Source organism: Pezoporus flaviventris, unplaced genomic scaffold (genome assembly GCF_033815535.1).
Source record: "Pezoporus flaviventris isolate CSIRO_AGI_PZ_B2104156 unplaced genomic scaffold, CSIRO_AGI_Pfla_v1 ptg000040l, whole genome shotgun sequence".
Classification (NCBI taxonomy): domain Eukaryota; kingdom Metazoa; phylum Chordata; class Aves; order Psittaciformes; family Psittacidae; genus Pezoporus; species Pezoporus flaviventris.
In genome coordinates, this window is record NW_026892588.1 from 20,437 (window position 1) to 81,384 (window position 60,948).

Below are 60,948 nucleotides of genomic sequence, written 5' to 3' on the forward strand. Positions count from 1 at the left end.
TACACTCAGAAAAGAAATTCTGCTTTTCGGATAATAATTAGGAATTACTTGGTTGAAACTGCTTTTCCTACATCTTATCACTAAGTGCTGGCATTCTAAGGCATTTCCAGGCTTTTTGAATTGATCTGCATGCTCCTGAGCAGATCCGTGTTGGTTTTCAAAGCATGAACTATCACAGGAATTGGTAACTGACAAAGTTAACAAGACCGGATCCCTTGAAAGGTCTTTAGGAAAAAGCCCAAAGGTCAGTTCCCTTCTGACTGAAAAGAAATCCCGATCCAAGTACATACAGGAAGTCAAAGGTGATTAAATCTGGATCCTAGCATAAAGCACAAAGTAAAGATGTTTAAACCTTTATCCTCACATTGAACACTAGCACTACTGTAGGCAGACGATTCCTACAATCTTCTCCTGATATAAGCTAATTTATACAGAAGCATATTAAAATTAGATTATATAATTCTACATCATATACTTAAGAAGAAATCAACAGGAGCACATGGCACCAAACTCTTCAGGCTTTAAAACTTCAGTACATCTGAACTAAATCCTCTTCCCAGTTTCTAAGCACTGTGGAGACAGTTAAACCAAATTCCTGGCAGGAAGTCCACACAGGAAATAAAACCACAGGACTAATACAATTATTTCACTCCTTGCTATTAGAAGCCAGTACCCAAGAAACAGACTGGAAACCTCAGCCAAGGAAATATGCAATTATAGGTTATATAGGACAAATAAGTGCCAGGAAGAACTTGCAGCTGGTCGTCAGCGTTGTGCAGAGCTGCCTGGCTGCTACCTGCCTGGATTGGCTGATGGATGATGTGCTGAACTGCTGGCTGAGCTGTAGCTGCGTTTGGCAACTGGGAAGCTGGCCTCAGGACTGTGGTTACTTTAGAACTGGACATCACTGCAGCAGCCGCTGCCCCTGGGAAACAAACCAAATGTGTTAAAACACCATGCATCCAAACGGCTCCGTTAGGACAAATTCTGATTGTTGGCTGTATGTATTTCAGTCTTCATGTATTTTATGTCAGTTCAGGTGGTGCTGGTTTAGAAGTAAAAGCTTGCAGCAGAGACATATAAAGTTTGCAAAAGTATGTGGGGAAAGGTAGGTATTATTTTAAATTAATTGGCTTTCTTGCTACTTCTTACTCCCTTATAATAAGCTTATATTGCAAATCCAGTCTTGTTTTATTCCAGGCTAGGGAAGTCAGTAGAAATATTTCAGTTTGATTACTGGGCTAATGTGCAAGTCACTTGATACCAACAACAATCTCGCTGCACCCGATGAAGTTCAGAAGAACGATACACATGCAATAGAAGAAAACACCCAACAAAACCAAAACTAAGCAATCCAGACCCAAAAAACTTCTAATGTTGCAATCTGAATGATTTGCTTATTCTCTGCTGCCTCCTGACAACAAGAAATCACTGTAGCAGACAAACAGCCTTGAAATCATTTGATGGACTGGACTGCATTGTTTCCATAGATGTCCCTAACTTAAATTATTACCTCAAAAGTTAATACTCAGGCAGAGAGAAAAAGAGCAGGAAGACAAAAGAAAAACGTGCACTAAATGACAGTACAGTTTGTGGCAGCTCTCCCACAGCAATCAAGTGAGCTACAGCTACAAAGCAAGCTGCACAGAACATTATGTCTTTGCTACATCATACATGTTTCTTGAGTGACCAAATAACAGCAAATATGAAAGGAGATACAAATATGTACTTTAAATTCAGATCAATTTAAAGTTGAACTGGAAACCTAACCCATAAGCTGTTGAAATAAAAAAAACCCAGTCAGAAATCAGTCAGATGCTCCTGTGCACAGGGCTTCTTTTAAGGGGCTGATCTTCTATTTGTAAGCCACAGCAACCTGGGAGACAAGAGCCTGTAGCTATCACCAGCATTTAATTCAAGGGTAAATGCAAACGCACATGAATAGCCCTCACAACTGCTCAAGTGCACTGTCATAGGTGACCAGTGCTTGCTACCGAGAATGTAACGTGTTACAAGACAGGTCAGTCTACACCAGTGTGGTTTCTTTCTTGAACACATTCACTGTTTTAACAGCACAGAACTAGAAGAACAGACATGCTGGTATCTGCCAGCATTTTAAACACTGTCACACAGTCCTGCCCTAAATGGCTGAAGGCAATGTAATTCTTAAGGTGGCTGGCAGTCACCTATTTACGTTAGCAGCTTTGACAGCTGGAGTACTGGCTGTGTTAGCAGTGAGGAGAACTGGAGAGGTGAAGGCTAGCTACATGTCCCCTGAGAGGCTGTAAGCAGAAGGCAGGGATGCCACAGCTCCGTTTTACCTCGGGGTAGGTGCGACGCTCCAATGTGTAGCGGAGGCCCAGGAGCACTACTTCTGATGATAGACATCTGCACGTTGGTAGCCATGATATGATGCAAGTTACTAGGATGCCCCTGCAGAATTAAAGAAATCACAAAACCCAAAAAAACCCCATGAGCTGCACTGCCAATTAATGGCCAAACTATTACCATACTTGGTGTACAAAGGTGTCATATGTTACATGCTGAGAGGAGAAAGGGGCAGATGTTGGAACTGGATGATCTTAAGGTCCTTTCCAACCCTAACTATTCTATGATTCCAGGTTTCTACAGGATAACATTACAGAGACTGCTGACGTTGTGTATGGAAGATATAAGAGTTTATCTGTTTCACTGGTCTATTTTCCTGGTTGGGACATGGGTGACAATGAACCAGCACCTCTCCAGCAAAGCCGAGAGAATGGTGGGAACCTGGCAAAGGTTGCAACAAATGAATTCTATTTTCTTTTAATTCTGTTCTTTCCAGGGATATTAATAAATCGACTGAAACTGCTGCACATCCTCAGCCAGCCTAACTCAAACCCACCTAAAGGCACTTGACAGCAAAACCCTGAGGCTTCAGAGGTTCAGTGATGAGTGTTCTGGTGACCCAGTTTCAAATCAGAAGGACTGGCTCTGCAGTCTAAGTTAAAGGGCAAAAGATGATATTTCTAAAGTATTATCTACAGCTCTCCCCCCACCCCCCCATGCTATGTCAGTTGGATGAGTACAACAAATCAGCAGCTTTCTACAGAGCTAGTGCTCACTGAGACTGAAGTTTAATGCTCCAAGCAGAACTGATCCAACACTGCCTGGGGAAGCCTGCTCTCTTCTACCTTCCTTCCTGCTATAAGAGCCCACCTCAGTTGTACCAGTATTAGTACTGGTTTGACCATGAAACAAACTGGAACAGAAACCAAACAAACCAAAGAACCAGACCTGTTGCCCACTGATGGTTGCCACAGGAATTGTTGGAGCCTGTGGTATGTTGCTTTCCATGGTCACAGTAACTTGCCCAGGAACCTTTGTGGGAGCTGAGAGAGTAGAGGGTGGAGCAGGAGCAATGGGCCGGCTGGGCATGGTGGGCTTCAAGGGAGGCTACAAGAAATACAAAGACAGAAATGTTGGCACCTCCAAACAAGAACTCAATGTGGAAACATTTTGGGGTCAAAGCCTGACAGAAAATCAGCTTTATGCAGGGGTAAGTGTAGTTAAGTACTTGGAGAGAAAGGATGTGGGTCATCTAGAGCTACTCTGTTTCCATCTGGGACAAAGGAAAGGCCATCTTTTGCATGAGAAACATGCACCTCCGAACATACAGCCTTAGTCACAAGTGGAATCTGTTAGAGCTATGGTATTCGCCTACAGACACTGGGCATTAACACTTAATGTGATATTCCCATCCACTCCTGCAGAGAAAAGGGAAGATTTCAGAACCTGACTGAAATCACTCTTCTCTTAGGAGACAAACAAAACCCACTCCCCTCAAAAATAATTCTGAGATACAATGAAGTCCTCAGCGCAGCAGATGGAGCAGCTAAACGCAAGAGGCAGTGCACAGCACACAAGGAAAGCTTAAGAAACAAAAGCAGGGAAGTTTTTGGTGCAGTTTATTTTTGCCCAGTGCTCTTGATTGCGATATAGATTGTTATTTACTTCCCCTATGGATCACAAACCTCCTCCTTACCTTCATCAGTCCATCTGAGAAGGAAAGTGGCACAGCTGGAGTCAAATGTGCTGGTGGTGCTGTCACTGTCACCGGGGCACCAGACTGGACAGGGTGGTGCTGTGTCAACATCTGAACCTGTGGATATGGCCGGACCACCACTGGCTCCTGCTTTTCCTCTCGAGGCTGTATTGAGCCGCCGGGGCCGATATGCTCCCTAGGAGCAACCTCCGAGTCACGACTTGATTCATCACTCCCTAGCAATGAAAACACGAGAGAAACAGGAAGCTCTGAAGAAAAGGGTACAGAAGTTGAACAAGTCTGCAGCAATCACCCACCAGCTCAGGGATGTGATCGATCAAATGCACTCCAGTGATGAAAGCCCTGGGAATTCTGGCACTCCTTCTGCCAGTTCCCCTTAGAACTGATGAGCCCTCCAATGCTGGGCAAGGTGGGGTCATCTTGGAGAAGTCCACCTGAACACCTCCAAACAAAGCTTGACTGAGCTTTCTTTCTTGTGAAAAATACTTTATTATCTAAATAACTGCTGTACAGTCCCACAACAAACAAGCACTGTTAAAAGTCTGAGTTTAATCAGTTATGTACCTGGCTGTCAAGCTGAAAAACAAGTATAAACCCTCCTCTAAGTGAAACACCCCTCATATCCCCCATTCACCTCTGCAGCCTGTAATCTCGGCAGGGACAGCAGTACAAGAACCAGGGCTCCCACCCCACCGCCAGCTACAGGAAACGCTCCCACATCCACGCACCCCTCCTGCCTGCAGCGCGCACAAGCGGAGCCGAGGGGCGGAGGCAGCCGAGCCAGCACGCCCGGGGGGGGGGGGGGCAGAGGAACGGCTCTACCCTGATCGCTGTGCAGAGCCCGCACGCAGGTAAACCGATTCTCGCGTTGCTCTTCCCACTGCGGACCGGCGCAGCCCGCGGTACGTCTCGCTACCCCCGCCCGGGGCGGCCCCGCCCCGCCCCCCTCCTGCGTCCGGCGGAGAAGCCGGAGCGGAACGGCGCTGCCGGGATTCCCCCTGCCCCGAAGCCCGCTTACCTGTGGCGGCGGGGGCGATGAGCCCGGCGGAGCCGCTGGCGGCGATGGGCGGCGGCGCTGGTCCGAGGCCGGGGGGCGGCGCCCCCGAGCGGGGGAACTGCTGGGAGCTCATGTCCGCCTGCGGGGAGCGCCGAGCGTTACCGTACGTCACCGAGCGTCACGGCACGGCACCGACGACCCTCGCCCACCGCCTCACAGGGGGCGACAACACCCCCGGCAGGCACCACCCCCCGCTCCCGCCCCGTTCATTGGGCGCGGCGATAGCGGCACCGCCAGCCCTGCGCCAATGCGGCGAGCCCCGCAGAGCCAGCCAATCCAGAGGGGGCCTCCATAGCCAGTAAGGAGCGGCCGTACTCAGTGCATCATTAGGCGGCGAGCCAATAGCGGGGAGGAAGGCGCTGGCCAATGAGGGCTGGCCGTGCCGCCCGGGCCCGCCCCGATGTTCCGCCGTGAGGGGCCACAGGGCCCGGATGTTCCCGGGAGCGCGGCAGCCCCGGAGCCGCCCCTCCCCGCACCGACCGCGGCACGTACCGCCCGGCCCTCGCCCGCCCTGTCCTGCGCTCCTCTCCTCCGTCCTGCCCTGTCTCTGTCCCTTCCCGCGCTCCCGCCCCGGTCCTGCCGCGGCGCGGGGCCCCACCCCTCTCCTCTCCGCTCGCCCCGCTCCGCGGCGCTGCCTCCAGGGACTGGCTCTCCCCCGCCGCCGCGCACTGAGACAGCCGCAGCGGCCTATCTGAAGCTGCGGCCGTCGCCCCCCCGCCCGCAACCCTTCTTTGGAGCTGCTCCCGGTCCCCGGCGCGGCGCCAGGCGCGCTGCCCGCGGCGGTACCTGTGCCGGGGGTGCCCCGCGGCAGCCGTCTCCTGAACCGCCACCACCGAGCACCGCTTCCGCCGCCGCAGCTGCCCACGGCGGATTGGCCCCGGTCGGCCCCGCCCACCACGGCGCCCCCCGCCCCATTGGCTGCAGCAGCGCTCTCCTCAGGGCTGCTGGGAGATGTAGTCCTCGCGCTTAGAGACGGACGCAGATCTCGCAAGAGTTGACGGGGGTGTGCCTTCGCTGGGCACGCTATTGGCTGCGAGCAGGGAGGTTTCCCGGGAAACGCGGGGCGGGCGGGACGGCGGGGCTTTCTCAGCGTCCGCTCCTCCCGCCGGACAGACCCTGCTCCACGGCACATCTCCTGGGCCCACCCGCCACCGCTTCAGAGCGGCGCAGGCCAGAGCTGGCCCCTCACACGGGGCAAGACGCGCTACCAGCACCGAGGCACAACGGGGACGGAATGAGACACAAGGGCTCGGTGAGAGGTTTGCTTCTCGTCTGCCTCTGAAGTGAGGATCTTCACAGAGCGCAAAGCGCTGAGAAGAAGCTGAGCAGATCCGAACTACTGTCTGACGTGGAGGATGAAGTTTTACTGCTGTATTCAGGGAAAGGGGCCTCGGGAAGAACCATCAATGAATACCAGACTCCAACATCCCCTTGTCTCTGGTATCAAATATTTGCTACTTGCTGGGACAGAGGGGAAACAAGTTAAACAAATAACCTCCCCCGACAAGCCCTGGTGACAATGCACACTGCAGCCCTCAGGTGTCACCGGTCCAGGTTTGCCCTGTGTTTGATCACACATACCCCAGAATAGCACTATTTCCCATTCCATTGTTCCCATTCAGGTCTTACATCTTAAGGCTCAGAGATGAAGTCAGACAGACAACTGGTGCTGTTATAGTGGTTTTATAATGCTTTTAAATGAAACTAGAAAGAAAACCTTGAAATGACAGAATCCCATCTGAGTTATCCTGAATTTTGCTTAAGCAAACCCTTCAGGTGTGTTGTCAACAACCCTGCAAGCAAGTGCTGAGGAAGCTCTGGGCACAGACAGGGGTTAGGTTCACTTCAGAGGGATACTGCTCTCCCAAAGAGCCATCGATCAGGACCTGTGTCGTGCTCCCTGGGACGCTGCCCTTTACCCTCGTTGAAGGTGCTCTGCCTGGCCACACTCCCAGCTTTACTCTGCCTCGACACTGCTTGCATGAGATGAGCAGCTCTGCTCCCCCATCCCCATGGCTACACAAGATCACAGTAATGCTACAAAGTATCCAGAGGATGTGGCACAGGTAATGGGACACAGAGCACACACAGAACGGCTGAGTGGGGTTGGCATCCTCAGGCCGGAACAGGGACAGTTCAGAGAGCGTTCTGACAAGAGCTGTAAAACGTATAGGGAAGATGAATAAAAAACCAACTGTTTTTTACCTGCTTTCAATTCCCGCTCATATTTACGCTATAAACAAGTGAGCGAACGAAAGAAGCTGTTCTGTGCACAGTGTGATCAAGTTCCGGGGCTCCTTTTAAGAGCACAGGCTACCAACTAGACCAGCTGATGACAGAAGCAACACTGGTTCCACCTCTACCTCTGGCATTGCACCGACACCGCACAAAGATGCTGGAAAACCTCTGCTCTGCTTGTCCTGATCTTACCTACGCATCCCGCCGTGCGGCGGACAGGCTCGAGGCGCTGCGCCCCGGGCCCCGCTCCCCGAGGGCCTGACTAAACGCGGCAGTTCGGAGCCACGGGTTCCGATGAAGAACCGCGGCCCCGCATCGCCCGAACCGTGCCCGTGCCCCGCTTGCCGCTTTTACCGGCGCTGCTCCGCGGACGCCGGTCACGCAGCGCGGCCGGACGCGGCGATGCAGCCCTCACCCCGGGCTGGAGGCAGGCTCCGGTATTCGCGGCGCCAGACACCACACCCCCCCCCCCCCAAGATGGCGGCACGGTGACAGTCTGGCGCGGCCCCGCGTAACTCTATGGCCCCTCTCTCCCGGCAGCGGAAGTCGCGCGGCCGGAAGCGGCGGGAGCGGCACGAGCCGGAAGGGAGCGCTGCGGCCGCTCGCAGGTGCGGTTTCCACGGCGACCCGCGCGCGGGGCTGGGCGGGGGGTGCGCGCGGCGGCGCTCTGAGGCGGCCCCGCCGGGGGAGGGGCGCGGAGAGCGGGCGGCGGGGCCCGGCGCTGCCCCTCAGGGCGTCTTTGCCGGGCCGGGGGTTGGCCTCGGCGGGGCCTGGGGCCGCAGCAGCGGGGCCGGCTGTGGGGGTACCGGGCGGCCGGGGCTGGGCACCCGCAGCACCACGGAGAGGAGCGGAGCGTGGCCTGGCGGAGCCCCGCGGGCGGTGTGCGGCCTCGGCGCTGTCTTGCTGTCAGCGCGGGAGGAGTGACAGGAGGGCTGCAGGGGCCGCGCCCGCGGGTTAAACGCCCTTCGCCACTGACGAACGGCCATCCCGATTTGTACTTACTGAGGTACCTATCCCGGTGGGTGCGGATCGGCAGCAGCGTGTGCGCTGCCGCTATTCCAGGAGCATGCTTTACATCGGAAGCGGTGTGCACTGGGCAGGGGTTTGTGAAATCAAGCTGGATGTTGACTGGTGTCGCTAGAACCATCTGTTCGTAGGCAAAGCTCTGCAGGCGATTTTGGACTTATCAGATAAAAGCCGCGTTTCAGTTTTGGAATGTGTACAGCAACACGATACCCGTGCTCACAGAAGCTCTCCAGGTGTTACCAGCAGTCCTTACTGTTCTCAAGGCTCAGCTGAGACACGTTATTTCAGTGTTGTGGCCTTGATGCTGGGGTTGGCATCAGTGTCTAAGAAGGAGGTCCATTTTCATTTGAGCTTTTCTGAAGTGGAGCCCTTTACCAGCTTACTGCCAGGCACACCTCGCAGGACATGGCAGAAGTCGGTGCTCTCATGGCCCAGCAGGACCTGTGGCTGTGGGATGATTTATTCCCATGTCCAAGGCTGGATGCACAAGTTTCCAGAAGTCAGCCGTATTTTAAACTGCCTAACTGGAGGAAAAAGAGTTACAAATGCAGTTTTTTCCTTCTTAATTCAGACTGGGGTTTGCTTTGTTACCTCACAAAGAGCAGAGCTGGATCCCCTGTCCTTTCTGTTCACTAACAGTTGGACTTGATGATCTTAAAGGTCTTTTCCACCCTAATTGATTCTATGATTGAATTCCCATGCCTCTTGTCTCTTCTGGTCTCCATGGCATGTTTTTATTTCACTTGGAGATACTGGTCTTCCCTTTGGCTGTTGTTATCCAGGGAGTGCAGATATTTCTAATCTGCTTTTCTTTCCAGCTGCTAAAGCGGTGTTAGGGAAAAAATAAAGGACATGTTTGTCACCTATTTCACATAATAAAAGGCTTTTATTTCAGTCTTTCCAGCATGGGAAAGCAGGCTTGAGAGAGCAGCACAGCAGTTTTAGTGGCAAGAATGCAGTATGGTATATTCATGTACATGTTCCAAACAGCTGTGTATGATTTGCAGTGAATCCTACGGACCCAGGCTGAGAGAGCTGGGCTGGGTCAGCCTGGAGAAGAGAAGGCTCCAGAGAGACCTCAGAGCAGCTCCAGTGCCTAAAGGAGCTACAGGAAACCTGGAGAGGGGCTTTTGACAAGGGCAGGTAGTGACCAAACAAGGTGGAATGGCAGGGGTTGGAACTGGATGAGCTTTAAGGTCCTTTCCAACCCAAACCATTCTGTGTTTCTACAGTTTATAAGGACATGATTCTGACGGGACAGCAAACCTGTTTTTTTCTGTTGTGCTTGGCAGAAGCAGAGGTTTCACTGCACAAATACTGACTGAGCTTCCTCCTCTGCCCACAGTGAGCGGTAGGTGTAACCGTGCATGTCATGCGATGCCATCTGTCTGCTTCCCAGGTGCGCTGTAAAGCAGAGGTGTGCAGCTGAGCAAGTTGTTCTTTGGGTGTTATAGCAGGGCATTTCCATTTTCATTGTGAAAGGAAGGACATTGACAATTTAACCATGACCATTTGAACTGTCTGCAGACACTCAAAACCCACCTGGGTGCGTTCCTGTGTAACTTGCTCTAGGTGGCCCTGCCTTGACTGTTCAGGGGGTTGGACTGGGTGATCACTTCCAACCCTAACAATTCTCTGATTCTGTGACACTGAGACACAGAAAGCTACAGATATGTAACACATAAGACTTTTTTTTATATGGAGATCATCAAGAAAGAGAGAGACAAATTAGATGCAGGTTGTCAGGTGTGATATACCTGGAATTTGAGTGGGCTGGTTTTAAAGTTACAGGATGGAATAGGAAAAGAATTAGCCAGAAAAATAAGGATTAAGAAGTAAGGGAGTGCCTGGGTGGATGTTGGGTGTGTAGTAAATATACTCCAGTAGGGAGAAAACTCAAAACTTGAATTTTTGGAGAATGTAATGGAAAGCTAAGAGGAGAATTCAGGTATTCCATAAGCTCAAGAGCTGAGGGCAAGGAAATTCCACTCAGCTGTGTTGTAGTGTACAGGTTAGAGAATATGTGGTCATGGAAATACACATGGAGGACAGTAAAGAAATGGCATTTTTGGGGGGCTCATTTCTCATGGTAAGCTGTATAATTTGAGTCTGTCTTCATTATTTCATTCATTTTTCAGCTTCTAAAGTTGGTGGTACTTAGTGCATCTGGGAAATGCTTGTTTCTTCATTCCCCAGAGAAGTCCACTGTACCCTGCAGAACCTCAAGGGTTGACGAGGGAACCTTCACCTTGCCTGGCTCTTCTGACCTTGGTTAGTACACCAGCAAACACAGTATGTGACTTGACCTCCCATAAAACAGACAGTGGGCTGCTTTGCCACCTACTTTGAAATTCACGCTGCTTGTAATACCTCTTGATAGAGCAAGCAGTGTGTGATGTGGGTGTCCCAGAACAGAAACAGGTTTATTTGAAAGCATAAACGTAGACAGAGCTGGAACTGATTTAGGTTTAACTGCAGCTTAGGAGTCAGATCTTAACATCCTTGCGTCTTTTCATGTTTTCATAGTATTTTTCATTTTGTATGCCCAGGTGAGACGATGATTATGTCACTGATACACTGCATTAAATGGGCCCCTGAATCTTAAAATAGTCCTTAACATATTTGGATGTGTGAGATTCTGTATTTGTAAAAAGAGACAATGCAAAACTAACTTTTTTTTTCCTTAATGTTGTTTAAGGCTTCTTCTGTAAAATGGGAATACTTATTGCAGTTCTTGGAATCTGCTTTAGCTCTTCACTTGTAAGAGGACATTCTAAGGCTGTCACAACATCTCTAACTACAAAGTGGTCTTCAACTCCTTTGTTACTTGAAGCAAGGTAAGTGTATTGTGATTTTTTTGTTGTTGTTGACAAATCAGTATGCTTAGAGGATAACTTAATGTGTTCTCCGTTTCACTTGTTTTGTGTGCTTTGGGCTCTGGTCATTATTGACTCTTTGGCAGCAATAGTAACACTCAGTTGAACATGATCATTGCTGTGCTTGGGGAGATGGGATGAATATTTTAGAGTAGTAGTTTTTGGTGGGTAAATTCTTTCATTGTGCATGAGAACAGTAATAATAATGAATAATTCCACAGTATTTTTTACCTTGCGAAGTTTTACCTACTCAAAGCACTAGACTGAGAAGTTTAGCGTAGTCTCATAAGATTCCATAGTAGAAGTTTTTTTACTTCAACTATGACTGTAGGTTTTGATACTTATCTGCTGTTGCTTGCATACGTAAAGCTTGAGTTTAACTTTGTTCAAGGGAACTGTGCATTGATTATCTAAAGTCAGCTTCTTTGGTAAGGGAGTTGTGCAGATCAGCCTGGGGAGATTTCTTTTACAGTACTAATGACCTTTTTCCCCTCTTTTTTTTAAAGACATTATTTAAAAAGAAAACATGTAAAAATACATTTTAAACGAAACAGAGAGCAAAATGCTGTCTTTACACTGCTAGTCTACTTAGCACTTCAGAAGTCCTCATTGTTTCATTTTGCAGTGTTCTCGTTTGGAGATGTCTATGCAAAACAGGACTTCTAGATGTTTGTGTGTGTGTTTAACTTTGTATCACTTAAGGAATAATTCTTAATCACATAAAAATTCTGGCTGTTATTACAGATTGGTTCACATGAGAATAGCTGAGCACTGATGGATTTTGTTCAAACAGGCACAGCTTTTGGCTTTGGGATAGGTGTTTCCCTGGTGAAATTACTTTTCTATAACCTTCCCTATAGAAGCTGAAGTTTGAGGACTGAAAAATCCTTTCCCAATAATATGCCAGGATTTGAATACCCCATCAATGCAAGCCATTTTTGGTGTAAAAGGTCACCCTAAGAGACTGAAATAGTAAGCAAATAATCAAAATCATGTGCCAAAGGCTCGATATTATAACCTAACCATTATGTTCAAAGATTTTGGGTAGGTAGGATGGTTCATATGGGAGGAATTGCAGGATGATACAGCACTGCAGTGTAAAATCATTCCTGCTGTTCAATTTACTTAGCCCAGCACTGCAATTCATCGCCCAGATGTTCAAGAAGTACTTACCACCTCAGGTGAGGACAGAAATGAACACAAAAGCTATCGTGGCAGCCAGTGGGCTCTACATCTTCTGTTATAGCATCCATTCGCATATGAAGCATGTTACAAGTTTAGACAGCATAAAGTATTTGTTCTTAGCAATGTTTAGAGAATTATTTTACTATTTAATGTTGTATATCTGCCTAATCATATGCTTAATAGATGGGGAATTACAATATCATGATTTGAAGCTGTGGCTTCTCCTTTTGCTGATTTAAAAGCAAACAAACTCACCAAGTCCTGTAGCTCCAAAAAACTAGAGTTTGTTGCAGCAAGGTAAACAAAAATATATGTCTGCCATAAAAAACACCTAGCAAAGAAATGCGTTAGAGGGGAGAGCTCCCATGATATACGCTGGTATCTGTTAGGGGTCTTTGAGAGATTAACAGGTGCCTTACAAGCTTCTTTTGTGTCGTCTGTGTTAGTCCTGGCCTGCTACTATTATCTGTTTGTTTGGGGACATTTTTACCTTTCCTAGTCTGCTTTTTCTAGTAACCTGTGATTGCCTGGTAGAGGTAAACATATGGTAAGAGCTAACTTTCCGTAAAGCTTTACAAAGTATTACAGTTGTAACTTGAGAGACAAGTCCTACGTGTAGCTAACTCAACTCTTCTCACTCAGTGAATTTTTATCAGAAGAAGGTCAAGAAAAATTCTGGAATTTTGTAGAAGCCAGTCAAAATATTAAGACATCTGAACATGATGGTAAGTTTTTCATGTTTTTTTTTGCTGGATGATGACTGATAGATGACATGGTTGAAAAATAAACCACAATGTTTTATCTTTCATTGTGTTCATATTGTAAAAGTCAAATGAGGACTGATTTCAGTAATAATTTTACTACAAGGTGCTCAAAACATCTGTTTTGACAAAAGCTGTAGTGGGTAAGTCTGAAACGTGTTTTGCTTGCCAGTTTCTATTTCAACATGGAATATTAATACTATAAATGCTTTTTATTTGTGTTTCTATTTATCAAATTAAATGGGAGCTCTTAACTGTTTCCTGCCTCCCTATGTTTGTGTCCTCTGCCAGTGTATTTAAGTGTACTGTCATGGATTTCAATTGAAGGTCACTCTCATCCAGCTGCAGAACTCGCTGTAATGAAAATTGAGGAGGAATGGACATGTGCATATTTACAATTAATGTCATGGGCTTCTGTTAGTATAAATCACAATTAGGATTCACAATTAGTAATCAAAATTAGGATAAAAAGCCCCTCTTTGATACGAATATGGTATGGAAAGAAAACTGCTTGTACTCTGACTTTGCAGGTAGTGATTATACTTCTTACCATGAAATGCTGAAAGCAGCCTGCCGCAGTCTGTCACCTTTGCAGCAGAACTTGTTGAAGTTTTCCTTGGCTTTACGGTCTTATTCTGCAACCGTTCAAGCTTTTCAACAGGTTAGTACATGAAATCTTCAAATGATTTATACAGCATTACCTAAAGCCCAGGAAGGAACAAGCTGTGTAAGGAGACATTTGATAGCATAACAGACGTATCTGCTAATTTCAGTGAGTGCCAAATTTGCGTCCATCTGTGTAGAGTAGACAGAAGAATTGGGATTTCAACATGTCTTCGTATCATTGATGCCCACTGCACTAACAATTGTGTGAAGATTTGTATGAGCTGCTTTGTTGAAACCTGTGATGCTGCTGCTGCTTTCCCTGTTATTCAGTTGTACTTAGTTGAAGGTAGTAACCCACGAATATATAGCTCTAATGTTTACATAAGTTGTACTTTGTTCTTTCTCAAACTCATTACAAACTATGTCACATTATAATGTGCTTTATTTAGGTAATTCTAGAAGACCTCTTCCTTTTGTCATCTGGAATCATTTTGTCATTTGATGTTTAAGAAATATAGAGGTTTCTGATGTGTAATGCAAAAGAGACCTCAACCAAACACCCTACAATTGCAAGCCTTGCTTTTTGTACCTAGAATCAATAGTACAGTTAATAGTAATAGTCTGCAGAAATATTTATAATAATACTTAACTCTCAATTTTGCAATTTCTACCTTGCATTTAAACGATGTAATAAATAGCAAAGAAGTACTAGTTTAGGCTTTAGGAAATCAAAGAAGACTGACTGCACAGAGAGCTATGCTGTTATCATTTTTGCTTGTTCTAAAGGCAGACATTTAACCTACTCTATCACAAATATTTTCATACAGATAGCAGCAGATGAACCTCCGCCAAAGGGCTGTACCCTGTTTTTTGCTGTGCATGGGGATAAGACATGTGAATTTGAGTTGCTTGGAAACCTTTTAGAGGGAGCTTCAGAAAGGTATTTGCTGTTGCATCACTGGATTAGCGCTTAAAATTTAACCTAGTTAGACTTACTGCTGTAAAGAGATAGAATAATTGTTTCTACATTGTTCAGTGCTGCTTTATACTGTCCACTGCTTGCACACAAGTGGCAGTCTCTTATTTCTTATTAATCCAGATTGGAATGATTGTTTTCATATCACTTGCTCTGATATTATGCTAGGAAGAGGAATGCGCACAGGAAAAGTGGGAAACCATTTGCTGAAGTACATTAGGAGTTCTCAGGAATATGTAAAGCCTTTAGTATGTCGGGTGACTAGAAAGAGCTGGGCTACATATTAAAATGATGGTTAATATAACAGAGATGGTTTCATGAATGGCTTGAAACATGCACAGTATTTTTCTCTGTACAATCTTCTCAGCATTGACAAAGAAAACTATTACCACATGATGTAATACAAGATCAGATTTCTTTACAAGGACAGAACTTCACTTTAACTTTTAGTAACAACAAGAAACCGTAAAATGTAATAAGCTCTTTAGAATAAAACAAAACCAACAAAACAAAACCCAGCCAAACTCAAACCCTTAAATTTCAGTTTGTCTCCATAGTAATTCTGGTAGTTTTGGGTTTTGTAAGCATAAGGGGTTTCTGCTCAATGTGTAGACATCGGTAGCTCACATGCTGTTCTGTTGACTCACTGGGAATATTTTAAATACTTCATTTTATCTTAGACAAAATTTAAATACCCAAGTTGAAAACAGTCTTCTCATTCAGTTTTTTGTTTGTATATTAACCAAGGACAGGGTTGTTGCTCCAGTTTGAGTTCCTGGAACGTTTGCTCTGTTAGCCTTTTACTTTTTTATACAGAATTTATGATTGAGCACTTGGGGCACAGAAGTTAATTGGAAGTTTAAGGGAAGTGGTCAGTTTTTAAAATAAGGATCATGTTAGGTTCAAACCAGCACCTTGCTACTTGCTTCATTTTCATATGTCCATTTTTAAACAAGCTTTATCAACATGCATCGAGTGCTGCCAACCTTGATGATCTGTATGAATAGCTTGATGTAAGTATTCAGTGAAGACATGAACAGTGATTCAACATGAAAAAAAGAGATTTTGCTTCTTGCGCTGAGTGAAGAAATGCTGTGAAGTACAGTGTGCTAATCTCCAATGTTTATTCTTAGGCCAAAGCCATTTTTGTTCAAAGGTGATCACAAGTACCCAGTGTCAAACCCTGAGAGTCCTGTCGTCATACTTTATGCTGAGATTGGCTCAGAGGAGTTCTACAGAAACCACAAGAAGCTTGTTTTAAAGGCTGAGGCAGGGGAAATCACTTATGTCCTCAGACACTATATTGCTGTAAGTATATTTGTGTGTTGTTACAGAGGTATTTGACATGGAAAAAGCAACTGACCTGGGTTTTATGAAAAGAAAACTGGCCAACTTTGTTCCCTTTAAACTGACATTTGCATAATGTGTTGCTGCTTGATATTTATTTGGAATACTCAAAAGTTTGTTTTCTATTGCATGTACCTGAGGAATACATAATATTTTAAACCTCCTGCTTTTTTAAATAGGAGGATCATTTGATTTTACAAATGCAGAGTTAAACTCCAGATTAATTATAGGCTTTAATCTAAAAAAACTTTGCTTCACCTATATTAGATTACAGGAAACAATCAGATCTTTCCACAGGCAGGCCACTTAGTTACTTGATCTGAAAAGCAAAGATTAACCTGAACGCTTTCAAATAAAGGTGCTATTTCCACAGCAGATGGTTCTGTAATAATACAGAACTGCTTACCAGTCCTAATGCATTTTGTCCTGATTTCCACCCCCCTCCCCTAAATTGCCCATTACCACTGGATTAGTGTTTAAAGCTACATTTCAAAAGCTCTGAGAAATTTATTTGACTTTTTTCCTGCATATTGTTTAATACTGCTAAAACCTGCAGTATAGCAGCTAGTTAGTAGCCAGACTTCAATGCAAAAAAAGCATTAGCTGATTCACTTTTAATGATCTTTGCACTTTATTATTAATAAAGTCATATTCTTGCATATGCCACTTACTTTTAAAAAGGTATTTGTTTATCAGTGTTGGATGGAGTACTTACATTCAAAATTAAGTGTACTGCACAAGAGATCTGTATACAGTTGTGGGACTCCTGTATACTTCAGAATACTTCTAAGAAGTCATCACACTTGTTTCCCATTAAAAACAGAACTAATTATACATCTCTGTTGAGTCGCTGACTTACTACTTTTTTGTAATGAATGTTTCATTTCTGAACTTCACAGCTGAAGTTCCTTTTCCTCCTCTTACTTGATTTGATGATGTGAGTCTGTCCTGTCCTATTTGGCTTATGCTGAATCCTGAAAACATCGTTTTGTGTTCCTCTTTACTTTGTGGTTTTCAGTGGTTTTCTTGTCCACGAGGTATCTTTGCTCACTGAAATTAAAAAAATTCTATTGAAATACAGCAGGAAATATAATATTACAATATATACTACAGAATCATTCATTGTGTTTTCCTCACTTCTCTATTACCAGTTATGTCTGAAATGTATACCACCTAGAGCTTTCTTACCTTTGGGCAACGGCAGCCTTTCATTTGTGCATCAAACCAAAGAGTGGCAATACTGTACCGTTTGCTTTTCCTTACAGAATCCCAGTAAAGAAAAAGTCTACCTCTCTGGCTATGGTGTGGAACTGGCTATTAAAAGTACAGAATATAAGGCCAAGGATGATACACAGGTGAAAGGTGAATTATTACTTTAAGTATGTTAATGTGAACATCTTAATTTTTCAAAGATAATTTTGTATGGTTTTTACATGAATAACTGTTTACCTGAAAAAAAAAAGGTAAAAACCTCTGGGTTGCAATGAGAACAGTTTAATAATTGAAATAAAAGTAAAATACGATAATAATAACGAGGAGCAGAAGGAATAAACAATACTTGACAACTAGAACATCAGTGTTTTCTCAGCACTATTATACTAAATCCAAAATACAACACTGTTCCAGCTACTAGGAAGAAAATTAACTCTATCCCAGCTGGAACAAGGACAGGGTCTCCTCCAGCTCCTGTCTGATTTTATGAATGTTCTGACTGTGCAGTCTTTTATTGATGACTGTTTTGGCTTGCCCAGGAGCAAACACTCATCAAAAGGTCAGGATCTTGAGTTCGACTTTAGCATAAAACATCTAGATTGGAGTTGGCTTCTGTCCAGCTAATTAGAAGATCGTGTGAGTCTTGCACAGATTTATTTTTGATGTTTAAACCCAGAATTGGACTTCACTCAGATGTTACTATTTTATCATGGTTTTTGGAGCTAAAATCAGGGCTGTGATCACAACTGAAGTTTAGCAGTTGCTCTGCATGTCATGTCCTGAAAGCTTCTAGGTCCTAGTGAATTCCTCTGAAATGCTTAGCTCTCTGAGATATCCACTTATCTTAAGCTTTTTCTTCTCAATAATCCAACTTTGTTTCATTTCAGCTGTTACTATGTTCATTTGTAAAGGTAATGTCTCTTCAATAAGGTTTAAAAGTTAAATCTGAAACTCGCCCTTTCCTTCTTCTTTTTGGTTTCTGCAGTGTATTTTTGTTAAACTAATCAAAATGAGTGCAAGAACTGTTTCTGAACAGCTTGGTAACAATAGTGTTATCTTATGTGTTTACAGGCACAGATGTGAATGCTACAGTAATAGGTGAAAATGACCCTGTTGATGAAGTGCAAGGATTTCTGTTTGGAAAACTAAGGTAGAACTTCTAAGTTGTTGATCTCTGTCATATCAGAAAACATGTAGAGATGCTGATGGTTTTTGCTCCTTATTGTTTTTTAAATGCCTGAGTTATTCACTGATATAAGCAGCATACTTTTCCATATGTTAGTTTCTTAGAATTAGCAGCAGACTCGCTTTTAGGAAACCCAAGAAATTGTTTTACCCTCATACCCTTTTAGGCAGTTGTATCCTGACTTGACAGAAGAGCTGAAAGAGCTTAGAAAACACCTCGTGGAAAGTACCAATGAAATGGCACCTTTGAAAGTATGGCAGCTACAAGGTAATCTATATGAGGGTTTCACTGTTGTATTGCAAAACCTTAATGTAAACTTATCTTCTTGTGTACTACACAGATGAGGTTGCTAGTGGCTGCATACAGTTGAGAGAGCTTGACTGAAAATTCCTGCATTGGAAAATTCTGGATTTTCAAAAGTACCTTTGTAATCTCCTGTTGAGATAGCTTTTAGAAAAGATTGTTTCACAGGACTTCTGAAATGAGGTTTGCTTTCTATACTGTGAAGTACAGTAAGCCACCTGCTCTTAAACTGACCATTTTGTATGATCTGCTAAATGCAGAAAAGCAAAGGAAATGCAAAGTTTCTTTCCGTGGTCACATGCTTGGTGTGGAAAGCTGAGATTTCTCAACACCAAAGAAAAACCGTATTTCAAAAGCATCTGCATATACACAACTCTGGCCTGTTTTCCTGGGAATCATCTGTAGAGGCCTGTGGAAAAGCTTTTTGTCCTCTGGAAAAAAAGAGTAACTGAAATGCTGAGCATACGTTATAGTCACAGAGAATCTACTTATATCCAACAGATGGCTGTTTGTATTTCTAGCTTGTAGATTTCTAGCTTCTAACAAGTACCCAGACTCCTTCTGAAGGGCAGATCCTCCCACCTCAGCCAAAACAAAAAGGTGGTGGTCTGGACTCACTGCAGCAACCTGTGGACAGGATACATTTGAAAGTGTTACTTACTTCAAGGCAACAAATATACGTTGAATAAAGGAAGATGTTTGTTGTTTTTTTTAAGTATCTAAAGGTGCAGCTAGAAAACAAATTTTCATAGGTAACAAATAAGCAAAACCAGTCAAAAGCTAAAGTGAAGATGACTGCACTGCCTTGTTTTCAGTTTACAGTTCTCAACTTCTGTTTTCTTTCACTTGTAGATTTAAGTTTTCAAAGTGCTGCTCGCATTTTGACTGCTCCCCCTGTGGATGCTTTGATGGTCATGAAAGACCTGAGTCAGAACTTTCCTACTATGGCCAGGTAACTTTAATTATGAGTTCTAGGAAGTTTTCTTACTATCTTTTTCCTGAGACAGGCAGCATTGGGTTAATGTCCAAGTTTCCATTTGACTGGAAGCAAACACTGGGGAATGTTTGGGTAGAGAAGTTCTTCAGCCTAGGGTTACAAAGAGGATCTCTTGCAGTGTTTTTCTTGGATGGCAGTTGATGTGGACAGGCAGAAAATTTACAGAATTATCCATGGTATTTTGTTGTGAAATGCTTCTGAACATTTTGCATCAAGTCCTCAAGAATTTATTGGATAGGTTTTCTGTTTGGTGGCTTTAAGGTTTATCCATTCACTAGATCCCAGTCTTCTTCTGGATCTACTCTGCCAAAACGCCCAGTCAATCTCATGGCAGAGACTTATGTGCAATCCCACTGTTTTTGCACTTTGTCCATGTCTTGAGCATATTCAAATTCATTTCAAGAAATTCAGTCATAATCTGGCCTGCCCAACCACTCTAGAAATATATTTCTTCTGATAAATGAGATGACCTGGGCTGTGAAGATGTTATTATAGTAGCTCTTCCTATTTGAGTAGGTGGAGATACACCTGAAAATACAAAGAAGCTGAATTCTGATTTCCCACTAACTGATGTTAAGATTTGTCCTATTTATATCTTCTTGAAGTAGGCACTGCAGTCTCATTGTGGTTTTAGTCATGTATGTGAGCTGTACTTGCCTGTTCTGTGATGATGCAATTACTAGACACAATAATGTAAGGAAAGGAATGGGAACCCACCATGAGGAGTGAAATCCCCCTATTTTCTGCTGCCAGCCTCCACCTCCACCTTTCTGGCAGCTGCCTGCTTTTATTATAGTTAATATGAAATTAGATACTGGCACTTGGCATGTGGTTCTCATTTTTATGTTCTGTTGAATTATAAAATGTAAGGAAAAATAGTGCATCCTACTGTTTAATGGTACCACAAAGTGCAAGTGAATGCAGGTCTTTATACTAGGAGACTAAATATATTCATAGATGAGGTACAAAAAGTAGGATAAGTAGGTATTTATCCATTAGATTATTCACAATGTGATGTTTTTATTTATGTAGAGCCATAACGAAAACAGTTGTTTCTTCGGAACTCAGAGCAGAAATTGAAGAGAACCAAAAGGTAATGCTTCCAGAAAGTAACATAGTGCTTTTGCGCTTATGTTTTAGTATAAATTCAAACTTTGAAAATAATGATTCTATTTAAAAGTTTACATTTTGCTCAAAAAATTGAGTTGGTATTTTCACACACACCTGTGTCTTAGTGTGCATCTAGGAATTAAAAAAGTGGTGGATTTTCAGACATGGATTAGGAACACAATTTAGCTTGTATGCTCAAATATGAATATATTGTCATAAATTCTTTGAGTGAGATGACTGTATTGGGGAATGGTGATACGGGGTTTTGTTTGCAGAGCTGCCCCTACAATGGCTGTTCACAGTAGTCAAGTGTTCTGATAGTTATTTGGCGAGTATTTGTTCATGCGTATGAAAGTGACCTTCTGTTCTGTATCCGGATTAAGAATGTGGTACCTGCATTTATTTATCTTTATAAAATTAACTTTCAATACAATTAAAGTACTATGTTGTTAACCCTGGAGAAAAAAGAAAACATACAGTGCAAGTGTTCTTAGGATTTCCATGCAGAGTGTCTTAATGTGATCTGCAGAATGGGACTGGGTGAAAATGAAGCAGTAGAAATTGTGATGTGTGTGTCACATCAGTCTTTGTTTCCAAGTTACGTGTTTGTAGTGATGACTTGCCAGCAAGCTTTTATAAAGACAGTATGTTTCTTGCAGAACTGTGCCTGCTGGGTGGCCTTCTTTCAGTCTCTGACCTAGTTCTTATTTGAGTGGTGCAGCAGATGTGTCAAGTCTGAATGCCATAAGCACTACTTGTCCAGGGTAACAGTTAAAAAGAGGTTGGCTTCAAGTTAGGTTTAGATTGTATTCTGGACTTCTCCAAAGCACCTAGATACTAGAAGTGCGAGTGCTTTTTGGTGGAAGTTGTTAGAGTCAAAATGTAATTATATTTTTAGATTATTTTAAAATGTCTGAGCTAGATGGAATGTAGCTTGTCAGAAAGCTATTTAAAAAGCAGATCTATTAAGCATTTTCTTACAGTTCTGAGAATGTAGAAGAAATGTAGTTCTCATTGCCCAATTTGAGATGGTGCTTAGATTCCTAAATTCACTGGTGTTTACGTATAAGTCACAGAATAAACTTGAACCCTTCTGCCATGGCTTAGAATGATTTATATTTTGTGCAAGAAAATGGTTCCAATGCTTTGAGAGTGAAACTAGTGAAGGAATAAAATTTAGCAGCTACCCAAGTAAGTGTACATGTGCTTTGAAACAGGAACACAAAAAAATGGGCCTGTGAAGGACCCCGAGGTCATTGAGTAGGCTCTGGTGTTGCAGAAAAATGTTTCAACAGCTCTGCTGTGTACTTGGCATCAGCAAAGCACTGGCAAATAAAAAAGTAGCCAGTTGGGAATTTTCTACAGACTTTTGTACAGCATTTTGTACAGTTAAAATACCCCTGGTAGTGCAGTATGGATAGAGTGCAAAATGCAAGTTTAAAATGGCAATGAAAACAAAGCCAAACAACAGCTTTTACTGTATGATCTATGCTGATCTATTCGCACATTTTAGTCTCGCTTGGTATTAATAGGAAAAATACGAAGTATATTAAGTACACACTTATGTCTTTATCTAATAAATGATATTTGGCTAGTCTAGTAGTAAATGCCAAGGTACCTGACATCTACTTACAAGTCCATGGAGATTCCTGTTCTCAAAGAGAAATTCCTTGTTGTTCAATAGGGATAAAATCAGAAAAGAAGGGATGCAATTTGACACTGCTGTCAAGTGTGGTCCTGGAAGGGACAAGGTATAGAATATAAGTGCAAATGAAAGCTACCTGGTGGCTTTTCTGTTACATGTTAGATCACACTGGTCCGCAGGTAAATCCATGATTTTGTGGATTCATTTTTACTCAAGGTTTAGATCCAGATCTGGCTAGATCTAACCCTGCCCTTTAAGGCTATTCTTGGCATGACTCAGTTTGTGGGGGTATTATTTGATAGTGAAGTTTACTGCTATTAGTAAGTTAGTTTACTATATAAATTGTATCTTTTTGTGGATAATTAACACTGCATGTACTCAGCTCTTCTCTGGGAGTCTTTATTTAATAAAATACATAAATTGTTCCCAATTAGATGCTGCTTTCCTGTTGTTGGTACTTCACTATTCCTCTGTTTGTTTTGCTCGCATTCCTCATGATATTAGTGTTTTTCAGTGTACAAATACTATATTTCTCCTCCAGTGTTCATAGTGCCTCTTCATAGTATTTTGTAACTGGTACTGCAAGACAAGAGCTACTGAAGAAAGCAGTGCCGTTTTTCAGGTTTTAAACATGCTAGAGTTGGGAAATCTGTTCCAGGAGGACTGTGTTTTATTCACCTCTCCCAGTTCAAAACTGTTCTCTGTGATGGTGCCTCAATTCAGGGACAACTACCCATTCAAATGGGGTATTGCTTAGAGGTACCTGACAGAAATTCCAAAATATTGGTAAAGCTTTTTCCACTGGTGTACTTCCTGGTTTTGGGGAGGTCAGACTACAATGGCAGCTCCTGTACTTGACGACATACCCACTAGATCAGGACTTAACTGGTACCTTAAACACAGTAGTTCTACTAGAGAGTACCATGCAATATCCAGCTGTTTATGTCTGTTCTGCCCAAAACTGCATGTTAAAGAGCTAAGACAAGTATTTTTAATTATTTCATCTGAGTATATTTAAAAAGTCAACTCAGGGACTTCCCAGTGCACTGCTGAATCATGTAGAAAGAAACAGCTGATTTAAGTATCTATGCACTAAATAGTTTCAGTTGTTTTTTCATCTGGTACAGGTGTGTGCACAAAGTCAGGCAAGACTGCAGTTGAGAAGCAATGGGATGCAATTTGTAATGCTATAAGGGAGATATAATCCACAATTCAGCACATTAAACACTCTAGTAATGATTTTTCTGTGCAGAGCATTCTTCTAATGATTGTCTACTTTCTTTCAGTATTTCAAAGGAACATTAGGATTGCAACCAGGAGATTCTGCCTTGTTCATCAATGGACTGCTTATTGATTTAGACACTCAGGACATATTTAGGTAGGAATGTTACATTTTTCAGAATAATTTTATCCTATTTAGCAGCTTGCATCCTGCTTGTACATGGATGATAAGGTCATTTAAGAGAATTTTGAACCTTCTTCATGAAGTCTGTATCTAGACTAGGTTTAAATGTTAAGTACTGAAAAAAGCCAATCATGGTTCCTTCTCTTATGCAAGTGCATTTCTAACAAAAATCCTGATGAAAACTGGAATACCCTTGAAGACCGGAATGCGAGGTCACCTTTGTACTATCCTTTTTATCTGTGCTCTGAATAGCAAAATTCTGGTCTCTAAACACAGTCACCACACAGGTTTTATTCTGAAGACAGCAGACTGATTCTCAAAGGATAAACCATTGTAAATTCTTCATCTGAAACCCACCCTCCTGGTTAAAATTTGCTCCAATAATATGGAATTGAAATACATATGTATATCATGCTTTAATTATTTCATGTAGTTTTCCCTAGAATTACAATGTAATTGAATATGTTTAAGTTAGTTCAAGCTTCTTAGGACAGTTAGAAATAGGAAGAAATAAGAAGTAATGCACAGACATTACCCCTTAGGGTAAGAGCAAGTTATTTACCTTGTCTTTAAAATTCATCAATGATTTCTCTTTTCCTTCCAGCTTAATTGATGTGCTGCGCAATGAAGCCCGTGTTATGGAAGGCCTACACAGCTTAGGAATTGAGGGGCTTTCCCTGCACAATGTTCTGAAGTTGAACATCCAGCCATCAGACTCTGATTATGCTGTGGACATCAGAAGCTCTGCTATTTCAGTGCGTATGGCTTTTTAGAAGAGAGATTTTATGTGTTGTTGGGCTGTTCATGGGAACTTGGGATCTTATCTCACCATCAGCTCTGAAACTGCAGTAAAGAAAGAAAGATATAATTAGCTCTTTTTAAAAAGCTTAACATTTTATTCATACAGATCTCAATATAGTGTCTGATCTGAAAATAGCAGCAGGATATTTTCAGCACATATATATATATATGTATCAGCAGGAGGACTGTCAGTCATTTAAATGCCTGTATTTTTTCCTCAGTGGATCAACAATCTGGAAGTTGACAGTCGGTATAATTCCTGGCCTTCCAATGTGCAAGAACTGCTGCGTCCCACGTTTCCAGGAGTGATCAGACAAATCAGAAAAAACTTCCATAATTTCGTAAGTAGTAACCTCACTAGAAACGAAATGTGTGCTGTTTTTTCAACAGCAGGGACATTAGCTTTTGCAACTCACCTACTACATATAAGCTGCATTCCCTGTCACTTAAATATCTTGAGATGGGTAGTTTCTCTAACAGGTTTTGTTCTACTTGTACTAGTAAGTTGTGGCTGAGATTCAGAGATTACTGAGCATGATTTTGGCATCTATTAGCTGCCAAAAACTGCTTCATCAGTGGAAAAAACTATCATCTGCTGAGTGAGAATGCATTTCAACTTTGTGGTAGTACCTGAATCCTCAAATTTGGTAATTAGTAGCTTCCAGCCAGGGTCAAGACCAACTCAGGTACTTCAGTGGCAAAGCATTCTTGCACCAAGACTTTAAAAGATGGTCAGCGGCCCTCAGCTTAATCCTAGGTGTCCTTTTAGTCTCTAGGTAAACTGCTTAAAATTAGATCTAATAAGGACTTTGTAAATTATGTACTGTAATTCATGTCATGTGGCCCTATATTAAAAAGGACTCCTGTGATTAGTGGCAAACAGGGACCTGAATCACCTCAAACTGCCAGTATTAATACGTTATCTTTTTCTCTGGAGTTTAGTACTTCTAACATTGAAATTAAGTAAAAAGACAACACTTGGCATGAATAAAGGGCCCTAAATTTATTCTGGATGTCCTGGTTCTCCCTGGCTTTGGGCTTGCTTTGAGCATGTCTTAGCAGCATCAGCTCTCCAGGGGGCTGAGCAAAGCAGTGCTGTGTTCCTCAACTCCAACAGATTATCTCCCATGCACATAGTGAAGACTGCATTAATTAAGGGTGGATTTGTGTACTCACAGAGGCAGAAACTTAGATGCTAGCATATACTTGGGGTAAAGATACAAAGTACATAAGAAGTCTGATCTTTTCTGGTTAAAGGAGTGGTTTAGACTGGGTATTTCAGATAATGGACCTAAAGACTTTAGAAGAAACTATTAAGGCCTCACCTAAGTAGGACTGATGATAATTCTGCGCTGAAACGTGAATGAAGCTATCTCTAATCAAAAACTTCTTAAGGGAATAGAGACTTCTCACTTGCAATTTGTACACAGGTGCTGATAGTAGATCCTGTTCACGAGACGACTGCAGAATTACTGAATGTGGCAGAGATGTTCTTCAGTAACCACATCCCACTGAGGTAACTGCTGTGTTTTAACTGGAATTTTTTTACATGACTTTTATTTTTCTGACGCTTGCAAATGTAAAATTCTCATTGCTAGAGCACTGTGGAAAAGTTCCATGTTTTGTATTGGTGGTGGGGGAGTGCATTTATTAAGTATTGGTTCTTATTTCATTTTCTTTTTTAATATAACTTTTGCTATTCGCAAAACAGAGTTCAGTTTCTTTAACAGTCAAAAAAAAACCTAAAAGCAAGTACATTAGATGAAAGAGAGATGAAACGCAAGACTCTGATGGGATTCACTGTTAGAGATTGTATGTCTTAAGTTTGACTGCTGGCCTCCATGCTCGAAATCTTATCAGTCTATTCCAGAAAAATCCTTTATCTAAGATGCTGATCACAGCTGACAGTTGTATGCAGAATCGATGATTTATTAGTATAATAGCTTAATGATCTGGGGATTTGTTTGATTGCAGGATAGGACTAGTCTTTGTGGTTAATGACTCAGAGGATGTTGATGGACTTCAGGATCCAGGTGTTGCCCTCCTTAGGACATACAATTATGTGGCACAAGAAATGGACAATAATTACGCTTTCCAGACTGTCATGTCTGTAAGTATTCATTTAAAATGGACACTAACATGTTAACATTTTCTGTGTACGTGAGACTATGTTAATGTGCCAATATGTAGATAAGGGAAGAAATTCTGACTGTTAGCATTCAGAGTACCTCTGAACACTAGTACCACACAACACATGCTGCTCTGTGAAGTGCTTCTGACCTAAGTTTAACAAGCAAGAGTAGGTATAATGTGACACTTAACACTTATGCACAGTTTTCTGATCCTGCTTCTTTGCTCATTCTGCCAGTCAGTTCTGAACCGCTCTATCCCTTCAATATTATAATTTGTTTTGAACAGTTCCTGCTGCATACTTTTGCCACATCAAAGCATAATCTATGTGCTAAGTAAATGCAGTTTTGCTTGTGGTTTGACACTGTTGTACAAATCAGCAATCTGGGGCATACTGTAACTTTAAACTGATGGTGACCTTAAGAAAATTATTTTTATTCTCATTTGACTTGGTATGTATTTGTAAGTCAAAGTAAAATCTTGTACCTTCAAAAGGGAACCAATTACCTACTTTACATGTGAGGTCTGTTGTATTGTTTAAAAACATGTCTTGGGTTCTGAAAGGGAAGGGTAGTTCTTTGGATGTGCTTTACTTGAGCCTTTTTTCCCTCCCTAAGCACTACCTTTCCCCCTCAAATAACTTTTCTAATTAAAGATGCAAGTTATTACATAAGGAAATACATTATATTTACCTCCTTCCAATCTCACTAGAATGACAACAAGGTAAAAGCAAGATAATTCTAAGCACTACAAGTACTTAGGAGCTGTTATTGTAGCTAATAAACACAAATACATGTTTTGCAGTCTTGCTCTTAATGCCTCCTTATAATTACTGGAACACAGATGGCAGGTCAGCTTACCTTTGATAAGGACAGACACTTTACAGTTGCAGCTGTAAACTTGTATTTGTATCCCCCTTTCAGATATATAACAAAGTAAAAACAGGAGATCAGCTCAAAGTGGAGCATGTGGTTAGTGTTCTTGAGAAACAGTATCCTTATGTGGAAATCAACAGCGTTCTGGGAATTGATTCTGCCTATGATCAAAACAGAAAGGTAAGAATTCAGGAATTAGAGGGGTTTTCACTTTCTTTGCTTCAACAGTTTTAGAAATACAGTTATGTACAATTTCTTGATCCAGTTCTCTTACAAGCCATGTACCTGCTTCGTTGTTACATTGAGTGACTTGTAGTAATACTTCAGTAATTATGTTCAGCACAAAGCTTTATATACTGTAATACATATTTTTAAAAATCTGTATGTATAGCACTAGAACCGAGTAGAAACATTCTTAAAAAATGAAAACCTTCTACCCTGTCTTACATTACAACTGTATTTGCTTCCATATGCAAAGTCAGGTTTTCTGTTGTGCATTTTTTTGTTACTACCAGAAAGTGTTCATTGGAATTAATCTGTTTACAGTCTGAGCTTATGGAATATTTTGCTCTACTGTATTATGAAGTAACTTTTTTTTCCTTTGAAACTCTGAAAGACAAGGCCATCTTGTACATATAAGATACAGAAAATGTCTTATACACTGCATAAAATTAGTATTCTAAATATGATATGAAGGTTAGAAGGACATCTCAGTGTCTTTAGCATAGACTTGTGGATATTGCAAGCAGATGTTGTCAACCCTTGTGGTAATGGGCTGATGTGGTAAAGCTACTTCTTTCCCTGTATTTAGGCAGCAAGAGGTTACTATGAGCAAACGGGTGTAGGTCCTCTCCCTGTTGTGTTGTTCAATGGAATGCCTTTTCAAAAAGATCAGCTGGATCCTGATGATCTGGAAACTGTGACAATGCACAAAATCCTGGAAACGACAAGCATCTTCCAGCGAGCTGTGTACCTGGTAGGTGCAGAGCTGAGCTCTGACTTTAGAGAGAAACAACAATGGGAAAAACTTAACTCAAAAGACCCTGAATAAATACTATATAAGACAGCTTAACTTGCGTCAGTTCTTGGTTTGGGTTTCTGTTGGTGGATGTGGGTATTTGTTTGGGGTGTGTGTGTGTTTTACCTTATTAAGGCAAATAAACGTGAAATAACTAATACTACTTTTTTTCTTCTTCCTTCAGGGTGAATTATCTAATGACCAAGATGTGGTTGAATACATCATGAACCAGCCTAATGTTGTTCCAAGAATTAACTCAAGAATTTTAATGTCTGACAGAGAGTACCTAGATTTGACAGGAATGAGTAAGGGATGCTTTTAATTGCATTAAACCTGATAGATCCAATTTAAATACTTCTGCTGTCCCAATGGAAAGCTCTAGTGGCAAAGTATTAACAACACCCCAAGTGATGTTCTAGCCCTGGGTGAGGAGAGATGTTACATACAACAGCAACATTAATGTCTACGGATTTATCAAAACAGGATCTTGGTTTGATTTTATATAAACCTTTAGGGGAATATGACTCATGAGGCTGAGAAATTAGCAATGCTAGTAAAAGCCAAGTACAGTAATATGATGTATACAGCAACAGCTTGGTTCTTATTTCTAACCTTCTTTTGAGCAGAGATTGACAGTCATCTTTGCAATTAAGATTTAGAATTTGTCATGTCTAAATGTATTAACACCTGGTGGTTTGACTCTGCAGAATACTGACAGCATAGCAAAACCACTTCTAAAATTACTTTTTTTGAGCTGCTTGAAAAGTAGTAACACAGTGGACTTTAAATGTATATTATTTACATAAATTAACTTCAACTAAGTGAGACTTAAACAGTTCTTTCAGTTGACTTCTGCATATTCTGCATATCAAATACGCCATGTAGCTAATGTAACTTAGGAGACAAAAAGGTAACCTATGAGACAACAGAAATATATTCTTCAGCTTAACAGTGGAAATGAAACATAAAAAGCAAAATTGCAAGGAACAAAATGGGATGTGGTCTTAATGTTCAAGTAATAGTAGTGATTTTTCTTTAATTTTACAGGGAATAGTTGCTTTGGCATCTAATACTTTTTCTCTTCCTCAGGTAACTTTTATGTAGATGACTTTGCTCGATTTACCACATTGGACTCCAAAGATAAGACATCTGCTGTTGCAAACAGCATGACCTACTTAACAAAGAAAGGTAACATCTGCAGTGGATTATGAACCTAAATCTAATTTTATGTGTGTTTCCCAGCATGAGTACAGTTCTCAACACACATGTTGAGCTTTGGTCAGGTCTGTGGGTAATGGTACAATCCAAGTGTTAAAGAGAAAGATTTAATTTTTTTCTTATAAGGGTGAAACAAGAATGTTCTCTGCTTTAAACACAGCCCAGCCTTCAATGAATAATGAAGTCCTACCCAACCTGCTCTTGCTATATTGCACATGACTGCCAGAAATGCAGCAGCATAAGCTCTGATCCTGCAGTGACACAGACTAGAAAACACAAAAGGGATTGTAACTCTCCATCCCATATCTCAAAATTACTTAATGTTACATGGATTCAGAAGAAAATTGTTACTGCCCATTATATGACAACACCCAGTGTGGTCTGTGCTAGTTTTTTTGCTCCAGTGCATGTACTGCTTGTTTTCAATGACAACATTGTTCTACTGCAGTTATACAGTCTTGTGCTAAATCTCATCTGTACTTCTCAATGTGCAAAATGCATGCACAGACATAATACAGAACTTAATCAGGCCTTCCCTGTATCCATTTCAGTTAGGTATCACAAATAAGCTGCTGTCATTTGAACCGATTTCTCTTGTTCCTACCTGCTGTCTTTACTAGACTCTCAGAAGTTTCACCAGTACTGTCTCCAGCCATTGCCACCTGCATGCACTGCCTTAGACGTTCCCATTGCTCCTTCTGTCTCCTGATTGCCTGCAGTTCATGTTCAGTCACTTTGATCTGAACAAGTTTCTTGTTTTCCCTTTGTAGGTTATTAGTTAAACCTACACTCCTGCATTCTCATGTGAAAGTCTGCATGGCTTGACAGTTCTGGGTCACTGCCTCTTTGGTCACTTAAGATATTTAATAACTGGTATCTGACTACAGCAATTCCGTAGCACATTTATTTTCTAAAAAAATAGGAAAGTTATACATGCTGTTGGCTCAGCAGTAGTACTGAAACAGCACCATTTGGATAGCTTTTAAAGAGGGAAGAGAACATAAATGGGTAACATTCAAGTTGTCATAGCATGGCAGTTTTGCAAAGGGTGTTCAGAATGCCACCTTCAGGGTATGGAACTGGTAAATAAAGCATTGATCTGGTAAATAAAGCATTGATCTACTTGAGGGGAACAAAAAAATCAAAGATTATTCTAATAAAATTAGTACAAACTCGTTGCTTGCTGGACTTCAACTCTAGTTGATTCAGTTACGTCCTGTTCAGTGCTGCAGCTTCTTGATGCACTTTGGGATTACTATCACATTATTAATATTTCTCTCCTTTCCCCCTTTCCTTTCTGCTTTTTGACCAGGAATGTCTTCCAAGGAGATCTATGGTAACTCATGCTTTAGCATTTTATGTGTTGTTCTGGGAATGTTCTGGATCCTTTATAACACTGGCTTTAGAACCAGCGGGAAGTGAAGCAAGCGTTTAAATGCATGTTTGCTTCAGCACTTTTTTCTCTATGCAAAACTGATTTTGGGAACTAACAGCTTCAGTACAAAGAAGCAGAATATTGTACCCTAATTGGAATCTCTATTTATAGGTTCCTTTATTTTTTCTAAATCAAAAAGGTAGCAAACAAAAAATTATGAGCTTAGAAACAGTGGTGCATGCTGTCCTAGGTGGGTTTTCTGAATGAGGCAAATGAAACCAATGTAATACCAATACTATTATCTTGCCAAACGTCATTGCTTAGCTTCATCCACTGCTTTCCTGTGTAATCTTACTTGTTTTGAAATCTCTGCATGTGCATCATATTTTTCCTCCAAATGAGGAAAACCTGAAGCTTTCCTTCCCTTTACCCTCAAATTTCTCCCACCCCTGTTTTAAATTGCAGATGACTCCTTTGTTAGACCAGTTACTTTTTGGATTGTTGGTGATTTTGATAAACCTTCAGGAAGGCAATTACTGTATGATGCAATTAAACATCAGGTAGGTGATGTTTTCATTTGAACAGGTTAGCAGTGCTAATAAAGCAGTAGGTAGAGGATTGAAATACACAGGTTGTGCTTCTTCCTATTGTATGCCCTGGGGAGATGGGTTCTCCCTGCAGCATTTCTAAGTTGCAGCCTCATTTTATCTGTAGAGGCTGGGATACCGCTGACCTTCTCGTACTAGGACAAAATCCCCTCTTGGCGCTATGATAACACAACAAAGAAAAGTTGTTCTTTTAAGCCCATGGTCCAAAATTGAAGAGGTCTGTGTTTTGGTTTGGAGATGAACATGAGCATTGCTCCCTGCCTCCTTTGTTCTGGGAAGGTAACTGAATTATAAAAATAGATAGCACTCCCGAATCACTGTTTTGCCAGACCTCTTAGCGGTGGCCATGGTCCCTGGTCTCTTATGTAACACAGTATTATCTACAGGAGATTACACTGGTGCCTACATGTAAATTAAATACTTGATGTTAAGTTAGTTCACTCATCCTTTTAACCTTGTGCTGTTATTTACCTAATTTGGAATCTTGTTTTCTGGTTAAGAAATACAAAAGCTTTTCCTATAGTGTTTATTGTAATAGTCTTCTCATTTAAACTACACCTGAACTCCAAACCTTTCCTAATGCATGTTTTGTTAAACACAGAAATCCAGCAATAATGTTCGAATTGGCATGATTAATAATCCTAGTAATGATCCAAATAGCCAGAATACTGTTGTTGCTAAAGCCATATGGGCAGCTCTACAGACACAAACATCAAATAATGCCAAGAACTTCATCACCAAAATGGCCAAAGAAGAAACTGCAAAGGCACTAGAGGCAGGAGCTGACATCTTGGAATTTGCTGTTGGGGTAAGCATGTTTGTTGGCAATTACAAAGGCATGGTACTTCACTTGTTCTAATGATTTAGTGTGGTATGCTCATATGCAAAAGATGCAGCAACAAAAGAAAGTAACACTGTTGGGTTTGCTGCTGCTGTTCTTTTTTTGTTCTGAAAGGCAGACTTACCTAAACATAACAGGCCATCTAAAAATAAAGTAAATCCTCATACATATCAAACCTATGTAACTTTGAAAAGCAAACAGAAATGCAGATTCAGGGATCAATTTGAGTCAGCCAGGTGTTTCTTGGGGGGTTAAGAGAGAACTATAATCCTTTTAAAAAGCTAGAAAAATCCTTAGATTTCTCCAAGTAGGTTTAAAAAGAGGCAAGAATCACTTAAGAACAGAAGAATGGAACAACTGGTCTGAGCAGCAACAATTACTAGGGCTGTGGCCATACATGTCAGAAGTCGGGATAACGTTTCAAGGTGGCAGGCAAGAACAAGGTATAAGACGCCAAAGAAGAGGGACTGGGGATAAATTTTAGCAAGACATAAAGATGCTTGTGAACGGGAACAAACAGGGTGCATTTAAACAAACTGTGCAAAGTTGTACCTTTCTTTTGATTTCAATGTCAAATATTCTTTTCTCTCAGGGTATGGATACCAATATTTTCAAAGAAGCCTTTGAATCTCCCAAGGTGGACTTTATTCTGTCCCATGCTGTATATTGCAGAGATGTTCTAAAGCTGAAGAAAGGGCAGAGGGCTGTGATCAGCAATGGAAGGGTGAGCTCAATCACCAGACAGTAAAGGAGATGGATGTTGCACATGTGGGCAAGAAGCAGACCTTGGTCCACAGGGTCTAGGGATCAGATGGAGTGTCTGAGCCTTCTGTAGGTCTCATCAGTCTTTAGGACTGCTTCCAGTTTGATTTATTCAGACCTGCATGACCTGTTGTTTGTACTGTGTACAGTTAGTTGTTGGTGTTTTGCATAAATTCAGCTCTCTGAATAACAGAGTTGCTTTCATGTTGGCATTAAACTGAGTCCAGGGGTGGAAAGGGATGATAAATTTCAAAGACTGTGCTGCTACAATTCACTGGGCAAAACACTGCTCTCTCTGGCCCTGACCAAGGTGCCCTTGTCTCCTTCCACTGGCTCTTTTTACAATAGATTTAGCTTTAGATTAAGAAAATGGTGTTACAATAGTATTTCACTGCAAGTAATGAAACCCAGCTGTGTACAGCATTAAGCTTTCTTTTGTATTCTGATTCCTAGTTAGGGGAAAAAAAAAAAACCTAAGTTCCAGTGGTTACTGTATACTTCAATGGGTTAAAAAAAATCAAGTGATGAGTTGTGGTATTTTTTTTCTCTTATTAGTAAAATAGCAGGAATTGTCTAGGTAGCTTTTAAGTCCTGGAGGCTAGAGGAGTAAGATTTGCTGGAGTCTTGCAGGACTGCTGGAATTGGCCTGGTGTTCTATTGCCCCTTCAAGACGTAGTACTGCAGGTATAATTTAATATGGCTGACTTTTGCAAACCAAGCACTCAGTGAAAGTTTTAAGTGTATGTTTTATGCCTTAGTCTGGGATTCTTGGCTCTAAACAGTAAAGATTTATTTGTTAAACTCTGCTGCTGTTGACATTAATACCAGCCTAAACAGTTAATACCCACCAATACTGGGCTGAAGTATTTATTTCATGTATCTTTGAATTTTGTTTCAGTGTTGCCTTTACCTAATTATGCTGATCCTGCCTTTTTTTGTTTTGTAGATTATTGGCCCATTAGAGGATGCTGAGATGTTCAATCAGGATGATTTTCATCTCCTTGAGAATATCATACTAAAGACATCAGGACAGAAAATCAAATCTCAGATTCAGCAGCTGGGATTTGAAGAAGATCTGTAAGTATAAGTGAAAAAAGTGGTAGTACTCTGATAATGTAACTGACTGCAGCCTGGAGAAAGCTTTATCAAGTACACTCTGGCTGGTGATTTAAGTCAGCTGTCACTGTAAATTTGAGAGAATTAATTAATTCAGGAAAAGCTGACAGACCTTTAAGTTACAGCCCTGCTTCTTGGCAAAGCTGTGATGTACAAATCAATTTTCATTGAACTTTCAAGAGGTTTTGTCTTTAATCTTGAAAATGTATTCTTAAAATATTAGACTGAAAATTTGTGGGAATAATTAAAAGGAGGAAGTTGTCAGAAGTAATTAAATCTCTTCTAGTGATAGGCCCCCTCTTGCTCAAAAGTTTCACCACGTACAGGGTTGCTTCCTAGCTCTTATAGCTGCAGTGTAAAATGGGAAGACTGCTGTGAAATGAGGGTTTGATCTAAATGGCTTACAGGTCTAAGAGAGGTTGGTGAAGTTCAGGAATGCAGTGCCTGTATCATGGTTGACCTCTAAAATAAGCTGTTCTGTAACTGTCACAGAGTTAAACCCTTTGGTACCCTTAGTAATAAGGCAGCAGCCTGTTTAAATTAATGGCAGATTAACCCTAAATATGTTTAATTCTTCAGGACTTCTGTGGATAGGTGTAGCAGAAGTGTTAGCTTGTGTTATCTGAACTCAGTCTGCCTCTCTTTTGCTGCTAACTGGCAGCAGTACATGAATTTTTTTTTTTCTGAGTATCTGTAAACTTCCCCCTACCCCCATTCTTTCTTTTCAGTGCAAGTGACTTGGTCATGAGAGTGGATGCTCTTCTTTCTGCTCAACCAAAAGGAGAGGCAAGGATTGAATACCATTATTTTGAAGAACGATACAGGTATAGGATTACTGGCATTTGCTGAGCAATATGCTTCTCCTTTGTCTTTTATCACTCCCATTGCTTTATGCTGCATTTAACTTAAAAAGTCCAAGTAACAATAGGAAAGTTTCCAACAATTTTCAGAGCACAGTGAGATTCCAGAAATTATTTTTATCTGTCTACCTATCTCTATACATGTACATGTGTATTTTTTTTTTCTCTAACTAGTTTCAGAAGGCACACAGCATTTAGGAAGCAATTTGACTTCAGAATGAGATGGACAGTGTTTTTCCTATGTGTATCCATATGTTTGATACTTTAAAAATGTTTTTTCTTCTGTTTAGTGCAGTTAAACTGAGACCAAAAGAGGGGGAGACATACTTTGATGTTGTGGCTATAGTTGATCCTGTGACCAGAGATGCTCAAAGACTTGCTCCGTTACTTCTGGTATGCATGTAATGTTGTGATGCATTTTATGGCCATTTCAGAAAGTTGTCTCAGTTCTGGAATTTTGGAATGTGTGCCTTCTTCCTTGACTGGGTGGTGACCTGTGGCCTTCTGATAATGCCTCAGAGTTGCACCATTTGTTAGTGAAAACAATTACACTATGCTACACACCAACAAGCTGATGCTTGGATATTGTCTAGATAGCTTTTAGTTCCACCATTTTAACAGTTTAGTTTGCAGTGACTCTGTTCTTGAGGAACATCTCTACATCTCATAGAATTCCTTCAATGTGAGGGAGCAGGCAGATGTTCTTAAAACCACCAATTTAAAGTTGGGTGTGGTAAGCAAATAATGAGAAGGGTGGATGGAGAATGAGCAGGTAACATGCCTCCTGGAGGTCCTGTCTATGAAAACAGTCATCAGCTTTCCTAGTTAGCATTTTAAGGGATATCTTTTTCTCATTACTTTAGGTTTTGAACCAATTGATAAATATGAACCTAAGAGTGTTTATGAACTGCCAGTCCAGGCTTTCTGACATGCCACTGAAAAGGTAAGCAATGCCGGGGTCAACAGGAGAGAGAAAGAAAAACCTGTTGGAACATGCAAGCACAGAAACATGGTCAGGCATCTTAGAGGACATCTCAATAGCTGCACTGAGCTTGTTTATATATAGCATCATTTCCCACAGAGAATTTGTGCATAGCTCGAGGTAATTCTGCTGGTTTACAAGTTGGATGCTTTTTATTATTTATATAGATAAAGTTAACTTACTAATCTTAATGGTCGAGTCTTGCACATTCTGTTTGGTCCTTCAAGATGAACACTGATCTGTTCTAAGGTCAGCACAACCTGTGTTGCTTGGAGACACTGGAGTTCTGGGAAAGCCGATGCCATCGGCAAGTTCATTTGAGAGTGGAATATTTACAAAGTTTGGCAGAAATATGTTCTAACATTTTCTTTCTGAAATTGCAGCTTTTATCGCTATGTTTTGGAGCCAGAGATTTCTTTCACAGCAGATAACAACTTTGCTCCAGGACCAATTGCCAAGTTTTTGGATATGCCCCAATCTCCATTGTTCACTTTAAACCTAAATACTCCTGAGAGCTGGATGGTGGAATCTGTTAGAACCCCATATGACCTTGATAATATTTACTTAGTGGAGGTAAGAGAAATCAACATGTTCGTAATACTGCATTTAAATGGTGTTTTTCCAGGGCTTATTTTTGTAATGGGAAAGAAATACGGAATTTTAAAGTGCTGTTGAACATATAACTGTGGATATTAACACCTTTTACATTTGCACCCTACATGTTTTCTAGATGGAATGCAGGTAAACTGAAGTTCGCTATTCTCAATTACTCATGGGTGCCTGAATCACAGGTTGAAAAATACTGCAGGATTGAAGCAGCTCCTACAGATGCTTTGAGTGTGTATATAACATTTCAGAGTGTCCTGAGCTAGAAACAAAGAAACTCGTTGGGTATTAAATAACTTCAGTTTGCTAGTTGAGGAATTCTTTTGGGTTTAGAGCTCCCTACAGCTCATGGCACAGCTAAAAATAAGACTGTTATGTTTAAAACCTTCTTAGAAATTTTGAGGTAAGATCTAAGTCCTCTTCCAGAGAGTAAATTGTACTTACTTCCCCTTGCTCTGAAAAGCCACCAAACTGGTTTTAGCTGCCCTTTGCCTTCATAGCTTTTGTTGTTGACAAACTTTCCTGTGGCCCACAAAAGGATATGCAGTATAAATAAAACCGTAAAACTGGTTCAGCTGAAATCCACTCACTTGCAGTAGGTTTAGGAGCTGAGTGCTGCCGGAACAGGCCTTGAATTAGATTGTTAGAATAATCATCTGGGCAGTGCTGCCCCACATGCATGGGGATAAGATAAGAAGGAAAGAAAGATTGAAGGGGCTGATGCTAAGCAGAAAAATGAGCTTTAAAAGGAAAAAAGAACATCTGTATGTACAAGTTGATGATTTTTCACTAATCTTTAATGGGATGGATAATTCGGTGCTAATAATCATTAAAATTAGCAGTTAACAGCAAGAGGTTAGTTTTCAGCTCTAGAAATAGTGGGCTAGTCAGTGGTTACAAAACGCACTACACTAACAAGTCATGGTGGGCACTAAAAACAATTCAAAATTAGGACATCCGTATGTGATACAAAGTAGAAAATTCTGGATTTCATGGTACAATGTTACAATAATAAATGTTAAATGAGGCCGTCAAATAGTCTTGTCCTGAAAGAAGCCATTATTTCATTGCCCTTGAAGAACTGCAGATATATATATATATGCATATATGTATATTTATCTGCCATACATGTAATGAGATTGTCAAACCCTTTAAAACTGACCTCTTGAAAAGCAACACTCTGTATAACCTTGTGGTCACTACAGATGTGTGTTACTTTCTCACTGAACATTATATTATTAATCTCCTCTTCTGCATCTGATATTGTTTGGGAATATGATGCAGTATAGTGGTAGAGTCCAATATTACTTATCCTGTACTAGTTATTCCAAAATTTAGGAAATCAGGTGTTTGTTCATGTGTGCTTTATTTTTCTTGTTTAGTTTTGTTTGGGTTTAGGGGTTTTATTTGTTTGTTTTTCATCTCTTAACTGTAAAACCATAAATGAACCACCAAATCGCTGATACTACTATGCGTTTCAAGCTTGACTCCCATGCCCTATCTTAGATTAACTGAAATGAGAGAAAGGGGGATTAAATGCTTCAGGCATTTGAAGTACCATCCAAAGCCTCCAAGTAAACAGTAGCTTTACTTTTGCAGGTGCACAATTTCTAATTCCTCATATGCAGCCTGTTGGCGCTGTAGCAATTAAACTGTCATTTTGGATGTGCAATGGCAGAAGATGCTTTGTGAGACCAGACTGATGTTTTGGTTATGTAGTGTTCTCAAGCTACAGCCGAATTTAGCCTGGTAGGGATCTAAGTTGGTTTTGTGTTGGTTTTTTTTTCTTTTTATTTTTCTCGGCACTTTTTGGTGTAGGAAAAATGGAACTGGTATTTCTGACAGTACCCTAGCACTCTGTAAAGAGTAATGCAGTGCAAAACAAATATTTATTTCAGGTGACAAATACTAGATGAGACTACCTTTAAACAGGTTTAGATTCAAAGTCCTGGAGCCCATCATAACTTTTTATGAGATGCCAGACCTATCACTCGACTACATTCTCAATAAAATGCTTAAAATATAAATAGTAAAATAGAGCAACAGTCCTTCTCTTTTCTTACCCTAACATCTTACCACTTGAGATTCAACTCTTTTTGGTCTTAACAATGTGTGTGTGAAGTCTGTCACTTGAAGGAGCTGAGTTCTTTGAGCCTTTTTAGGTATTTGCTGGTAAAATTAAGTGTTATTTAATAACTGTGGCTATTTTAGAGAGTAACTGAATCACTAAAAATTTGCACTTTTGAGCTAGTGCTGAATTCAACAGTATCTTTTCCTTACAGGTGGACAATGTTGTAGCTGCAGAATATGAATTGGAGTATCTGCTTCTGGAAGGACACTGCTATGATATTACTACTGGACAGCCACCTCGGGGACTCCAGTTTACACTAGGAACTACAACCACTCCAGTCATCGTTGATACCATTGTTATGGCCAACTTGGTAAGCATTCAGTTGAAACTGGCAGCAAATAACTGGTCCTCCAGTCAGCACAATCACTTGCATAAACTATGAAGCATTTTCTAGTATGTGGGTTATGGATATGTGGCATTACTTACACTACGAAGTTGCTCACAAATGTACCGGAACCACATCATTCCTAACTCTGATGTCTAAAAGCTTGCAGTGTAGTTAGATGTCTCTTACCTTTTCAAGATGTACCCCTTTCCTTGCAGCTTGCCGAGAAGAGTCTTCTGGAATATCTTAAAATGATGCCAATGTTCTTTAGCAACCTCTTTCCAGGGAAGGTCTAGACAGGGTACTCCTTAGACCATCCATTCTGGTACTGTAAGCCTCAGGTGGGCAGCTGTCTTGTTTTGGGACCCATTTCTTCAGGAGACCTGTGGAACATATGGAGAGAGTCAGCAAGAATAGCTGACATTCTAGAAAATAGCAGAAGTGTGAAAGAATGGGAACTGCTTAATTTAGTTGAGGAAAGGTGATGGAAATCCAGGAGTGAAGGGGTATGAAAAGACCAGGAACATGCCCTGGGCTTTTTTTATTACTTTGTATTTTTTATATATATATATGTATATTATAGAAAGCAGACTGGTTCATGAAATTGCATGCACAATAGAAAACTGGAAGGGACATAGAAGCATGACTACAAATATTCATATCCTCTATAGGTGCAATAGTCTAAATCATAGAAGAAAATGTTCAGATCTGGAACATCAAACTCCAACAAGATGTGTATACAAAATTTGCATTTCACATTGTAATTTCTTAAGTTCTGCAGAAAAGATATCTGTAACTATATGAGATGAATTATGTTACTGTTTGCTGTTGTAGATGAAATACCAATCTGTAGAGCTTTAGAAATTATTTAGATTTAGTTTTGTACTTTAGTTTTGACTTTTCATGCACTGGACTGTAGTTACCAATGAGTGTTTTGAAATCCACTTACTCCCTCATGAAGACAAGCTTTTGCATAAAAAAGCTTGCACTGTTCCAAACAAGGCACCCTGAAGACTCTCATCTATCAAACAATGCTAGACTTTTCCATATGCCTGTCTCCAATGGAAAAAACCAACAGTTTTGAATAGAACTTCCGGGATTTTTTTTCTCCTGTTTTTAAGGACTTTAATGCTGTAAGGTTATGTTAATCAGCTGGCTTACAAATAACTATTTCCAGATTTAAACAGTGGGTCAAAATACATGACTTAAAAACTTGGTTTTCTACATTTGTGTTTTCTGGAAACAGACAAATACTCTTTTTGCTTTATAGGGCTACTTCCAGTTAAAAGCTAATCCTGGTGCATGGACTCTAAGACTGAGAAAGGGCAGATCTGAGGATATCTACAGAATATACAGGTAGGACAGTTAAAGCAGTAACTCAGTCTTTCTCTTGTGAAACTTCTGAGCTAGGTAGGCATTGTAATATGTGAATCTAAAAGTTCCCTTGCCACAGTGTAGTGAACTGAACAGCAGGGTACATTTTGTAATGAACATAAGTTATGTGAGATGAATGGAATTCATTCATTTTAAAAAACGCAGTAAGTGCATGTTCAGATACTTGTATTTGTTTCATTTCCACATCTCAAACCTGTTTTACAATGCTAAGACTTAAAACCATGTAGAAAAATACATAGAAGAAAAAGAACACATTTCTGCATTGTAGTAAAGGTCAGTATTTTACTCTATTTTCAGCCATGATGGCACAGACTCTCCACCTGAAGCTAGTGAAGTTAGTGTTGTTCTCAACAACTTCAAGAGCAAAATTATTAAAGTGAAGGTGAGTTCAAAAGCTAGAGCTTCTCTTAAAAAACATTGTTTGACCAATAGTGGGGAAGAAACTTTGATTAAGGCCTGATGATCTACGTCCTACAAGCAAGCACTTATGGCAATTTATGCAACATTCAATAATAAGAGAATTATCTGTAGACATGGTTTTGGTATTTTGAGACAGGAGAGAATAACATATAGTTGCTGTTCCATTTGTATGCCCATGAGAAACAATTACGCTCATGTTTTACTGACTCAGTTGTGCTTGTGACTTCAGAAAAAAAGTCAGTTTTGTATGGACTGTATACATATGGTAATAAATATTCAGTGTATCCATTGAGCCAGTATTTTATCTGTTACAGATAAATTTTATTCATCTGGCAATAAATTATTTAAATAAAAGAAGGATTTTTTAATTTTATATATATAAATAAGAGGTAAATTTAAAAAGGTAAATTAGTAATTTGTCTTTAGGGTTGCCTATCAGATAACAAGAGCTGAAAAGATTAAGGAGGTCAACTGGTAAGACAAGTGATGGTTATCATACATCCGACTCAGTAGCCAGTAATACCATTTAGAAACATAAGGGGGAGGGGGAGCATTAGTTGGTTTCTTTTTTTCTTTGCCAGTCTCCGTCACCAAGAACCTCTCTGCATTTTAACTATCTAGACTAACATGCCTTAGGTGTCTGAAAACAGCTTTGCCATCCATTCTGAAAATGCTGATTCTCTAAGCAGCTTAGGTTACCTGTCAGTTCATTCTACTGGGCAGAATTCACATGGATACAAACAGAGCTAGTATCAAAATAACTCTATGGCTGTTTGTGAGTTGTGATTCCAGTCACTAAAGCAGTATTATATGCTTTACAGGTTCAGAAAAAACTGGATATGATGAATGAAGATCTACTAAGTGATGGTACCAGTGAGAATGAATCTGGATTTTGGGAATCCCTCAAATGGTAAAACTAATTCAATAATAACCTGAAACTCTCTTAAAACTGGAAAACTATTTGATGATAGAGTTTCATCTGTGATATTCCATCGCTATCTACTAAGACTGCTTGAATTTGGGGCTATCTTTCATAGGGATATCTTTCGTATCATTTCCTCTGCTGCTAGAGACCAGGGCATTGCTTTGCACCTGCTTGCCTTCCCTTATCCCCACTGCTACCTGGGAGCCTGTGAACATAGTTCATTTCCAGCAGCTGCATCTCTGCCAGCAATCTTTCAATTGATGTTCAGTGTTCACAGATAAGCCATTGGTACCTCCCCCCTTGTCTGCAGTACCCTCTCTTGTGGAGAATAGCCTGACCAGCATGGGGGGAATGATACCAAACCCCACAGTTATACTGTGTTAAACCAACATTGTAGCAATTCATCATCTGTTGCACTCTTTCCTATACAGCTGTCCCTTACTCTCTTGTCCTTTATATAAATACATTTATCCTTTCAGGGGATTCACAGGAGGACAAAAGAATGAAGATGTGAAACAGGATAAAGATGATGTCCTAAATATATTCTCGGTGGCTTCAGGACACCTGTATGAAAGATTCCTACGGTGAGTCCTGCAGTCTCAAATGATAATGTGCCCTGATTTCCACAGAAGAAAGGTTAGAATTTGCAAGAATTTAAAAAAGCCCCAAAACTTTCTCAGCAGCTCAGAAGTCCTCTAGATTGTGTATAACATTCACATGCTCAAACCAGACTTGATTTAATAGATGGCATTGTCTCTGTCCTACATTTTCTCACTACAGTATAACCAAATCCAAATGTATTGTTAGGATACTATAGAATAAGTTGTTGCTTTGGAAAAGAACTTCCATTCTCAAAGGACTATGAAAGCCAACAGGCTGCATATTCTGACTCATTAAAAGAAAAAGATTGTGAGAGGTTTAGTTATTCTGTAGATAAAACCAAGCAATCTGCAATAGGCTGCAGCTACCCAGTTTTTCTTCATGTGTGAAGATCAAGTTACCTGTCAGTTACTAGACTAACTGCAGCTAGCCTAGCAATGTAAACCAGCAATCTGTAATCTGTGACACAGCTGATTTCTAGCAGCTGTTTCTGTAAATGCTTTATTTTTTTTCTTTTGATAGCATAATGATGTTGTCTGTGCTGAAGCACACCAAGACCCCTTTAAAGTTTTGGTTTCTGAAGAACTACTTATCACCTACATTCAAGGTTTGTAACTCATTAGAAATTTATTCTGTGGTGGGGAAAGGATTTGGTTTTCAAGTTGCAACCTCTGTAACATACTCCTGTGTAAGCACATACACACCTGTCTGTATACCTTCTATTTTGACAAAGAATCAAGTTGGTGTAAGCCGGCAATTGTCTAGAAAGCTGTGAGAAGTAACAGGCAAGTTGACAGTAGACTCATGCTGCGGGTAAATATTTAAGAGAAGAGCACATATTAGGAAAATCATACTTGAAATAATCTGAACTGACACAAGAAAGGTGTAGATTTTAAGATAAAATTCAGGGCTATAAACTTACATCTAACACATAAAGGTTGAAAGACTATAGGAAAAAAGCCTACCAACAAAGCAATACTTGTGACTAGGTGTGGAGGCAGCCCCATAAGAGGAGACAGTAAGACCACATTTCAGGCTGATGAGGTTACATGAGTGGTGCATGGTAAGGAGTGGTGCAGGCTCTAGATGAGTATACCTGAAAATATTTATGGATTATATGTGAGACATCATAAAACAAACAGCAGGATTCAAAATAGAAACCATAGGTAAATGAATGTTAAGAGATTGCAACTTGCAGTATTAGGAAAGAGCATTTCTAAGAGAACCTTACATGTTCAGCATGAACTCAAGGGGAGGAAATTGGCAGTGTCCCTGTTGGTTCAACCATGTGCTGTGCTATGACTGCTGTAGTCAATCACCTCTTGCAGTGGTACAACAAAACGCTTCCTTCCTCTCTTCCTAATGGCTGTGTTGTGTCAGCATCCCTTGACTAAACTATACTCTCTCAGTGTCAGAGGAAGCCTCACAGATGAGAATGTCAATTGCTTTGACTGTGAGGCTAGTTCTAGTGAAGAATTTCTCCAAATTACTTTCTCTCATTTCATTATTCCCAATTTCACTGCTTTGTACAGCCCTAAGTAACAGTTCTCCCATCTGAATTATTTTTTATGATTTGAGTAATGCATTCTTTTAAACTGATCTGCGGATCACTATAAAATGGCTCATAAGTAATTGTGTGGGGCAAAATGCCAAAATATGTAGTTGTTTGATGGCAGCTGGCTTTATAATTTGTATTGATTGTTCAGTTTGGGGTTATGTCTTTGAAGTAACAAGGAAACTATAGTTTCTCTTTGTGGTATTTCATTTTCTAATGTTCTGTGCCTTACTATAGGACAGAAGTCTGCCTCTTGTAATGAACTTTTCTTTTTCCTGCAGAGGAACAAAGAACTGAAATAAGCTACTTTTTTCCCCCCTCCCTCTGCAGGAGTTCATCCCATACATGGCAAAGAAGTATAACTTCCAGTATGAGCTTGTCCAGTATAAATGGCCACGCTGGCTTCATCAGCAAACAGAGAAGCAGCGTATTATCTGGGGTTACAAGATCCTCTTTCTAGATGTGCTCTTCCCATTAGCTGTTGATAAAATCCTGTTTGTGGATGCTGATCAGGTAACATAGAGATTGAAATTACTCTGCATTTTCTTTTTTCTTTAAGAACAGTATGTTCTTGAGTACAGTTTCTGTTATTGGAAAGGTTACAAGTTTGAGCCCTTTGCAGGCACGATTGATGGTTGATTCTGTAACTATAGCATGCTTCAGTGAGTGTTATTTTTCCTTCCTGTTCCCACAAAGATTGGTTTTGTTGGCCTGTACTTTTCTTTTGGCTGGTTCCTCATTCACTCACTCTGAGTCCAGCCAGTTTGCCAAATAGATTCTTGTTTCACCCTTCCATTTTCCAGTTGTGACTGTTCTCCCAGCCTGCAGCTCACTTACCACATACGGTATTTTCTTAAGTCACTGAACACCTTCCCACCCACCCCACCCCCCCCTCCCCGGCTTCCCACTTGGCCAGACTTGAGTGGCTTTCAGAGGAGCGGGAGGGCAAATCCCCTGTGCATGAAGCCATATTCTGCTGCAAAGCAAATGCTATAAGGCTTTGTACATGCTTATTGCCTGGAGGGTTTGGAAGTACAGGATACATTATTCCTTCAAAAAGATACATGAAGCTGAGAAGTACAGATTATCAACACGTAAGTAAAAAACGCCTTAGGTGTTTTGGCATATGTACAGTGTGATCCTATGTCAGTTAAAACCATTACAACTTAAGTATCACCTAGTATAGATTTTAATCTATGCTGCTTTCATTTGAGACACTTTTTGTTGCATTTATAGAAGAGATATTAATGCATTTTTCCCACCAGAGTGATATTTTTAAAGTAGTATCACTGCCACATCATCTGCGTCAAGAAGACATTAAAAAGCCTTCATCCCTGAAGGGTGTGTGAACTTTACAAGAGGAAAGGATACAAAGGATCACAGCAGAGTTCATAGTGAGAATTCTTGCTGCTTATTAAGCAATAATTTGGTACTCCAGCTGTCAGACCAACCCCTATCAGTTTATTTTAAGCTCTATTTTAGTTTCTCCAACTCTAAGGGCAGCTTTAAAACACCTTTTGTGCTGTTTCTGTACTACATATGCACAGTGCAAAAGACAGAAGGGTATAATGGGTAATTCTTCTTCTGTTTGCTCAGTTTGAATTAAATCCTGACCAGCATTTCCAAAGAACTGGTGATTGGCTTCTGCCTTCTAAATAAAATGTCCTTTTCCTTCAGATTGTGCGCACAGATCTAAAGGAATTACGAGATTTCAATCTAGATGGTGCTCCTTATGGATATACTCCATTCTGTGACAGTCGAAGAGAAATGGATGGCTACAGGTTCTGGAAATCAGGATATTGGGCAAGTCATCTAGCTGGAAGAAAATACCACATCAGGTACTGAAGAATTCATTTTTTTCCTAATAGCGGGGGGAAGCTTTTGCTACTGCTTAGAACTAACAGAAAACTAGCTGAGGTGAAAACAACGTTGCAGTGAACCACTTGTTGCTTACTGTTGCCTCTTTAAGGTTCCTTTGCCTATGGTCCATTTGAAGCCCTAGGGGCACTGAAGTCACTTTCAGTATGCTACAACTTTTACAGATGAAGAACTGAAGTGTTAACTAACCAGACATCTTCATTTGTTAATAACAAGTGTTGGAAGAAGGGACTGCATGACAGCAAAGCTAAGATAGATTTGTTGGAATTTTTTTTGTATGTGCCATGACCTCGTTAGAACTGCTTTCCTGCCTTGTCTTAGATAATTTGATGTACTGCTACCAAGAGATTGTTTCAGCATACTGTATCTTGGGGTTTACTGGGGCTGCAGTAAGTTACCTATCAGTCAAATGTCATTACTAATTGCATCATCTCCATATAGTGCTCTGTATGTTGTGGATCTGAAGAAGTTCAGAAAGATAGCAGCTGGAGATCGACTCAGAGGACAATATCAGGGTCTTAGTCAGGATCCTAACAGTCTGTCCAACCTCGACCAGGTGTGTTTTTATTGGGTTTGTGTTGCTTTATGGGCTATAATGGCAGATTGTGTCCTCTCCTTCCCTGGCCAAACTTCAGTCACAGCCAGATACCAATAGCAGGTATTGATAGCATCAACCATAACAGCTGGGTGGAAACAACACCTTACCCTTAAATGTCTTAAGACTATCAAATTTTCCAGTATACTTCTAGACAAATACATCACACAACTGGGTATTTGTTTCTTGGGCTGTGCACTGACTTAACACCAAAATAAGACTTGTATTGTGGCAGATGATAAAAATGAACACTAATGTTTTAATCAGTTAGGAATGGTTTTCCAAACTTATCCAGTACAGGTTTGATACTAGATTCATATTATTGGTTTACTATTGTTTGCTAAATAACTGATTTTCAACAAAGTAAGATTAACAGTTATAGTATGCAGTTTTTTCCCCAAAGGACTTTGTTTGGAATGAAATGTTGATTCAACATATATTTGCACTGGAAAAAAAAATAAAAAAAAAAAAAATCACACTTTACAAAAGTTAAACTTCTCTATACTATCTGGTTTGAGGGTTATTCCTCCTACCCTGCACATACTAACTCATATTCTTCACACCAGGATTTGCCTAACAACATGATCCACCAGGTGCCAATTAAATCACTGCCACAGGAGTGGCTGTGGTGTGAAACATGGTGTGATGACTCCTCAAAGAAGAGAGCAAAAACCATTGATCTGGTAAGTACAGTATGGCTCCCTCAGTCTTATGTCACAAGAGTGACCAGTTTTAGAGGCACTTCCCTAACTTCAGATCTAGGTGCCTGTACTGTTACCTAAATGTTTCCAGCACTTCTGGTTTTTTCCTTTAGCTTTTGTATTTCTCTTACCTGGAGCAGTGGCATTACTGTGAATTTGGAAAGAGACTTTACCCTGTACTCCGCCTAAACACAGGCATGCGTGGTTCACCAACAACAGATGGCAGTCCAGGGAGGGGGAAGCATACCTCTCTTTAGTAAATTAACCTTTTTCACATGTTAAGTATCTGAGCAGTTCTTATGTTTTGTTTGCAGTGTAATAACCCAATGACCAAAGAGCCCAAGTTGCAAGCAGCAATGCGTATAGTTCCAGAATGGCAGGACTATGATCAAGAAATCAAACAGCTCCAAAGTCTTTTCCAGAAAGAAAAAGAAACGGGAATACCAGCTGAGATGCCAGGACAACATACACACGGTAATCTGTCAGGCAGTTTCTCTACTACTTCGAGGTTTTTCCTATCTGGAGTAGTGTTAAGTTGCATACTTGCTCACTGTTAAGCTTGCACGATGCAAAAGCTTACATGGACAAGCTGTTAAATAATGTGTATTTTAATAGGACAGAAAGACCTTGGTGAGCAAGGCTGGTGTAACTTCACCTGCTTCTGAAACGTAGAGAACAGAGAGCTCTATTGCACGCTTATTCCAGTTCTGTTAAAGACCCTCACTGTTTCTGCAATTTTATGACCTGGCCTTATCTTAACCCTTAATTAAAGTGCCACTATACAGAATGGGTATGAATTGTACTTCAGTCACGGGTAACCTTGCAAAGAACAAGCCTTTGGCTGTTTATGTACTAATTTTCAAACTAATCTCCCAATTGAGGCAGCTGGAAACGGAATGTTCATTTTTCTCTCCTCTTTAACAGATCCAGCAGCACATGTGGAATTATGATCCATGGAGAAAAAATTCAAGTTAGACTGTTTCACAGACAATTTTTATACGGAAAGCTAGGTTTTCTTCTGGTATGTCTGCAAAACTGCTGAATAACTGAATGGGATGATGTATGCATTTTTATTACTTGCCTTTGGGTTAATTTCTGAATATGAAATAGGATCGGGATTGCTGGAATTAGCAGTACTGGTCTTTTGCACCTGTGGTGGAGATGAAAGAGCCCAGGATGGAATTCGGCATTTCAGAAACAAAACTTCAAAATCCACTGGAAAAGCCAAGAGCCTGTTCCTTCAGCTGTTGCTGCCTCCACCACTGATGAAGATCCTGTTAGCCTCAGATCTGACTCCAGAGCTTGGAAATCACAGACCTATTGAGCCACTGGCTAGAACATAAGTCCCAACCTCAACAGATGGAGATAATTTTTCCAGGTACCATTAAAGGTTCAGACTTATGCCTTGAATGGGATACTGTTTTATCTGCAGGGTTTCAAATGGTCTGAATTGCTTCTCAGATTTGTTCAGTATGCCCTTGGTTTTGTAAAAAAAAAAATCTAGTATTACTTAGATTTTCTATTTCCTGTCTTCATTTACTGGCCAATTTTTGATGGTTTGGCTTAATGTAAAGCTATCGCAATCTATTAAAATGTCCACCCAAATACAAATGCCTACACTTACAAAGTGAGCTAAACATGGAATTTGACACCCTAGCCCACCTGACTTGAATCAAAGTGCCCTCCCTCCTTCCTGCTCCAAGTTTAAATTACTCTGCAAAACTGGTAGGGCCTTAGTATTGCTGTGGTTCTCTGATTCACGAATGTGTTTTGTTATGAAATCTGTGGAAGCTTGGAAGTTTATCATCTTGTACATTTCATTAACTTTATTTTTCTTCAAACAGATGTCACATCAATAAAAACTTTGGTGTTCTTAGGTCTTAAGCTTTAGTTCACGCTCAGTCCTTTGGGCATCATTTCTGCTTGCACACTTGACAGTCCTAATTTGATTTTGGGGTTTGTGAATATTTCACCTGCATTTGTTTTCATTCTGTGCCCAGACAAGACACAAGAATTAATCATCATTCATATCATTCATATTCATGTCAATTTTTAAAGGAGATAATGCCACAGTTCTGTTATGAACATACCAATTTAAAAAACTCAAACCCCGTTTCCCTCATTCTGTAGGATTATTGTCTGCTCCCCCAAAACGTCGAGAAGTTGAAGAGTTGAAATTTAAGAACTCAAGTAGTATTTCTAGCAGTAAAATATAATTCCCTATATACTGGGATCGTTTCTGCCTCCCATGTTTTTATACAGATCAATGTTCTGTGCTGTAAGAGCATCACACTAAAGATAATCCTGACTTTATAAATTCTTCTAAAATTCTTCTATTATACATACTGTAGATGTTTTTGAGGAATCTAAACTCTCTAACTGCTGGCTTGAACTGTTCAATAGGGCAGCTGAACAGAAAAGCAACTCTTCTCCAGCCAGCTCAATAAAGGGCCCACATCCCTAACCCAAACTCTTAAAAAAACATGTTAAAAGAAAGACCTGGGATCCCCTAAACACACATTGCTGGCACTAGTGACAAGGTCAGTAAATTAATCAGGAACACTGCCCATACGCCTCTGGTGGGTATCAGAAGTGGGTGATTCTAGAAAGGTATTGGAAAGGACAGGTTTATAATCTCCCCCTCTCCTGAGGAAAAGCCTTGCGAACATGGGGGGCTGGATATCAAACCAGGAACTTCAAGAGTATGAGTTATCAGCTGAGGTATTTTCCACCCTGTGAGTTTCTAAATTCAGAGTCTCCCTACTGCTCTCTAAGTTACAAGTCGCTTATGCTTTCCATCAAGACTGTTCCAGTTAAGGACAAGCAGACTTTAAAGGGATTTTTCTTTCTTCTAGTGCAAAATGCAATTATGTGCCTGCCCACCAATTAATTACATATTATGTTGATTAGCCTGTTCTAAACAGATAATACAGCACATGTAAGACTACCCTTTCTGTGTTCAGCTACCACATCTGCCTCTCTGGAGCACATGGAATGAATAGCACAGGATCAGGTAGGCAGCAGCTGTCCAACAGTTTCATTGAGGGCAGTAGAGGAGAACAGTTTAGGATGAATGGTGTGTGAGCAGGGAAAGACTCTGCCTAAGCCCTCAGAACAAGAGATGCCAGTTTTCTGCAAAACAAGACCCTCTCCTATCTAGAGCCACATCTTGCTGCCTATATTATTTGAAGCTAAAAGATAAAGAAGCAAGTAACCTCTGAAATTCAGCACAAAATTTACAATGGTCTGTTCGGAGTTGAATAGGGAGCAAATATTCTTAAATGTCAGCTATAGATTTCTCTTTTTTTTTTTTCCCCCAGTTATGCTCTTCCATTTTAATAATGAATGTATGTACTTAACTCCCCACTTTCTTTAACTGTAAGATCTAGGAAGCCATGGAGGATATTTTTGTTCCCTCTGGTTAACAGAGACCATGCTCTTCTGGTTCAGCTCTTTTTAAGGAAAAAAGATAGTAATAAATCAATTCACCACTGGTACAGAAAGAAACCATGAACATGTACTGTGATATTTGGAACCTTTTCCAGTATTCTTAAGAGTCCTGGACCTGTTCTCAAGTACATTATAAAATGCACACGGTACTAATCATTTTGAATGTGAACTGCTCCAGTTTCTTCCTGGGAAGCCACTATTTATTTGCACAGAACAGCAATCATACAGGAGAACAGTCACTTACTGTGAATCTGTGCACAGTGCTCAACTGGGCCACAAAAGAAAATTTCTAACAGGTCCATCTAGAAAGCATCTCAGAGCAAGTTGATTACTGAAATAGAGCTGCTTCTGATCATACCACTGATCGTCTGCTCCTCTAAACTATTAAGACTGATAATCAGAAATAGAAAAGGGGGATTACAGAGGTCACAATGTAATTTTGGATCCCTCAGACTAGAAAGGCCACTTACATGAAAAAGTGATGACACTGTTCCCAGTCTTTGGATACAAGCAGCTTGCCCTCTTGGTGAAAAGAGTCATACTGAAAAACACCCAGTACTTTATTTTAAAAGGAAGATTTCACTGCCTTGCTAGAGAACAAATAGCAGAGGAATATGTTTTTAAGATTTTTCTTTCATTTAGCTCTTGGGATGTAAAGGAAATGTAAGGGGTGGGACATGTACAAAGCAATGACAATCTTAAAAAAATGATTTAATATAAACTGTTTTGCATATCCAAATCTTCTGTAGTCTGTTCAGGAACATACCCTAACTCAGTGTAGCACTGATACCTACTTACCCAAGCCACTGGGAGTTGTTCTGTATTGAATGTTACCTGAACTGAGATTACACTGAGTTTCCCAGTACATTGGCAACAATAATATCCGTCTACCCTAATAAAGCCTTTTCTGTTCTTTACCCTGTGTCTCTCATGTCACTTAACTTTGGGTCTGATGACGGATGTTTTAATGGAGTTGCTTACAGGATATTTTTTACTTGTATTCAAGTGTTAGGATACTGTTGAAAAGCTTCTAGAAGAGAAAATTAAAGAGTTACTCCAAGCCAGTTCTTGTTAATTGTGGTATTAAAGTAACCCCTAAACTGAAAAACTGTCATTAAATGATAGAAGTGTTTTACACTTAAGGTAGATTTATATATTTTTCAACTTTACCTGTTAAAAAAAAAACAAACAACAAAACAACAAAAACCAAAAAAAGCAAACAAAAAACAACCAGGTGCTTCTACGTCAGTTTTGTTCATTTGATTAAGTTTTACACTAACAAATCCATAGCGAGCACTCAGAGAAGTTAGGATTTTCTCAAATAATAATTTCAACTACAAAGCTGTGTCTGCATCTGTTTCTGTGGTGGGAATGAATTCCAAACTCTTATGGGACTCTTGTGAAAAGCCTCTCAACCAGAGTATCTTTATTAATCAAAGAGCTACAAAATAGACTGTTTTATACAGAAAGCTCAGTTGTATGCCATAGAAATATGTATTTGGTTTCCTGCAGCTGTTTGAACTCGCACAGGTTTGGAACTGAGAGCAAATCCTAGCAGACAACTGAAAGGGGATAAAGGAAGCAGCCAGAAAGAATAAATACATGCCATATGCCTATTGCCTCCTCAACCAAGAAAGGGTTTTGCACTACCCTTCTATTTATCAAAGTAAATATTTAAGCATGTGACTGTATATAAACAGAATCACAGAATTACAGAATGGATACATGGGTTAATGTCCGAGAGTGATTTTCCTCCACCCCCAAAGTGGTGGGGGTGGGGAAAGGGAGGAAGGGATGGGGACTAATACAAGGAACTTACACAAGGAGTTAGAACTATAGTTGAGAAAAACCCAGTTTCTTTATGGCTTGGTTCAATTAGAAGGTGGCAAGCACTGCAAGATGCTTGTATTCTCTCATGGTCCTTTTTTAAAGGCCATGAGAGAAAAAGGAAAGCAGGTACTCGAAAAGCAGAGGTCCAAGGTTACCTGAGAGTATTATGAGGTGAAAGGGTACCTGCAGAACCAGAAATACACACTGGCTGCACCCCCTTGCCTCTGGCATATCAGATCTACACTGAGTAAACCTGTGACCACAGCTTTGCTGGAGCACTAACTAATCTCTCCAGAACAAAGCATGGCAAAACTCCTCTCACCTCCGTGTTCCTCCATGAGTAGCATTTGATTTTGATATAGAGAGCCATCCTTTAGTAAGGAAGCATGGTACTTCTACCAAAGAGTTTAACAAAGAATTAAAGCAGTACTTTACCCAAAGCTCTGTTCAGTGCTGCTTCTGGTATATTCAGCACAGCAGCTCAAGTCCCACTCCTATCCACACAGGAGGAACGAAAGGGAGGAAAAAACTCTACACTCATCTCAGGCACTCAATTCATTTCTTGTTTGCCTTGTACCATTTGGGCTCTAATGGGGGAACAGATCTGCAGCTGTGTGAGGGTAAGCAGTGCTTTGCCTCCAGGTAAACAAACCACCTTTCCAGACACTGCTCTTGCTGCCTGTTTCCATCTATTGATCAAATACTTGCACTGACTTAACAGTCATTAAAATGCACTTGAGTGTCATCCAAAGTACAATAGCTAGGGTGCCTTTTACATCAGGGCTTAGAAGTAGTGGCATGTAAGACTCATGCCAGTCTTACAAGCACACATACTTTGCTAAGCCTGAAGAGCTTCTCTCTACATACTTGTTTGGCCTGGATTCCTGTCCAAGACACACAGGGCAGCACCTGAGCCTACGAAAACATCCCTGCAACTGAGCACACAGCACAACCCAGCACCCTCAGCTGTACTACAGGGGCAACAGGCTGTACCACCACCCACCAGTGAGTTACTTGCCTTCTCACAACTCTAAGCCATTCTAACCATCAGCTAACACCAGCACTCCCTGCAGAAAGGGCCACTGGCCTGTCCCTATCAGCTTGCATCAGAACAAAAACCCTGTACCATCAGTGTAGGCCATCACAGTTGGTTTCTGGCTGGAAGCTCATGCTGGGCTTAGATAAGCTTCTCACATCAGTTCTCCCACTACCTCTTGGTGCGGAGTGAAGGTGATCGGAGTGTAACTTCAAACCTTGAAACTGGGAACCAGAAAGAACAGAGTTTCCATCAGTATTGTAACTCCATCTGGCAGCTGTATGGTACCTCTGCACACATCCCACCAGGTTACAGATGTCCAGGAAATGTCTTCAACTACTTTGTCTGACAAGTCCAGCCTGATCTGCAGTCACTGCAGAAACGTCTGAAGTGCACCCCAGGAAAAGAATTAAACCTGTGCCCCCTAGAACCAGGAGACTCACAAACCTGCTATCTGCAACACACCCACAGCCAGCAGAACGCAAAGCTCAAGGTTCCTCAGGGAACTGACTTTCCCAGACCCAGCCACTTCCCCAGAGCGGCCTTGAAAGTCACCACAGAAAGGCTGGCTCTGATGCTGTATTTACGCTTCCACCTTGCCTAGCAGCAACAGTGTAAATATACCAACATTCAAAGCCTACCCACAAGAAAATTCTTCTCCGTTTGCTTTGCCTTCCTCCTCTTTGCCATGTAACTATATTTACCCAATCATGATATTGCCAGTGAGTTATACACTCCATCTGTTTTGATTCAACACGCTGATCTTTGCTGACTTGAAAATAATTAAAGACCTCTCCCTCACTCTCCCTTTCTGTCTGCAGCATGTATGCCAGTTGCTTGCTGGAATCCAGATAACTGAACAGCATTGCCTCATCAGGACACTCAAGGAAAATCACTTGTGACTACTAGGTTCTATTGCTGACTAGACTTTATTAAGATCATTGGTAAGCTAGATTGCCTTGTGCTTGGAATACATTGAATTTGTTCCTTATTAAGCAGCTTGGGGTTTGATGAAGAGTGAACAGCATTTCTTGTGTGTCAAGATCTGGAATAAAGAAATATGCTTGATTACAGCACAGCAGGGTCCTCTTCTGCTCCCAGGCAGCCCAGGAAACACATGATATGCAATCAAGCATTTTTGCTGCTTTAACTCATGCTGTTACTACACCTGAGTACAAACGCACCTGGAGATGCAGGACCTGCCTGACCACAGCCCTGTGCCTGCAGGATACCAGTTTGCTGACAGGACCACTTTGAAAGCCAAAAGTCCTTATGACTGACCTATTTCACCTCCTAGAGATGAGATGTGAGAGGAAGGACTAAGACATACACCCATATTTAAGAGAGGGCAGCTGGTACTTTAGCTGAACAGGGCCAGAGGAGTATACTGTGTTACTAGTTCCAGACTCACCAATCTCACTGCCTGTTCATTGAAGGCTGTTGTACTTTTCACCATTCCCCCTCTATGAAGCACAGTCACCTCGCATACAGCCCTTGGCTTCCTCCTAAAAGATACTACAGAACACAGAACCAACTTCTTTGTTTACTTAACATTAATCCCTAACACTACAGCCATGCATATTTCTCCCTGCTTCTTTCTGGGGAAAATTTCTACCATTCACACATCTCCTTTCTCTGCTGAAAAGGACATGTCTCAGATATTAGACTCTTTAGTTACCAATCTTTTCCCTACCCATGTCTCAGATATTAGACTCTTTAGTTACCAATCTTTTCCCTATTTTTACTACAAAAAATATACAGTAAGGAATTCCAGAGCTCAAAGTAGTTCCTTCAGCCTTTAGACTGGTTTTTTGACATTTCGTGGTTTGCTTGGTTGGGTGTTTAGGTTTTTAATTTTTTAATAAAGAAAAGGAAAATCCTGCCACCCAAACAGGATATATTATTCCAAGCATTCCAGGATCAATTTCATCAACACTGCATGTAGAAAAAATGTTTCTGTGCATGTCTATTTCTGTACATCCACATGCATTCTACTAAGTATTTGCCTTTAATACCACCAAGAACCAGAGGAGGCCTTCTACTTATCCCACTGAGAATTTCTTTTGAACTGCTTGTCCACTACAATCATTAAAACCCTATTTTGACTTAATAATACAGTCCCATATGTGTTGGAAGTCCTTGTGTTTCTCCTTCCTAGATGTTAATTTCAAATTTGCCTTGCTGAAATGCTTTTGTTGTTCCTCTGCAGAAAGAGGCCCCAAGAAATATGCATTGCTGCGTATGATTCACTGCTGCAGAACAGCTGTCACCACAATTGCTTCCAGACCTTTATGAAAGCACTGAACAGCACAGATCACTGCAGAGGAAAAGAATCTCAAACACAGATTTGATACGGATTCCCACTAACTATTCCTACTAAAACTTTGCTAACTGGTCCTTAAACCTTTCAACACATGCTCTAAGGATGTATTAACATTATTTTGAAGCAACAAGGTAGGTGTTTGCAAAGCGATCGTGTATACACTCAGTGTTGCTACTAAACCCAAACCTGTAATTCCTCACACACTTTTTGACAAGAATTATGTCCCATAAAACTCTCTCAAGAGTCATTTCTGCTCTCAAGGCACCACTGATGTCCCCTGTTTTGTTTCAGACAGATGTCTGGACAAGTAACTCTTTGCTGTGCTTTTCTGGAACACGTGCCTTATCTTCCACAGTTTATCAAAAACTAATGTCATTGGGTCAGTGATTTCCAGTCATCTCTTCAGACTCTTTCTAAACACCAGTTACTGAGTTGTCCCTTTGGAAAACACTTGAAGTTATCAACTGCTTCATGTGCACTGCACCAGACCGATGAAGATACCCCAGTACTATCAATAAACAAGATGATTTTTACATACAGCACGCACATACCTAGTAAGTATCCTGGTTTTTTATAAAGCAGTTTTTCCATCTTCACCTAGGAACAAAGCTAAATGAGTTAAGAACATTTTTCCTAATGTTCTACTTTTTGTCCTTAAATTGAACTGTATTTAAGATGTGTTCAAGATTGTGTTTCTCTCTCTTGGGTAAATAAGGCCTTATCTGTTGCTGGACTGGCAGCCAGAGGCCAATTAGCAGACATGCTGACCGAATTATGCTCCTACCCCAGGAACGCATCTCTAACTCTGAATGGAGACACATTGGCAGGCTTATATGGGAAAACTCTTTGCTGCTGTTTATCTGTCCAGATCTTGGTAAGAACACATTGTTGTGTTTTCACAAGCCATTTGACTGGAGTCTTCTAAAGAACCTCAAAAATAAAGAGACTGGATCCTATTGCCCTCTTGAATGTTTTGTTTGTCCCAAGAACACTGTTGACCGCTGCCTTGAAAGGTACCACTCAAGTCAACGAATCCAGCACCTTGATACCACAGCCACAAACTTATCAAAATCACTTTAAACTAGTTGGGTTTCTCACTCCCCCGTCTTACTGCTGGGAAGCTGTTCAAACTTCACACTGACAGTGACTGAAATCATCTTCCAGCTGCCACCTAAACTTACACACAGCAATTTCACACTCATTTTTCCCCTCATGCCAATATTGGCTTTTACCTACCTCCGGGCTACTGCCCCTTCACATGCAGCAACCTTACCCTTTCTCACGGAACCAACAAGACAAGTTGGAAGCTGGTTGTTCACAATCACATTGGTGGACTCATTGGTTTTGGCTACGTGGTCCTTGTATGAACATAACCGAAGGAAAGCACTCTGATCACGCTACACAATGATGACCTTAGCAGACGTTTCAACCTGTAGATGGAGCGCTTGCACTGCTTAAAGAGTCCCCAAGTGCCTGCTCATCCCTTCCCAGCAATTTCTAGCAATTTTTAAATTGGGAAATATTTGTCCCGTGTGGTTTACTCTGGCATTCCATTAAAAAAAAAAAAAAAAAAAATAAAAATCCAGAAGACAGAAAACTGGAGCTTGGCAAACTCAACTCAAATCAGCTCCAAGTAGGAAGAAGAATGCATTCTCATGCCCCACAGCTGCACGCTGGCTGTGTCGCATGCATGTTAAGACATGCAATGTCTTTACATGCAATGAGAACTCTCTGAAGAACTAATACATTTGCTATATTTGCTACTATTAAGTTAAAAGGCTTTTCAGTGAAGTTCAAATATAGTTACCACAGAAAAGTCTAACTGCTTCCAGGAAAAGAAGCAGCCAGACATGAACTTCTGGATCTGCTGTGGGTGGCTTTTTGTTTGTTTGGCTGCTTTGGTGGCTGGGGATTTTTTTACAATTTATTAGTAATAAAATCTGGTGGAAGCAATTTTATTTCACTTGCTATCAACTTTCTAGTGCAAATCATGAGCCAATTCATTCAAATGAACACTATCATCCCTTTTTAGCACTACACTAGAATGCCTCTTTTACAAAAATGGATTGGTTCTAGGAGAAATGGGCTGGAAACACAGAAATCTTTACACTACATTGAACCAGGTTTATTTGGTCCACCGCCTTGTATCTAATCATGATTATCACAAGCTCTTTGGCAAGACTGGGCAAAAAGTCTTGTAGAAAGCAATTTAGAAACCCCTGCATAGTTCTAAGATCATCTCTCTTCCTCCCACTATGGCAAAAAGGACTCAGACATAAGGGTAGAAGTCTGTATTTCTTACAGCAAGATCATACTTCCAAGAGAAGCTGTCATATCACATCCCACTCAGAGAAACACTTTTGCCTGGGGTACACCAACACCTTAAGAAATCTGGAGAGGGGCTTTTTACAAGTCTTGTAGGGACAAGCCAAGGGCTTTGAACTGACAGAGGGGAGATTTAGATGAGACATCAGGAAGAAATTCTTCCCTGTGAGGGTGGTGAGGCCCTGGCACATGGTACCCAGAGAAGCTGTGACTGTCCCATCCCTGGCAGTGTTCAAGGCCAGGTTGGAAGGGGCTTGGGAGCAACCTGCTCTAGTGGAAGGTGTTCCCATGGCAGGGGTTGGAACTGGATGAGCTTTAAGGTCCCTTCCAAACCAAACCAGTCTGTGACTCTATGATGCATTTTCAAGACCTTCATTCTATTTACCGATATAACTGATTAAGTTTTCTTTCTTTTTGAGGGGTGAGCTCTGAAAAATTCAGTGTATATTGTGAATGAAACCATACCACCCCCCCCATCCCCCTTTTTAAAAAAAAAAAAGCAGCTAAAAGCATTATTGAGCTCCTTCACAAAAGTACATGCTATCACCCGAGTGGCACCTAAGGAGACCTAAAACTATGCTCTGTCTATAATTTGCAGCATATCTTTTTGTCTGAGGTTCCAAATGTGTTTCTGCTTACTTCTCTTGGACAAATCCACTACGGAACAAGATGCAATCCCTCTCTTCTTCCTTGTCAAATTTCCTGCCTTGCCTGCTTCCCTTCCACGAGACAGCTGACTCATGAGAAATCTCTTGCTAGCTCATATCCATGGAACAATAAATGTACCCGATCACTTTGTGTTGCTGATCAATGCAACAACTGCATTTTAAAAGCAGAAATCTGATCTGAAGACAGTGTCAGCCCCGCCAAGCATAAACTGAATATTTAAACATCTCAAAGCTGATTTGAAAAAGCTCTTCCTCAAAGCCTAGTATTTTAGGGATGAAGGTGTCAAGGAATGAGGTATTAGAAAGCTCTTGCTATAAGGAACGCAACCTTGCAACCATTTAAAAGTTGTCCAACTTGTTTGCTCATTCATTCATTTACTTAAGACTGCAGTTTAATGCCTATGTATCAGAAAACAGAGAAGCTCCTCTTCTAAGTGTTGCTTTAGATGTTTCTAAGTATTCTAACCTATCAGTAACTGATTTGAAAATCCTTGAAATAGGCGTATATTTTTTGTTTGTTATCCCTTTCTTATCCCCATTTACACTGGGGAACGACAGGTAAATCCCTGTCTCCACATACCAGCCCTGCTATAGGCAACACTCAACACAGCTTCTGGTATTTAAACATAATTAACATGACAAAGAAAAGGCAACTTTTTAGGCAGGGAAAAATTGTCCAACCCCTTTAACATTAAAATTATGTCCCTCGGACAGACCATTCTACCAAAACAACACACTGTATCTTACATCTGCCTTCCTAAATTTGGCAAACCCTAACACAGAGCTCAACCAGACATGGCCCAGTGCTCTGCAGCCAGGACAGTGAGGTGAACAAGTACAGGAAACGGAGGCCACAAAAACTAGAGAGAATCCACATTGCCTGCTAATACATCCAGGCTCTGGCTCTCCAGCAGGCTCTCTTTACACATGCAAAGGAGCAACATTCACACCTTCCCTTACCTGTCCACAGCACAGAACTAATAAGCCCAAAGTCCCTACACTTCACACCCTTACCCGGCCCTAACCTGGGGAAGGAAAGGAGGCATAATGCCAGGAAGGCAGGTGTGGTGCTAGATCAAAAGCCTTTGTGGGGTTTAGGAGGAAGAATTTCTAAACAAAGTCCTATAAGCAGTAGAGGGGGTGAAGGAAAAAGGAGAGGTACACAGTGCTTCCTCCATTTACCCCTCTGAAGTATTCAGCTCCAGAGGATTCAGAAGTCTGCAGGACCAGGGGAGCACCAGGAGACAGCAAACAGTTGCAGGGACTGGAGAATTGCTGGTGAGTATATCCGAATACAGCACTGTGATTGATTCAACTGAACTTTGAAACTGTGGCTGTGCCTCTAGAGGCCTTTGGGGATGGGAAAGGGGAAGGACAACTGCACAGAACAATGCACCCAGGGCTGCTAAAAAATGTAGTAACTATAAGAACACATTTTTCTTTTAAAAGCCAAGAATTTTCCACAGTCACTGCCCTACAGCAGCCACAGAAAGCCAGGTCCTAAAAATAAATACTTCTTACTTTTTATTTTCTTTTATTTTCCTCCTTTCTTCATATTTGAGTATGATACAGAGATCAGAATCTGAGCTACAGCCTTTTCACACGATCCCAGCATGACCATTAG

General features: G+C 40.8%; 2 protein-coding genes and 1 long non-coding RNA gene across 13 annotated transcripts in view; 1 reads left to right on the top strand and 2 right to left on the bottom strand.

Moving 5' to 3' along the window:
* SAP130 (Sin3A associated protein 130) overlaps positions 1-5,909 on the bottom strand; it is a 24,274-nt gene extending 18,365 nt beyond the window's left edge. For 6 of the 7 annotated variants that reach the window (XR_009745520.1, XR_009745519.1, XM_061465380.1 and 3 more), the window contains exons 1-5: positions 5,064-5,201; positions 4,025-4,260; positions 3,277-3,435; positions 2,322-2,433; positions 801-925 (exon numbers count right to left, since the gene is read on the bottom strand). Coding sequence is in view for 5 of the 7 variants with exons in the window: in XM_061465380.1 (XP_061321364.1) it covers positions 801-925; positions 2,322-2,433; positions 3,277-3,435; positions 4,025-4,260; positions 5,064-5,175 (744 nt within the window). In the remaining 2 variants the exon portion in view is untranslated. Of the gene's footprint in view, positions 1-800; positions 926-2,321; positions 2,434-3,276; positions 3,436-4,024; positions 4,261-5,063; positions 5,202-5,888 lie in introns of those variants that run through there. The other variant, XM_061465377.1, reaches the window with a different exon arrangement.
* Positions 5,910-7,810: 1,901 nt separating this feature from the next.
* Positions 7,811-52,059, top strand: UGGT1 (UDP-glucose glycoprotein glucosyltransferase 1). Of its 5 annotated transcripts, none has more exons than XM_061465384.1 (42): positions 7,811-7,948; positions 10,505-10,637; positions 11,065-11,203; positions 13,070-13,152; positions 13,719-13,849; positions 14,622-14,734; positions 15,904-16,078; positions 17,383-17,479; positions 18,401-18,479; positions 18,682-18,782; positions 19,671-19,770; positions 20,848-20,908; positions 23,857-23,948; positions 24,580-24,730; positions 24,998-25,117; positions 26,207-26,292; positions 26,751-26,886; positions 27,830-27,961; positions 28,593-28,757; positions 28,984-29,104; positions 29,889-29,987; positions 31,330-31,353; positions 31,858-31,952; positions 32,602-32,808; positions 33,434-33,565; positions 34,550-34,680; positions 35,448-35,543; positions 35,870-35,972; positions 36,443-36,522; positions 36,945-37,134; positions 39,450-39,608; positions 40,894-40,979; positions 41,316-41,400; positions 42,260-42,348; positions 42,843-42,947; positions 43,486-43,570; positions 44,849-45,031; positions 46,196-46,356; positions 46,838-46,952; positions 47,558-47,674; positions 48,007-48,166; positions 48,617-52,059. In XM_061465384.1, exons 3-42 carry the CDS (start codon positions 11,079-11,081, stop codon positions 48,640-48,642), a joined length of 4,596 nt encoding a protein of 1,531 aa, XP_061321368.1. In that variant the 5' UTR covers positions 7,811-7,948; positions 10,505-10,637; positions 11,065-11,078; the 3' UTR covers positions 48,643-52,059. The 5 variants fall into 5 exon arrangements, with proteins under 5 accessions (XP_061321368.1, XP_061321366.1, XP_061321369.1 ...); XM_061465382.1 differs by lacking the exon at positions 48,617-52,059 and adding an exon at positions 48,308-48,525; XM_061465383.1 differs by lacking the exons at positions 7,811-7,948; positions 48,617-52,059 and adding exons at positions 9,696-9,717; positions 48,308-48,525.
* Positions 13,758-27,876, bottom strand: LOC133275433 (uncharacterized). Its single transcript, XR_009745523.1, has 4 exons — positions 27,767-27,876; positions 22,544-22,662; positions 17,042-17,167; positions 13,758-13,889 (listed from the first exon to the last, which is right to left on the bottom strand). It is a non-coding gene; the product is annotated as an uncharacterized LOC133275433 (long non-coding RNA).
* Positions 52,060-60,948: the final 8,889 nt, after the last annotated feature.

Excerpts from the sequence above, each read along its gene's own strand:
- UGGT1 (XM_061465382.1), top strand. The coding sequence starts at position 11,079 with ATGGGAATACTTATTGCAGTTCTTGGAATCTGCTTTAGCTCTTCACTT. Across the intron at positions 13,153-13,718 it reads TAAGACATCTGAACATGATG|GTAGTGATTATACTTCTTAC; the intron begins GTAAGTTTTTCA and ends CTGACTTTGCAG. Across the intron at positions 14,735-15,903 it reads TTAGAGGGAGCTTCAGAAAG|GCCAAAGCCATTTTTGTTCA; the intron begins GTATTTGCTGTT and ends GTTTATTCTTAG.